This window comes from Brassica napus, chromosome C3 (assembly GCF_020379485.1).
Source record: "Brassica napus cultivar Da-Ae chromosome C3, Da-Ae, whole genome shotgun sequence".
NCBI classification, from domain to species: domain Eukaryota; kingdom Viridiplantae; phylum Streptophyta; class Magnoliopsida; order Brassicales; family Brassicaceae; genus Brassica; species Brassica napus.
In genome coordinates, this window is record NC_063446.1 from 37,713,232 (window position 1) to 37,763,950 (window position 50,719).

General features: G+C 38.9%; 7 protein-coding genes and 1 pseudogene across 8 annotated transcripts; 1 reads left to right on the plus strand and 7 right to left on the minus strand.

Moving 5' to 3' along the window:
- Positions 1-581: 581 nt before the first annotated feature.
- On the minus strand, positions 582-2,654 carry LOC106351922 (transcription factor RAX3-like). Its single transcript, XM_013791637.3, has 3 exons — positions 1,985-2,654; positions 1,716-1,845; positions 582-1,603 (listed from the first exon to the last, which is right to left on the minus strand). The coding sequence occupies exons 1-3, from the start codon at positions 2,118-2,120 to the stop codon at positions 763-765; spliced, it is 1,107 nt and encodes a 368-aa protein (XP_013647091.2). The 5' UTR covers positions 2,121-2,654; the 3' UTR covers positions 582-762.
- A 16,086-nt stretch (positions 2,655-18,740) lies between these two features.
- Positions 18,741-23,096, minus strand: LOC106348094 (protein CROWDED NUCLEI 4). Its single transcript, XM_048750612.1, has 9 exons — positions 22,726-23,096; positions 22,255-22,464; positions 21,912-22,165; positions 21,539-21,809; positions 21,371-21,454; positions 19,587-21,262; positions 19,272-19,503; positions 19,104-19,181; positions 18,741-19,011 (listed from the first exon to the last, which is right to left on the minus strand). Exons 1-8 carry the CDS (start codon positions 22,930-22,932, stop codon positions 19,128-19,130), a joined length of 2,988 nt encoding a protein of 995 aa, XP_048606569.1. The 5' UTR covers positions 22,933-23,096; the 3' UTR covers positions 18,741-19,011; positions 19,104-19,127.
- Positions 23,097-23,502: 406 nt separating this feature from the next.
- On the minus strand, positions 23,503-26,312 carry LOC106348095 (lysosomal Pro-X carboxypeptidase). Its single transcript, XM_013787753.3, has 10 exons — positions 25,860-26,312; positions 25,590-25,776; positions 25,362-25,495; positions 25,174-25,286; positions 24,963-25,086; positions 24,618-24,767; positions 24,380-24,535; positions 24,214-24,293; positions 24,073-24,122; positions 23,503-23,817 (listed from the first exon to the last, which is right to left on the minus strand). Exons 1-10 carry the CDS (start codon positions 26,229-26,231, stop codon positions 23,663-23,665), a joined length of 1,521 nt encoding a protein of 506 aa, XP_013643207.1. The 5' UTR covers positions 26,232-26,312; the 3' UTR covers positions 23,503-23,662.
- A 398-nt stretch (positions 26,313-26,710) lies between these two features.
- Positions 26,711-30,974, minus strand: LOC106348097 (2-oxoglutarate dehydrogenase, mitochondrial). Of its 2 annotated transcripts, none has more exons than XM_013787754.3 (9): positions 30,877-30,974; positions 28,987-30,551; positions 28,664-28,890; positions 28,256-28,588; positions 27,931-28,177; positions 27,728-27,856; positions 27,435-27,650; positions 27,233-27,356; positions 26,711-27,160 (listed from the first exon to the last, which is right to left on the minus strand). In XM_013787754.3, the coding sequence occupies exons 2-9, from the start codon at positions 30,514-30,516 to the stop codon at positions 26,919-26,921; spliced, it is 3,048 nt and encodes a 1,015-aa protein (XP_013643208.1). In that variant the 5' UTR covers positions 30,517-30,551; positions 30,877-30,974; the 3' UTR covers positions 26,711-26,918. The 2 variants fall into 2 exon arrangements, with proteins under 2 accessions (XP_013643208.1, XP_013643209.1); XM_013787755.3 differs by lacking the exon at positions 30,877-30,974 and adding an exon at positions 30,634-30,655.
- Positions 30,975-31,107: 133 nt separating this feature from the next.
- On the plus strand, positions 31,108-33,093 carry LOC106348098 (E3 ubiquitin-protein ligase FANCL). Its single transcript, XM_013787756.3, has 10 exons — positions 31,108-31,276; positions 31,352-31,422; positions 31,519-31,597; positions 31,672-31,746; positions 31,817-31,931; positions 32,019-32,076; positions 32,161-32,235; positions 32,352-32,488; positions 32,560-32,683; positions 32,792-33,093. The coding sequence occupies exons 1-10, from the start codon at positions 31,190-31,192 to the stop codon at positions 32,874-32,876; spliced, it is 906 nt and encodes a 301-aa protein (XP_013643210.1). The 5' UTR covers positions 31,108-31,189; the 3' UTR covers positions 32,877-33,093.
- A 695-nt stretch (positions 33,094-33,788) lies between these two features.
- Positions 33,789-35,369, minus strand: LOC125575658 (probable xyloglucan endotransglucosylase/hydrolase protein 6). The gene is made up of 4 exons (XM_048750613.1): positions 34,998-35,369; positions 34,819-34,919; positions 34,537-34,733; positions 33,789-34,343 (listed from the first exon to the last, which is right to left on the minus strand). The coding sequence occupies exons 1-4, from the start codon at positions 35,170-35,172 to the stop codon at positions 33,959-33,961; spliced, it is 858 nt and encodes a 285-aa protein (XP_048606570.1). The 5' UTR covers positions 35,173-35,369; the 3' UTR covers positions 33,789-33,958.
- Positions 35,370-37,953: 2,584 nt separating this feature from the next.
- Positions 37,954-38,628, minus strand: LOC125583061. Its single transcript, XM_048749606.1, has one exon. It carries the CDS (start codon positions 38,626-38,628, stop codon positions 37,954-37,956), a length of 675 nt encoding a protein of 224 aa, XP_048605563.1.
- A 968-nt stretch (positions 38,629-39,596) lies between these two features.
- LOC106350445 lies at positions 39,597-40,713 on the minus strand (annotated as a pseudogene).
- Positions 40,714-50,719: the final 10,006 nt, after the last annotated feature.

Here is a 50,719-nt window from a genome sequence, read left to right on the forward strand (position 1 = left end):
TCTGCCGGATATTACAATTTTTAGAAAGATATCCGACACCTGGATATCCAAAAACCCCGGATCTAGATAAGGATAGTAAAATTATAGATCCGCCGGATAAGGATTCGGATCCGGATAAGGATTCGGATCCGGATACCTGATCCCTTCCGGGCCAACGATGCATATACATAGACACGAGTGGAGTTGAATAGGAGGAAACATGGAAGAAAATCATCCTTGGATTCTCCATTAATACTATAGGCACCTAACAATTACGGTTTAATATATAAAAGAACTTGTCGTATATGTGTGATAATTAAAAGTTTTAACACTTAAAATATGAACTTTTTATAATGAGTGATGATCGATGTTGGTGCGTTTAAAAGACAATCCTCTTTTAGGCTCTCTATTTTAGATTCATAGTTGTTTTTTTTTTTTTTGATAAAGTAGATTCATAGTTGTTTCCTTCTTTTTTTATGTGTCAAATGTATTGTAATCTGTAAAGATCTTTAAAAAAAAATCTAAATGACCTAATGAATTAAGGGGAAAAAGTAAGAAGGTAAAAGGTAGAATATATCTTACATTTATAAAAGCAATAATCATAAAAACTCAAAAGATCATATATATTGGTCGTGAATAAAGCTGACTCGAAACTAAAATAAACAAATGTCTTCATGAATATTAATCTAAATCCATATGTTTTTTACCACTCCCTTAGAACACACATTTATACAAAAAAAACCCCCCCTCTATATATTAGTAAAAATATATATATTTTTTAAGTTACATATGATTTGGCCCATTGAAGTAACTTGCATCATCGGAATTGACAAGAGAGGTTATGTCCTCCCAACTTATTGTGCTTTGATCCGCCGATGTACTCGTCGTTCCTCCGGCTAAAGCTGCTGCGGCTCCGGCCACTGGCAAGTTTCCATAGAATTTTGTGTTCTCGTTGGTCTCAAGATTTGCTATGTCGTTGTTGTTTAAGAACATATCATTGACTGCTTCTGTCTGAAAATTACTACTCCCAAACCATTGAAGAATCTCTTGTTGTTGTTGATGGTGATCAGCACTTGTGTTTGGTAATGGAGAGTTGGTGCTGCTACTCGTGATCGCAAGCTCTCCTTCTCCTCCTACTGACTCCAGGTAGTAATTAGGATCTAACAAAAGCTGAGAGAAGGAGAAATCAAAAGGGTTTGTGATAGAATCTTCAGGGTGATGATGATCAGGGTTTGTTCTCTCCGGTTCTTCTTCAGTCTTGACCATGTTCTTGAGTGTGATCAGTGACTTTTGTTCGAAGTTGCAAGACGGTGTCATTTGATAGTAATTGCAGCTTGTTGGTTCCATCATGACAAGAGGTACTTGATGGTGAGGAGAGGGAAGCTGAGGTAGTAATGGCCATGGTGATGATCCAAACATGTTGTTCAAATAAAGATCCTTACTAGCATTACTTTGGCCTTGTCCTTGTTCTTGTCGCTTTATCATCACCATCTCTTGCTTCATCCGAGCTTCTTGGTACTCTTTTCTTTGTTTGTTAAGAAGCTTCTTCTTCAGCCTCGTGTTCCAATAGTTCTTGATATCATTGTCTGTTCTTCCAGGCAATTGTGCAGCAATTATAGACCACCTTTAAAAATAAAAAAAATTATTGAACATGTATAAACATAATAGCTCTGATCTAATTCAAGACTAGTGTATTAAATAATGATATTGACCTATAAGTACATAACATTTAGTACCTGCTACCAATGGTAACATAGAGATTACAAATGATGTTGTCCTCTTCCTCAGAGAAGCCACCATGTTTGATGTTTGGTCTCAAATAGTTGAGCCACCTTAGTCTGCAGCTCTTCCCACATCTTCTTAGACCTATATCATGCACATATAATATATATCAACGCACAAATATACACAGGAAAATTCTGTTTACTATAGATTATACAAGCCGTCTCAAACTAATTGATTTTTTTCTGCAGATTTTAAATTAGAAGTAAATTTAGGTATATACCAATCTTCTGAGGCAACGCGATCCAGTTGCCTCCTGTGCCATTATTCTCGATGTAATCTTTGAGTTTTGCGTCTTCTTCAGGAGACCAAGGCCCTTTCTTCACGTTAGCCTTGTCACAACACGGTGCTCTTCCCATCTTCTTGATTCGTTATTCTTGTTGTATCTTTCTCTCTTTCTCAGTTATGCTGATGAGGAGAAGGAGGAGGGTGGTGTGTGATTGCGTGTGTGTGAGATTCTTATATATAGATACATGGAAATGTGTGTAATGGAGAAAAGTATATGTGAATGAAGAAAATAAAAAGAAGAGAGAGAGTATATAATAGCTGGAGGAGATAGTCCTTCATGTGATGAAGATGTCAAAAGTAGGAATTAAAACAAACAAAAATGAATCAAAAGTTACTTTATGGAATTGAAAATTTTGATGAAATAAATTATGTGATATAATATTAGTAGGATTTAGAAATAACAAAGAAGGAGGAGACTAGTGTTTTTCTCCTTTGTCTTTGCTTCTACATCAGCATCTAGATCGATTCAATATTATTATTAATTTAATTACGAAATATATTTTGTTTTAAGATAATTTTCCTAATTATCCCCATATATATGTGTAGGCCGGGGCATAATATCCGTAACCCGAAATCATAACCGAACCCGAACCGAAAAACCCGATCCGTATCCGGTCCGAAATGTAAAAAATATTCGAATGGATCTTATAAGGTGGTATAAAACATATCCGAACTTGAAGTGTTATTAACCAAACCCAAACGGGTAACCCGAAAAACCGAAAAAACCAAAAAATCCGAAAAGATATCCGAAGAAACCGATCCGAATGTCCAAAATAATATACAATATAATTATATGAAAATATATATTTCAAATATTTAATTTCATATTTATTTTGATATGTTATCTAGCAATAAGTATTTAAAATTTAAATAACTACCTTAAATACTTAATTATATATAAATAAATATCTATTTTTTATGTTTTACTTTTAAATTTTAGATTTTATTTCGGTATATCCGAACCGATCCAATATAACCCGAGTCCGAATGATATATGATTACTTTATGGATTCTATGATATGATACAAAACCGATCCGAACCCGATGTGTTATATCCGAACCCGACTCGTACTTGCAAATTTATTAGAATGGAACCTAGGAGGTGTTATAAAAAAAAAACGAAATCCGAAAAACTCGATCTGAATGCTAACGGATACCGGAACGTCCATGCCTATATATGTGTAACATGTAAACACCATAAATGATAATGTTTTCTTAGCCGCCCCCACCCTTTGACTCTTTGTCTCATACTCCCTCTTCCCCCAAATCCTCCCTCCCTTAATTCTCGATTCGAGGCTGCGATCATATAACTTGATAATATTGTATTACATTCCATTAATATGGATGATCTATTTAAAAAAAAAAAATTAATGAATTTGCTAAGTTGAAATAATAAGATGGATATATATAGAATGTATTTTGTAGTATGATTTCATGAGTTGCATTAAATTATCAGTTTATAATCATTTTTTTATTCTATTGTCTAAAAATAGATATATTATACAGAACTCGGAAATGTATCCTATATAGGCTACTACAGCTTTATGTTAAAATTAATCGTTGTCTTATCACTGTTTATTACTTCCAGTGTCTGTTAATTTTTTTTAATTCCGCCATCATGGTTCTATTTCTAGTAATTTTATACGCATAATAATTATTATTATTTTATGATACTGGACGCTATAGAATTTCGTTCCTAGCGAGAATACTAATATTGTCTAATCTCTTATAATATCTGATCCGCAGTTTAGGTCCTTAAGGAGTATGATTTACTTATCTAATATAAAATAGTAAATCATTTGGCAAAAAAAATGTATAGTAATGGCTACAACATTGCAAATACTTTTAATCAATTATTATAATGTAGTGAAATGGATTATTTTATGTATATATGTATTATGTGTATGCATTGTTACACCTTTTTTGGCATTATTTAACTTATTACATATGATTTCACAAAAGCTTGAAGCCCAACTTGCATGACAACTTACGAATAGGAAAGAAAGACCGGTTATGTGTACTTTTATTGCATGCATGTGATAAGACCTGGTCGATGCCAAAAAGAAAGAAAGACAAAATATGGTCATCAATAATAATGAAATAATTCAATAATTCAAACTTTGAACCAATAAATGACTGAATTAGACTTGTATGTACTACGTACGTAAATATACAGTCAATGTATTGGCTAGTAATTGATTTTGTAGTATAGTACATATGATTGTATTATATGTTGTCGAGATAGCTAGAGACAAATACTTCGAATGTTTGGTGATGGAAATGTGTGAATTAACTAAGAATTTATAATTCATTTATATACACAAAAAATCCTATTGAACAATATCTCACTGGTCAATATCAGTATATATATACTACTCGAACCCATTTACGATCCCGAATTTCCAGACAGATATTCGCTTTATTAGTTAAGGCTGATTGAATTGCTAACTGAAACATGAGAAGACTACTATTTTGATTTTTTTATGTATCGTCTAACTGAAGTATATTGTGATAGTTTTTTTCAAAAAAAGAGAGTATATTCTGATAGTTTGATAACGGATAGGCCATCGTCATTGTTAATTATGCCAATTAAAAAAATCATTAACATACATATTTTTTAGATCAAATTAAAGATCAAAACAAAGCATGAATAATTTAACAAAAGAGTAGCAATAGCATCTAGTATTCGCCAATCGAATAAACGTTCATGTCCTGGATAAAAACGAATAGACATATCCGCAGTATATCAAAATATCCAAGATAAATATTCAATTCCATACTGTCCAAAAAGCATTACCAATCATAGAATCACAATTGGTGGATGTTGAATCACTTGCTATTTAATATTACCCTTTTGAAAAGGATAGGAGTTAATGATATGTACCAAAAGAGATGAAAGAAAGGTATAGATATTGAATTTTGTGAGAGTGAATTCGGTTATGGTTGGTGAACAAAATTTTGCCAACCCTCGGAGAAAATTTACCACTATCATGTTTATGGACATTAATAGTTTTCTGGGTCATGTTTGATATATGCATGGTCTATCAATCTCACAACAATTTTTTTTGTTTAATTAAAGGGATTATAAGATGACAAAATTTCAAACTTAGGGTACAATAATGAATTGATAAAAGGGTTTGTTAATTCATTTAAACATGCAGCCACTTAGCAATCATGCAGTATTAATATTGAGCCTTGTGACGCCTGTTCAATGGACCCGAAATCAAAATTTAATCAAAGATTTGATAGGGATGTTATAAATCTAGCAATTATAAATTCAATAATGAATTTACTATTAACACTTATTTTCCACGGCAGCTGAGATTAAGGAACAAGAAAACTCACTACCTCTTATTATGTGGCGTCACAATCTTTGGGCCTTATTGTATAAACGTATGTGGTTAACAGTGTTTTTTCTCCAATCTTTTATGTACAATAAATATTGGTTAAATTGGGTGTATTGTTTAGTAATTTAGTTTCTTTCAAAACAAGTGAAATACGATTGAATATAGTTCCTTAACATCGTGCTAACCTATTATTAATAATACTCATAAACGAGTAAGCATGCAATGAGTTGTAACTTTAAATTGGTTATTTGCAAGCTTATATATGAGCAAAAGGCTTCTAGAGGAGTTCTAAAAAAAAGGCTTCTAGAGAAACAAAAACAAGTTGACTTGACTTGTGATGGTTAATTAAGGGTTAAAAGTCAAAGCACTTGGAAAACGTAAAGTCTTCAAATTATTGAGGTATTATTCACTCTGTTTATATGCTTTTGTGGAATAAAATATGTATCGTCATGGATAAAATATCTTTATTTATGGAAAAGTAAAATGAAGTTTGAACTTTGAAGCTAAGGGTAATAAAAACAAAGAAAAAAAAACAGTGTATATTTCAACAACAATAGTAGGAAACATAAATTGGTCTTCCAGCATAGCCCATTCCTTCTTTTTCAATTTCCCCATAAAAAGTAATAAACCCCTTAAAATATGTGTATTATTGAGCTTCTTATAATGTCATTGCCAATTTACCATGCATATATACGACATGACATAACCAAACGGTGGTAATCTAGCGGCAATTTTTTAGGGTTTAGTGTGTATCCACATCAGTCATGGATTCGATTCCCTCTATGAACCAAATTATCATCACTTGGCCAGTCTTGGCTTGGGCTTCGGTCCAAGTTGTTCACATGGTGGATCGTAACAGATGATCGGTTTACCCCTGACATTAGTCGGAAGGTATTCCAAACTCAGATCAGACAGTGTGGTAGCCAGTTCACTCTGTAACACTAAGTGTGTTCCTCCCGAAGCCGACCGGATCAGTCGATAGAGTTTATCAAAAAAATAATATATATATATATATATATATATATATATATTTTTGACATGACATTTACGCTAACACATCCTATCTTTTTTTGCTCAATAAAGCCTAGGGTTCTTTTTAGTTTGTTTTGTCCTAAACTTTCAATAATAACCATAACATTTGTGTTACGAATACTCCCTCTGTTCTGAAATATAAGATGTTTAGAATAATCTTTATGTTCCACTATATAAGATGTTCTCATCTTTTTAGGTAACTTTAAATTTATCAAAAACTGTGTAGCCAATCAAATTTAATAGTTCTATTTTGTAATTGGTTGAGTAGTTTTTAGTTTATAATTTTAATGATAATTTCTATGTAAAAAATAATTTTCTTAATAAGTGTGTACTACCCAAAACATCTTACGTTTAAGAACCGAGGGAGTAGTTAAATATTAGATACTGTGGTTTGCAATTATTTTGTAGTTAGGACATGCTGAACTAGGAGAACTTTTTAGCCTTTTAAAGATATTTGTTGTTGAATTGATATTTGTAAATTTTTATTTATATATATATTTCTGCTCAATATTGTATTCAAGGATCTGTGAAACTCATCCAGGATTCATATCATATAGATGATAATACATACAACTACAAGATTGACTAAAATTGAATGATCCATTAAAAACAACTTTTTGAGGATTTTGAGGAGAAAGACAATTGTCAAACAAAGATGGTAAAGGTTAAGAAGAGGAAGGTCACTGTAATATATATCAAGGCATCTTTCTTTCTTCTTTGATTTTCTCCTCTTTTCATAAATCATAATGGTACTTTTCAGGACCCATTTACTTTTTGGAAGTATTCTAAATTAAAGATGAAGAAAAGGAAGGTGAGTTCTACTTCTATGATATGACTCTCGTGACAAGTATACACTCTTTTTGTTACACTATATCCAGAAAATAATTTAATACTCCCATAAAACATGTTCCTATAACGTAATCATGAGATAATTGTGACATCCTTTTGCATGAAGTTCTACGTCTCCTCGTGTATCTAGAAGTTTAAATGAGTTTTGATAAGCTCTTCCTCAAGTATATACCATTAAAAATCATTCTCTAAATAAATTCATAAGAATTCCAGAAACATATCGATTACTTGGAGATTGATTTCAGAAATTAGTAGTGAAGAAACCCATTAAAAAAAAAAAAAAAAAGGTCGAGTATCTTTTGGGTGGTCGAGTCGCGGACGATCAAATTGTTTTTGTCTGAACCATGAGTCAAGTATCCCACTAGACAATGGTTAGACAATGTGGTATATTTACTTAAAGGACGTTTGAAGCATGACATTTTTGGAAGCACAACAGGAAGATCGGAAATTGGGCAAAAAACCCTAATTTCGGTATTATGGAATTTTTCAAAGAAGCCGGAAACTCGGGAAATATTTTCCATCAAGTCAGGATTCATTTGGAGCTTATTAAAAATAATCAGATCATCAGAACGGGCGTCGAAAAATATTGGGAGTGATCGCAGGACGAAAAATTCACTGGAAGGCCGATATCGGACAATTGACCGAGAAGCTCGAGGTGGCTAGATGTGTGTGTGTTCAGGACGTGGTGACAAGCTCCTGTCAGTGTCTGTGTCAAGGGAAGCAGGAGGTGTTGCAGTATATGCAACCTGTACATGCAAGTAGACATGTGGAGCACGAGGTGGAACGGCCAAGCACGAGGTGTTGCGATGCATGCAACCGAAGCATGCGGCCAGCCATGTGTGAGATGGTGTGTCGACCTGCATGCACTTCAGTCATGCAGCTGGCCATCTGGACGTGGGTGTGTCATCCTGCATGAGACTGAGACATGCAGCCAGCCATGTGGAGCACGAGGTGTCGCCGCGCATGCGTCCGGAGCCATGCAAAGCGACACACGGGCTGCCACACGGCTTGTTCCTGATTGGTTGTTGTTTCCTATAAATAGCCCACGAACCCCTCTCATTTGAACACATTCAGAACACTTGAAATTCAGTTCAAAACGTGAGAGAGAAAGCAAAGAAAGAAAGATCGAGTTTCGATAGTTTTCGAGCGATTTAGGCAGTTTTCGAGAACTGTTATTCTGCCGATTTTGAGTCAGCACCTGAAGAAGGTTATGTTCAAGTGAAGGGAGATCAGATATAGTGGAGACCAGTTCAAGACCCGTCTGGACGTGGGTCTACTTGAGAAGGTCAAGAAAGGGTTCGGATCGCAGAAGTCGGGTTTGGGGTCAAGGCCACGGTCAACCAAAAACTGTGAGTTATAATCGATTGATTGCTGAGTTGTTTTCGTGCAGGGTCCCGTTACTTGGAAGTTGGATCATGGCAGGAAGTCAGGTCTAACTGGGTAACGGTTTGAATAATTGAGGTTATGTTGATTGAGTTGATGGCATGCTTGTTATTGATTGAGAACCGTAGTAGCATGCTAATGGTTAGGTTGATTAGTTAGTTAGCGAATGCGGAATGCTTAGATGATATCGCTAAGTTGTGGATAGTTAGGTATTCTGGAATATGATTGGTTGTGTTAATTTGCGATTAATACTAGGTTCCTTGTGTTATTTTTACCGGGTTTAGTATTAATCATATATTGGCCGACAGCATTTGTGTAACCCACATTGCTAGGCATATTGGGGTGAGTTAGTGTTCCTTCAGCCTCGTACCCGGCGGGTTCAAGGAAACCCCTTATTCGCTGGATCGGGAAGACTCAGATAGACGGGGTCATGGCCTATGGCTGAGTGATTACACGACGGTGTAATGTGGCAGTGACCCGAAGGACTGTGGGCTGTCGCGCGGTGACCCGAAGGACTGTGGGCCGCGGTCGGTTGAAAGTTCCTTCTTCTGGCCTTCGTGGTAGGAAGATAGGATATTGCCGATAGTGAAGGAGGAACATAACGTCACCAGGGCCCGAGTTTGTTATATATATTATATCGTGTTTCGGGTTATTGGACCCTGGTATAAGTCGAGTTTGAGTTTGGTGATGAGCTTGTAATTAGCATAATGCTAGTTATCTTGCTATCGTTTACCGCTGCGTATTTCTGATATTGCTTATTGTTATTGAATTGTGTTGTTAGGTGAACTTCTCGCTTTAGATTGTTTGGGGTGGGATAGCGAGGGGTTGTATTTGTTAGTTGGGGATTGTAACTCGCTGAGTAATGCTAGATTACTCACTCCTCACTCGTTGTTGTTTCAGGTGACCAGTAACGAGCTTGTAGAGGTCGCGGGAGGTTAGGCTGGCTGGTGTAGATTTGCATCTTTTTTGCTTAAGACGCTTTCAGGCTATAAGTATGTATTTTCGCTTTCTTGGCATGCCACTACTTGTGTAATATTTTGTGTGTTGAAAACCAGATATTATATAAGATAAATAAAGCGATGTTTTGTGTAAATGCCTTGTTGTTTCTGATATTAGCTTGTCCAAGCTAACACAATGTCAGATTGGGGTACGGGTTGAGAAGCCTTAGGCTTTGGTCTAACGGGACGTGTTAGCGGGCGGACTGGCCTAGTTACGAATTGCACTTTTTGTGACCTTGGCCGGATCGGCCGTTAACCCGTCATGTAGCGCTCCCGATCCTTGGTAGACGGTCGGCCCGTCGGTCATGTTCTTGTTTGATTGTTGGCCGGTGGTTTGACTTATGCCTAGAACGGTTCGGGGGCGTTACATAGGTGGTATCAGAGCATGGTTTCGTCCATGCGTGACACAAGTGCTTTTTAATGATTTTATCGAGTCAAAGGAGTCGCAAAAAGATGATTAGGAAACCAGCCGCTTCCCGTAGTAGGAATATGACTTACCCTTTTGATTGTGTGCAGATGGCTAATCGCGGGACAGGTGATGATGGACGAGGTTGGATATGGGGAGAGGGTATGGATTGGACATGCGGAGAATTGGGTTACAGATCAGATCAGGAGGATGGAAATGGCATCAGTGAGATGTTTGGACACGATAGGACCCCTCTGCAGAGAACAAGATCTTTTCCTGTGTACGGTAACAGGACTAGAGTGAGGAAAGACAGTTTGGCGAGCATTGGCCCAAGTCATAATTGGGACCGGAGACATCAACATGATCAATCCGTTCAATCACACCCAAGGCCATATCAGAACCGTGCCACTGAAGGACCACAAGATCAAGGAGCGGAAAACACCCTGAAGCTTTTACATGACGTGATGACCGAGGCACTTGGTAACCAAGGCAGGCGTACTCAACCCCCTGAAGTTTCCAAGATATTATCTACCATGAAGAACATTGGATCCTACAAGTTCAAAGGAGGATCCGATCCTATTGAAGCCGGCAAGTGGATTACTATGATGGAGAAGAACTTCGAGGCTATGGAGTGTCCGGAGGAGTATCAGAAGAAGATCGCGGTGTACTATTTGGAAGGCGACGCAACAGGATGGTGGGACAGTATAGACAGGCAGCGTGGACACACCATCACATCATGGGAATCGTTCAAGGGAGAGTTTGAGAGGAAGTATTTTCCTCCAGAAGCAAAGCATCGGTTGGAGCGCCAATTCATGAACCTTGTTCAAGGAGATAGGCCAGTGAGGAGTTACGAATCTGAGTTCACAAGGTTGAGGTGACATGTTTTTGATGGGCGTTAACATGAAGCAACTATGATCCGTAACTTTATGTACGGATTGAAGCCGGAGCTTGGAAGTCGTTTAGTTGGAAGCAACTTTAGCAGCTTATCGGATCTGGTGGAAAAAGCTGTTAATGTTGAGACTGTGTTAGAGGCGGAAAGGAAGATTATACAACATTCTGGTGGACATACCAAGTTTAGCCAAGGAGAAGACCGAATTTCAACAAGGGTCCAAGATCTAACAAAGGCAAAGGGCGAGGATTTGGAGGCCAAGCCAACAATCGTGGTAACACTGGAGTATGTTACACATGTGATCAGCTGGGACATATTTCGAGGTTTTGTCCCAAAAATCAGCGGAATAACCCATGGAGTAACCAGCAGGGTTATTCATCGCTGAGGATGGAAGATGTTACTTGTTTCTTCTGTGCAAGGAAGGGCCATTATGCATCGTCATGTCCAAACAAGCCAATCCCTGCGACCCCTCTCGCGATCCGAGCTCCTCCTAGCCGTCCAGCTATTGAGCCAGCACCAAAGAAGCAAAACCTAGGAGGTAGAGTTTATGCCTTAGGGGTAGAAAACCCAGACAATGCAGGACCATCAAGCGGTCCCATCACAGGTATTGGGTGCTTAACCTCCTCTGTTTATTGAATGGAATTTAGTTGTTGAAACCTAGTTAGTATGCTGGTTAAGTATAGATTGCTTGATCGCTAGGTTGCGCGTTTAGAAATTTTGGATTGATGATTGATGGTTGTGCGAATTTTGATTAGTTTTTGTGATTGAGATATTGTTGATTGGGTTACTGTGGCAGGAACCATACATGTTGCTGGTAAACCCACACATGTATTGTTCGACTCGGGGGCAACACATTGTTTTGTGACCCCTGAAGTAGCTGCCCGGTTTTGGGATTGTTTTGTGGTTGACAGGATAAACGTGGCCGTCTTGACCCCCGCAGACCGAACCCTTCAAGCATATCAGTGTATCAAGAATGTTCCATTGGTCATTCAAGGCAAAGAATTTGTGGCAGATTTGTTAGTCGTGCCTTTGGAAGGGTACGAAGTAATCCTTGGAATGGATTGGTTATCGAGCTACAGAGTTCAGATCGACTGTGGAAAGGGAAGGTTGTTGTTTGGCAGAGGTAAACGACCAGAGATGGTGTACTATGGAATCAGTCCTAGTATGACCGTGTCTTTGGTAGCAGCAATGAGAGTACAAAATTTGTTTCAAGATGGGGAAGTATATTTGGTGACCTTATCGGTTAGTGGAGGAGCCACTAATGATGAAGTTAAGGTCGAAGACATAGAAGTGGTCCAAGAGTTCGAGGATATCTTTGCACCACTAAAAAAATTACCTCCACCTCAGAGTAATCCCTTTACGATCAATTTGGAGCCTGAAGCAAAACCTATAGCTAAGGCACCATATCGGATGGCACCTGCGGAGTTGGCTGAATTAAAGAAGCAATTGGAAGATCTATTGGAAAAGGGATTCATTCGATCAAGCTCTTCACCTTGGGGAGCTCCTGTGCTATTTGTGAAGGAAAAGGACGGAAGCATGAGGTTGTGTATCGATTATCGTGGTATCAACAACATCACGATAAAAGATAAGTATCCTCTTCCGAGGATAGACGAGTTGTTAGACCAACTAAAGGGAGCTAGTTGGTTTTCGAAGATTGATTTGGCATCAGGGTATCACCAAATTCCTATTGCCAAGTCAGACATCATGAAGATGGCGTTTCGGACGAGGAATGGGCAGTACGAGATTGTAGTTATGCCCTTTGGTCTAACGAACGCACCTGCGGTTTTCATGCGTTTGATGAATGAAGTGTTTCACGACTACCTCGACAAGTTCGTGATCATTTTCATTGATGACATCCTGGTGTACTCGAGAAGTAAGGAGGAGCACAAAGAGCATCTGAGACTGGTTATGGAGAGGTTACGGAATCAGAAGCTATTTGCCAAGTTCAGCAAGTGCTCGTTTTGGAAGAGAGAGATAGGATTTCTGGGTCACATAGTATCAGGAGAGGGCGTTGCTGCTGATCCAGAAAAGGTCCAAGCCATACGGGAATGGCCTCGACCTACCACTGTGACGGAAGTAAGGAGTTTTCTCGGACTTGCGGGCTATTATCGGAAGTTTGTTAAGGACTTTTCCTCCATTGCAAAGCCTTTAACTAAACTTACCGGTAAAGGAGTTCCTTTCTTATGGGTGGAAGAAACCGAGAAGGCTTTCAAGAAGTTGAAGGAAGCTCTCACGACCGCACCTGTGTTAGCTTTGCCCGAGCAAGGTAAACCTTACACGGTTTACACGGATGCTTCACGAGTTGGGTTAGGTTGTGTTCTTATGCAAGATGGGCGAGTCATCGCGTATGCCTCACGACAACTACGGAAGCATGAGGATAACTACAGTACACATGACTTGGAGTTAGCGGCTGTAGTGTTCGCTTTGCGAATTTGGAGATCTTACTTGTATGGAGAAGAAGTAGAGGTATACACGGACCATCAAAGTCTTAAATACCTCTTCACTCAGCCAGATCTCAACCTGCGCCAGCGTAGGTGGATGGAGTTTGTGGCAGACTACGATATAAGGATTCGCTACCATCCTGGTAAAGCGAATGTTGTTGCGGACGCCTTAAGTCGAAGAAAGTTGGACGCAGATTTGGAGAAAGAAGTGGAGCTATTGAACCAAGAGTTGAAACAAGTGAAGTTGGTCGTTTTGGAAGGGCAAGCGAGCGAGCCATTGGGACTTCAAGCGGTGAATCAGGCCAGCTTGATTCAGAGAATTCGAGAAGAACAAATTAAGGATGGGAAGCTACTGAAGATTGCTGAAGAACTCAAAGGACAAGCCGGGCCAAATAATGCTGGATACTACTTGGCGGAGGATGGAACCTTGCTAATTAATGGGAGGATCACGGTTCCTAAAGGACAAGGGCTGAGAGATGAGATACTAAGGATTGCACACCATTCTTTACTTAGTATCCATCCTGGAAGTTCGAAGATTTACCGAGACATAAGAAGATACTATCATTGGCCGGGAATGAAGAGATCAGTAGCGCAATGGGTCGCGCAGTGTGCAACTTGTCAACAAGTCAAGGTCGAACATCAAGTTCCAGGAGGATTATTGCAGAGTCTTCCGATACCTCAATGGAAATGGGACTCTATTTCCATGGATTTCATCACTGGATTACCCACTGCTCCAGGTAGATCGAACAACTCGATATGGGTGATTGTGGATAGGTTAACCAAGGTTACACACTTGTTGCCTATGCGGGACACTGATAAAGTTGAAGTATTGGCCGAGCTGTACATCGACCAAATCGTGAAGTTACATGGAGTACCCTCAGACATCGTCTCAGATCGCGATCCAAGGTTCACGGCATCATTTTGGGAAGCACTGCAAGAAGCCTTGGGAACTAAACTATTCAGAAGTACGGCGTTCCATCCAGAAACAGATGGCCAAACGGAGAGAACCATTCGGACCATCGAAGACATGCTTCGGATGTGTATTCTCGATTGGGCAGGAACTTGGGAGAAGCATTTACCGTTGGTCGAGTTCTCATATAACAACAGTCATCATTCGAGCATAGGGATGTCACCTTATGAAGCGTTATACGGAAGGCCATGCAAAACGCCTATGTGCTGGACGGAAGTGGACGAAAGAAGAATGTTTGGGTCACCTATCGTTCAGGAGACCATGATTAAGCTAGAGACGATTCAGGCCAACATGAAGAAGGCTCAGGACCGTCAGAAGAAGTACGCAGACCAGTCAAGAAGAGAGGTAACTTTTGAGATAGGAGATTGGGTCTATTTGAAAGTTACTGCACATAAAGGGAAGGACAGATTTGGCAAGGTCGGGAAACTTGCAGTCAGGTTCATTGGTCCGTACAAGATCATCGGGAAAGTTGGTGAGGTAGCTTACCGTTTGGATCTGCCAGAGGATATGCGTCTACATCCTGTATTTCAAGTTTCCATGCTTCGGAAACATATACGGGATCCAAGTATTGTTGAACCCGAGAGACAAGAGGAGTTGAGGACAAACCTTACGTATCCGGAAGGACCGATCAGATTGGGAGAACGGCGTATTCGGAAGCTGAAGAATCGTGAGATTGCTCAAGTACAAGTGTTCTGGGGAAGACAAAACAGGATTCACGTTACTTGGGAAGATGAAGAGCGATTTAAAACTGATCACCCTGAGTTCTTCCGAGAGGATGCTGTGATGGAAGAAGGAGGCCCCTCAGAACCTTAGAATTCGATGACGAATTCTGTTAACGGGGGGAGAATGTAGAAACCCATTAAAAAAATAAAAAAAAATGGTCGAGTATCTTTTGGGTGGTCGAGTCGCGGACGATCAAATTGTTTTTGTCTGAACCATGAGTCAAGTATCCCACTAGACAATGGTTAGACAATGTGGTATATTTACTCAAAGGACGTTTGAAGCATGACACTTTTGGAAGCACAACAGGAAGACCGGAAATTGGGCGAAAAACCCTAATTTCGGTATTATGGAATTTTTCAAAGAAGCCGGAAACTCGGGAAATATTTTCCATCAAGTCAGGATTCATTTGGAGCTTATTAAAAATAATCAGATCATCAGAACGGGCGTCGAAAAATATTGGGAGTGATCGCGGGACGAAAAATTCACTGGAAGGCCGATATCGGACAATTGACCGAGAAGCTCGAGGTGGCTAGATGTGTGTGTGTTCAGGACGTGGTGAAAAGCTCCTGTCAGTGTCTGTGTCAAGGGAAGCAGGAGGTGTTGCAGTACATGCAACCTGTACATGCAAATAGACATGTGGAGCACGAGGTGGAACGGCCAAGCACGAGGTGTTGCGATGCATGCAACCGAAGCATGCGGCCAGCCATGTGTGAGATGGTGTGTCGACCTGCATGCACTTCAGTCATGCAGCTGGCCATCTGGACGTGGGTGTGTCATCCTGCATGAGACTGAGACATGCAGCCAGCCATGTGGAGCACGAGGTGTCGCCGCGCATGCATCCGGAGCCATGCGAAGCGACACACGGGCTGCCACACGGCTTGTTCCTGATTGGTTGCTGTTTCCTATAAATAGCCCACGACCCCCTCTCATTTGAACACATTCAGAACACTTGAAAGTCAGTTCAAAACGTGAGAGAGAAAGCAAAGAAAGAAAGATCGAGTTTCGATAGTTTTCGAGCGATTTAGGCAGTTTTCGAGAACTGTTATTCTGCCGATTTTGAGTCAGCACCTGAAGAAGGTTATGTTCAAGTGAAGGGAGATCAGATATAGTGGAGACCAGTTCAAGACCAGTCTGGACGTGGGTCTACTTGAGAAGGTCAAGAAAGGGTTCGGATCGCAGAAGTCGGGTTTGGGGTCAAGGCCACGGTCAACCAAAAACTGTGAGTTATAATCGATTGATTGCTGAGTTGTTTTCATGCAGGGTCCCGTTACTTGGAAGTTGGATCATGGCAGGAGGTCGGGTCTAACTGAGTAACGGTTTGAATAATTGAGGTTATGTTGATTGAGTTGATGGCATGCTTGTTATTGATTGAGAACCGTAGTAGCATGCTAATGGTTAGGTTAATTGGTTAGTTAGCGAATGCGGAATGCTTAGATGATATCGCTAAGTTGTGGATAGTTAGGTATTCTGGAATATGATTGGTTGTGTTAATTTGCGAGTAATACTAGGAACCTTGTGTTATTTTTACCGGGTTTAGTATTAATCATATATTGGCCAACAGCATTTGTGTAACCCACATTGCTAGGCATATTGGGGTGAGTTAGTGTTCCTTCAGACCTCGTACCCGGCGGGTTCAAGGAAACCCCTTATTCGCTGGATCGGGAAGACTCAGATAGACGGGGTCATGGCCTATGGCTGAGTGATTACACGACGGTGTAATGTGGCAGTGACCCGAAGGACTGTGGGCTGTCGCGCGGTGACCCGAAAGACTGTAGGAAGATAGGATATTGCCGATAGTGAAGGAGGAACATAACGTCACCAGAGCCCGAGTTTGTTATATATATTATATCGTGTTTCGGGTTATTGGACCTTGGTATAAGTCGAATTTGAGTTTGGTGATGAGCTTGTAATTAGCATAATGCTAGTTATCTTGCTATCGTTTACCGCTGCGTATTTCTGATATTGCTTATTGTTATTGAATTGTGTTGTTAGGTGAACTTCTCGCTTTAGATTGTTTGGGGTGGGATAGCGAGGGGTTGTATTTGTTAGTTGGGGATTGTAACTCGCTGAGTAATGCTAGATTACTCACTCCTCACTCGTTGTTGTTTCAGGTGACCAGTAGCGAGCTTGTAGAGGTCGCGGGAGGCTAGGCTGGCTGGTGTAGATTTGCATCTTTTTGCTTAAGACGCTTTCAGACTATAAGTATGTATTTTTGCTTTTTTGGCATGCCACTACTTGTGTAATATTTTGTGTGTTGAAAACCAGATATTATATAAGATAAATAAAGCGATGTTTTGTGTAAATGCCTTGTTGTTTCTGATATTAGCTTGTCCAAGCTAACACAACGTCAGATTGGGGTACGGGTTGAGAAGCCTTAGGCTTTGGTCTAACGGGACGTGTTAGCGGGCGGACTGGCCTAGTTACGAATTGCACTTTTCGTGACCTTGGCCGGATCGGCCGTTAACCCGTCATGTAGCGCTCCCGATCCTTGGTAGACGGTCGGCCCGTCGGTCATGTTCTTGTTTGATTGTTGGCCGGTGGTTTGACCTATGCCTAGAACTGTTCGGGGGCGTTACAAGTAGGTTTAAGGCAGTGTTTTTAAAACCGAACCGACCCGATGGTTGGACCGGGTTCGACCATGAACTGGTTATATAGCCGAATTGGTCTAGTAATTGGTTCGACCATGAACCGGTCATATAGCCGGATTATATTTAAAAGTTATTAAACCAATAAAAACCACTAAAACTATCAAAAATCTATATAAACAAGAAACTAATTTATATTTATAATATTTTATGTTCAAAAGTGATTTATATTTTAACTATGTATCATGTTTACTAATATTACTTTTATATTTACATACTAAAAAATATTAAACTATATTATTTAATCAGGTTTGACCCGGTCGAACCATATTGAACCGTGACCCAAAATATTTTCGGTTCAACTTCCGGTCCGGTTTTAAAAAGACTGATTTAAGGGTTTAAACCAGGATAGGAGGGGAATGCGTCGGTCTAAAGACAAAAAAGATAGTGGGGTTTAGACTATTTTTGGCGCTTAATTAAATAATGATAAGTATATGATTAAAAATAAATATCCCTCAAGTTGCAAAGTAGAATTAAGCTGTCACTCATTAAGCGGGGTAAGTTAACCCACAAATGAATGCCGATTTCTTCACCCATTTCACACTCGATCTGTTCTTCGCCATAGCTTTCTGATGTTAGCATATACTATTTGGCAAAACAATTGCAAAAAATAAGTGACGAGAGATAATTATTCTTGCATTCAATTAATGTTCTAAAAGACGAAATATTATTATTTTATAATTTCAATAATCAAAATTCCTGAAACCTTAGAAGCAAGCATGAAATTCGAATATCTGCAGCCAGCATAAATATATTGCTATGTTTTTCGTGGGGCATTAAGTCACCTAAGATCTGCGGCTCTTTTTGGCATATTCAATTTGACTTTGAAATTCTGTAACCCATGAAATAATGGGCAAGGCTCAAATGAAAACACCATAAACTGGGCCGGGCCATCAAATCCTCGTAGTTGGAAACAGCGACGGTGACAGACAACTAAGACAGAATGCTGTTGACATTTTACTTCACTGCTGGTGTGCTAAACGACATCATCATCAACAAGAGAGAGCATTATCAAACAAATAAAAACCCGAAACTGATTTTCAAACTGAGTCTTTGAAACCGACAAATCATTTTCTCAGGCAAACTCTGCAACACACAAGCGACCAACGATTCTTACCTACCTACCAACACTCTCTCTACTCACTTAAAATCTGAAAAAAACAAATAATAATGACTCTCTAAGTTATATAACATCTCGAGAGAGTTTTGAAACCAATCAAATCCATTTACATACTCAGATCTTATCCAGAAACAAACCCTTGAGGATTCATAGAGTTCCCTGCATCAACAAAAGAGAAAACAATAACTCTTTTTAGTGAATTTTGAAACTCTTTCAAATGTGGGGGGTCATTAGTGAAGACTTGGTCATACCTTATATGCTTAACCTCCTGTCAGCTAACTCATGTTACAATGCCCACCATCGTCAGAATCCTTCTCCTTTATCCCGGTCTACAGCAAAAGAGAAAAAGTATTCATTAGTTACACTAGTAATGAGAAAAATTTTGCTTTCGAGAGGGTTTGTGTGTTGAAAAAACCCACCTGATTGCAATCACAATCTTGTTTCTCCTCCTCTACCATCTTCGTTCCTGCTTCGGAAGGATCATCTGAGCACTCAATGTTTGACACTTTGTTGATGACCTCTGTCTCACACGTTACCTTTGTGATCTTCACGATTTCACTGAGGACTACCATACCACTTGGTGGTGCTTGGGTTTGGTTTGATGGCAGTTCGTGTTTGTCCTCGGGCACATTCTGAGGGCTTGAGATTACACTGACACGAAATTGAAGATGCACGATTAAGCTTTAGTAACAAGAAAGTTGCATAAGTTTCTTTATTGAGCGATCAAATTTTACCTCTCGGGATCAGCTTCATCAGAAGATTTTTGGGTAACCTCATGTTTCCTCTTCTTGTGACTGCTTGGTTCACTGGTGTCATTGCCAGATGCGTTACCTCTTCTTTTCTTTCCGGCTTCAAGTTTTTCAACTGCAATCAACATCCCCTCCGTGTAAGCCTTTTCTTCTCTTTTTTCTGAAGGCAATGCTCCTTCTTCATGATGATGCAGTGGAAGCGATGTCTCCGGAGGATTCTTGAATATCAGATTGGTGTATTGCTTTATCCATGAAAATGGAGTGGCGGATGAAGGGCTTCTTGAGCCATTGTTTGAGTTATAACCATCTTTGCTATTACTCACAGTGCTGATTCCATTTTGCAAGTCTAGTTCCTCGTCCCGAGTAACAACAACCTTCTGCTTCAAAGCAGACACTTTTTCCCAGCTACGCTCTAAATTAGACAGCTGCATTTTAGCCATGGACATATCATCTAACGTAACTTTCAGATTCTCCAACTTCTTCAGCTCTTCAACCTCGTGTCTGATTTCTTCTCTTTCGGATCGAAGCATATGCCTTTGCGTCTCTAGTTTCTCTCGTTGAACCTTTAGCTCCTCAACCGAATCCTTCAACTCAGACCACTCCCTCTCCCTCCTCTCACGGTCCAATTTGATCTCCAGCCTCTCCGCATCCAACCTCTTTAGTTCCACTTGGACATGTTCTAAGTCTTTCTTCGCCGACTCCTTGAGGGACTGTATACGCTCCTCTTCCAACTTCTTCTCTTGCTCAAAAGCCTTCTCTCTCTCCCTCGAAGAATTCTCCAGCTCTTCTCGTCTGTTCTCAATGCAATACTCCAGCTCTCTTTTCTGCGTCTCGATACCCAACAAGAAGTCAGCACGTTCGCGCTGTATCTTGCCAAGCCACTCTGAATGTTCCTCCACCATTTTATTCATGAATTCTTCACGCTCTCGGTTTAGCGCCTCCACGTCGTTCTTGTGCTGATTTCTCAACGCATCCCTTTCCTCCCTGATGTTATCACGCTCGTCCTTGAGATACATCGAGAAAGCCTCTCTTTGACGAGTGATATACTCCGCTTCTTTTCTTAACTCTTCCCTTTTCACGTCAATGTGTTCCCACTCGGCTTCAAATTTAGCTTTCTCCACCTTCATTCTATCTGCTTCAGCAAGGAGTTCAAGCTTTTGACCCCTCATATCATCTAGCTCCTCCTTGAGTTTCATCTCCAGAATGGATAATTCGCTTGTCTCACTCTTCAGGGCTTCAAGCTTTTCCGTTGCAGAGTCAACACGTTTTCTCTTGTCTTCTAATGAAATCAAAGCCTGCTGCAGATCTGAGTCTAACTTTCTTAACCGTTCCTTCTCATTCTCCAGCAGATTTGTCTTACGGCTGATATCTTCCTCTGTAGCATTCAAATGCTTCTCTTCCTCGTCAAGACTATAAGACCTCTCTGTTATATCCTTTTCTTTCTCTGCCAATATCCTCGATTGAACTTCCAAGTCATGTTCCTTTTCACCAACTAGGTCTTCCTTCTGCTTGATATCAACCTCTCTTAGTTCCCAAGCCCGTCTCTTGCTCTCGATTTCATCTTCCGCCAATTTGCACTTACTTTCCAACTCAGCTTCCACAACGGATTTTCTTTTCCTCAGGATAACTTCTTGATTCGCTAAGACCTTCTGAATCAGTTCCTGTATTGATTGTTTGAAAGCACTTTAACTCTCGCAAACAACTGAGCACAAAACTAAAAGTATGAATGATAAACAGAAGGTACGTTGAACTAAACAAGTAAAACTCACAGATTCCTTGCTGGCAATTTTTTCCTCAGCAACAAGCAGCTCTTGCTCTTTCTCAAGTAGTGAAGATTCCCTTTCAGAGACCGCCTGTTTTATGCCTCATATAAGTTTTTTGGTCAAGGTGTTAAGCAAAATAAATAAAAAATGACAGGTACTTATGTGTATACAAACCACTTCTCGTTTAGCAAGCGAGGCTAATTCGATCTCCAAACTGAACTTTTTATCCTCCAAGGCTCTACGTTCCTCCTCAAATGTGGTCTTTGCAGACTCTAACCCCTTTTCAAGTTCAGCTAATTCTTGGGATCTACCAAAAATGTGATCTTCTCGCTGATTTAGTGAAGCTTTAGCATCCAATAATCGTTCATGCTCTTGCTGCAAGCTCTTTCGTCTCTCACTTAAAGTCTGTCGCTCAATAACAATCTCGTTCTCTCTCGTTTCAGACCTAAACCATGGAATAAAAGAACCAACACAGATTAATACTACTACTACATATCAATAGCACAAGCCCAGTAGTGCGGTTAACCGAGACAGTAGAAAAACTTACTCAGATTTGAAAGATGCAAGACGCCGAGCAAGATCATCTTGACGACTTTCAACTTCCTTCAATTTTCTCTCTGCAATCCGGTGATACCGGTTAGCTTCTGATTGTAAAGCTTCAGCTGCGCGCATTTTTGCTTCAGCATCTGCAAATTTCTTGAGAGCATCCTCAATCATAGTATGAGCCTCAGACATTTTACTCCCAGCAGAAACTTTGGTCTCAGCACATTCTGCACGAATCTCATGCAAAGTCTTCTCCAGCTGAGGACAAAAAAAAAAAAAAAAAAAAATCAATAAACAATACTGGGAGAACTTATTTTTTTGCTCGCTCTCAAAAGATAGGGACTTACACTCGAAATACACTCTTTTGCAATCCCAACATCCTTGTTCAAACCCTCTTCTCGTTTCTTGGATTCGGCCAAGGCAGAGACATATGCAGATAGGTCTCGCCTATGTGCTAAGTCAGCTTCATCAACAGATGCCTTAACTTCCTCATACTTGGACAACAGTTGGTCCTTCTCCAAAATGAGAAGACCCATGTTGTGTTGATAATCATAGACCTGCATCCAGATTATGAAAAAGAAACTGACCATTATAACAATCAATAGCTCAAAAGAGAAACAAAATCGAGACTTTAAAACTTCCAAAAGCAAAGCAATTACTCTAATAAACAAGCAATTAATTCCTTCATTATATTCATGTGAACTTATTAGAACTAAACATTAACGACACAAGCTAATCCCACCAGCTAACCCTTCAATTTTACCGAATGAAATTTTATCAGTGAATGAGAATTTCAGGACGAATCAAGGAAAGCAAACCTCAGATTCGAGCTTGGCGATGTAAGCGATTAGGGCGGCTTTATCCCTCTGTTTAATCGATTGTTCATCAAACCCAGCTTCCTTGAGCCGCTTCCACATGACTTCTTCGTCACTCAAAGGGCTTTTTAAAACCCTAGAACCAGGCGTAACCGCTAATCTGGTAGTAGCCGGCGTTCTCGGGAGTCGCTCCGAACTATAAGTCGCCATCGCCGCTACCACCAATTGAACCCCCAAATGTCTCCGATATTCGAGATCAGAACCACGACTATAGTCTCTTCACTTTTCTCTCTCTCTCTCTCTCTCACACACAGCAAAGAATAGAAGAGTGGCGTCTCTCTGTCTCGCTTATTTTTTAGTCAAAACTCAAAAGTATCAGCGGTAGCGTTTTAACATGTTCGTTTCAAGCGGCTAAAACCAAGAAATTTCAATATGGAGTTTAAAAGGGGTGATTATATATGGTAATTAAGATTTTCGACTCTTTTCCAAAGCAAAACTTATAGTATTTACTTAATTCACTCTCTAATCATTAAATGTATCATTCTCTCTGTCTTTCACTTACAAGACAAAGTATCATGTGTTTGAGATTTAAATATTCAGAGATTTGTGATTCTTTAAGATGATCTTTACGAACTTGACAGATGTGTTTTGGTGTGTAGCCCACTAGCCTGCCAGCCCATACATTTCTTGAGTTAGCGTGTATTTATTACTTTTTCAATAACCCAAATCAAAATTTATTTATCAAACACACTAGTAGTGAACACCGAGAGCTTACAAAGATTTATTCAAACACGCCGAGAGCTTGCATAGATTTACTCAAACACGATGTGTTACAGAGTTTGCAGATTCTGAGTAACTGATCAGATTATTTTACATTGTCATCTTACCAAGAACGTTTTAACAGAGAACGTTCTCTTGCCACATGTGTTACATCGTTCTCTTACCAAGAACGTTTTAGCAATGGAAATTGAGCTTCTTTTTCTAATCGATAAGTTCTGATCCACCCTTGGATCAACCCTATCTCGGCTTCTCGCTGCTCCACTAGCCATTTTGGGTCTTCTGGAGTTGAGGGTCGTAGATCCAAATGATGTCCACCTAAGAAAAAAAGATCTGATCAGTAGTCTAAACGAGAATGGATGATGATGATGATGATGATATGATTATGATGTTCTGTCATAGGTACCAAAATTGGTTCTTACTATCGACTTGAATAGTGGGGTTTTTGCGATTCTATGAAATGACTACTGATATTATGATCAAAAGGTTAAAGGCTTTAACTTAACGCCTATGCGAATGAAACCAACAGATAAGTTTGGGCGAGATATAATATGTTGAGGCTATTAGTTATACCTTCTTCTGTGACAAGAGCAACAATGGTACTGGATAAGTTCTTCAGAACACTGCATTTTACGAGCCAGGCACTCATCTGGATTACGACATTAGTTTTGAAAATAGCTTTCGAGATCTGAGTAAAGGGAATAATATCCTTACCTGCCACCACTCCAAGGATCTAAAAGACCATTTGAGAAAATGATGTTGCTTCCAAACGACTTCAAGGCGGTCTCTATGTCCTTTTACATTGGAGGGAGAGAGTGACAGTAAAAATTCAGATCATGGCCATCCAAGAATCTTGAGTTATAAAAAGAAGAAGTTTTACATGTCCACCGAGCTCTGTTGTGACCCACCTAGGCCTTGGATTGACTCCGAATGTATTCCAGCAATCCTCTTTGTATGAAGAATAATTAAAATCGTAAGCTGTAAACATGCTGTTTTCTTGGCTGCTAGACATGGGCATTACCATCTCCGTGCACGCCTGTTGTAAACCAAAGGCATAAGGATTATTAACCATAAAGTTTCTGTAAAAGGAAGATAAACATAGCAGTTATTCTTCAGACCTGCCAGTTCCACCCATCCAAACCATGAGGGTCATCATCCAACTCGAAGCAGCCAACCTTCCCAGTATAGTTGTAGTACACACTTACTCCTGCGTATATGCGTTCTAGGATGCTAGCATCACTACTAGCCCCATCAATCTTTCTGCAAACCTACAGAAAGATAAAATCTTATTAAATTCAAAGGACGAACTTAAACAATAGCTGGATGCAACAAGCGAGCCATTAAAGCATAGCCTCGTAGGGTCATTCAAGTAAAGATGACAACAATGCAGATGAGGTAGCCAATGTCCAAACTATTATATGGTTTGGAGAATATGTCACTAGGAAAACCTTTCAAAAGTATACCTCTTTGATGGGATGTCCAGGCAAAGGCATCATAAAGTCAGCGGGATATGGATAGTCCACCATTGCCAAATAACTATAAGCAGAATCCAGCCAGTCCGAAAGGTCATCAGTACTGTTCAACGCCCTGAAAAACAGAGACACCACTCAATTTAGCTCAAATACAAATAGATGACAACAAACATTAAACCAAACTCCAGTTTTTCTTGCTTACCTACAAAAATGAAAAGTTTTCGACAGCTGCTGAAGACCATTCTCTTTCTGACCCTCGGCTATAATTGCATCCCACGAGTTCTTTATGGTGTTGAAGCAGGTACTACTTTCACGCTACCAGCCAAAAAAAAACAGTCACAATAAGAAGTAGAGAAGATCATACGACTAACAAAAAGCAAAAAGATGTACCTTGAAATCATTAGATACAATGTCATAAAACGTCTGAGGAGGTACAATATCTTCAAACTGAAGAATAGGAGCTGAAGAAGCTAATGCTCCAATTGCAATGTGAGGATATTTAAGCCTCATCCATGCTGCCAACACTGTTGTTTTCCATCATTAGCAAAAAAAATCACTCAAAAAGCCTCATTCCACCAACCAACACAAAGAATACTCATATATGATCGTTTGACTTACTTCCACCATATGATCCTCCAAACAACACAACTGGGGATGCTTCAGCAGACAAGTTCCGTTTCAAATCAGTGACGAAAACAGCAAAATCAGCAAGAGCTTGCTCAGTTGTGAGATACGATAACGTGGTAGCGTTCTTGTAAGCTTCGTCCCTGCTTCCATAAGGCATCGACTCTCCATAATACCTATGCTACACACAACACAACATCCCTATAAAATCAGTAACGAGATTCTTTCTTTCCAAGGCTCTAATCAAAAACAACATCAACGAACCTCAGGGAACACAAGCAAGGCGCCAAACTTGGGAGCGATCTCCCAAATGAATCCAGAGTTTGTAGCGAACCATTCGATATCGCCTTCGTTGCCGCAGTAGAGGAAGATAGGTCCGAGCTCAGAAGCACCGGTCCAGTGATCGGAGTTGATCAAGTAACGCTGCGAGAATTTCGGAAGATCCGCGAAGCTGAAGTGGTCAAGCTGCTGGGAGAAGTACTTAGTTTCGTATTGGTACGAGTTTCGATCTCCCCCGAACAGCTGGATTCTGGCTCGGTTCTGGCGAGGAAAACGAGGCAACGGAGACGATGAAGTGGAGAAAACGAGGACGGAAACGAAAGAGATGATCAGAACCAGTCGGAGATCGCTCGCCATTTTTCTCTTGGCTGGTTTTTCCTCAACAAGATCGCAACCACCCGTCACTCCCACACTGGTCACTGGTGGGTTTAAACCGCACTGAGCCGAAACTTATCATTAAACCGATATCATTAATCAGAAATCAAACCATGTTTCCAAAACCGAATCAACCCAACATTTTAATCGAACCGTGGTTCTACAATTTATACGATTTAAACCAATTCAAATAATTCAGTTTCAAACCTTTTAAATCAGTTTAAAATGTTTAATTAAATAATAATAATAATATTAATACAAATCTATAATTTTTCTGTTCTGTATATATAATTTTTAATTTATTAAAATAATTTATAATTAAGAGCTGAAGCTCATGAGAGTCTGTATATATAATTTTTTAATTTATTAAAATAATTTATATTTATATAAACTAAATAAATAATTAGTTAACGCGTAAAGACTTACCACTATTTGTTGAACACTAAATCAGACTAATCATATATGTTTGATTACTTTTATTGATAACCGAAGTAAACCAAAATCATTCAAACAGGAATGAAACTCTCTAACAAACATATATGGTTTCCGCAGTGAAATTATTTGATGATAAGCAAAGATTCTCATGAATCTTTGCTTTTGTGTCTTCTTTATACAGACTCTCATGAGCTTCAAGAGCTGACGCTGTTATATATTTCCTTGATGGATCATTCAGGGGAGGATAGGGGTGATGGGATCAGGTTGAAGAGCTTTGTGAACAAGATCAGTTTGCTCCTTGACATGAAGCTGGTAAAAACCAGTGGCTGTAGCAGCTGAAGGAAGACGCCCAACGTATTTGATGTCGTTGAAGCTTCCTCTGTTCAGTGCTTTCATGGCCGTGCACAGCCTTGGTGCTATATACTGATATGCTCCCATGTTCATCGGCTCTTCTTGACACCACACTATCTCTGCATCTGTTTAAAAAAGCCACACAAGAATCAAACACAGTCCCCGTTTCCTTTTTTACTATGTTTTAAGTGACTTACTTGGATATCGCTTTAGTTCTCTCTGAATGAGATCGTAAGGGAATGGACAAAGCTGCTCCACTCTGCAAATGGCTATATCGTTTGTTCCAGACTTTTGTCGCTCTTCGTCAAGCTCATAGTAGACCTGGATCAACAAATCTCAACTAAGTCACAGAATCTGAGAGTTCTTCAAAAGCATAATTAAAAAGGAAACTGTTTTTACCTTCCCAGAGCAGAGGACTAGACGTCGGATACCTTCTTCAAGATCAGAGTGACCACTTTGATCTTTAATCAACCGTTTAAACCTGGTTCCTTGCTTGTCAAACCCAGGATGTCCTTTAACATCATCGAACTCCGAGAGGTTAGATACACACTTTTTGTGACGAAGCAAGTTTTTGGGAGCCATCACTATAAGAGGCTTGCGGAAATCCCTGTGTATCTGCAAATGGATGACATCAAGCGTGAGAAAAAACAAACAAGTAGAGAGTAGCAATCTTTTATAAAACAATCTTTTACCTGGCGACGCAGAACATGGAAGTAGTTGGCAGGTGTAGTAACATTAACAATTTGCCAATTACACTCTTGAATCTGCTTCCTAAGAGTTGGATCCATCTCAGGGATGACAAAAGGATTGTCATCGCTCATCTGCAGTAGGACTGGTTAGTGAAGAGAAGCATAACGTTTAAGTATCCGGTGATAAACTCGTTGGTTAGAAGTACCTGAAGGAAACGTTCTAATCTTCCACTGGAATGTTCAGGACCTTGACCATCATATCCATGAGGAAGCAGAACTACTAGCCCGGTTTGACGGAGCCATTTGGCTTCTCCACTGCTTATGAACTGATCAAACATCACTTGTGCGCCATTGGCAAAGTCTCCAAACTGAGCCTCCCATATTACCAGAGAATTCGGGTTTTCCATCGAGTAACCCAGTTCGAATCCCAGAACACCAAACTCTGAAAGAGAGCTGCATAACAAAAAAAAAAAGATCATGTAATAACAATTGAAAGCTGGTGACTATCTCATGAGATTCAGAAAACATTACCTGTTGCTGACGGTGAACATTTCAGGGTCTTGGTTCATGGTCAGGTGATCTAAGGGGCAATACTCCTCGCCGGTTTCTTGATCGTGAAGCACTGAGTGCCTATGACTGAAAGTCCCTCTTTCAACATCTTGACCACTTAGCCGAACATGGTTGCCTTCCACAACTAGTGTAGCAAAAGCAAGAGCTTCTCCAAGTCCCCAGTCGATGCCTTCTCCTGACTCGATCATCTGAGCACGTTGTTCATAAACTCTTTTCACTCCTCTGTGTGGCTTGAAGTTCTCTGGAAAGGTTGAGATTGCTTTCCCCACGTTCTTCAAAATCTCTGGCTTCACACTGCAACAGAACAAAGGAATAGTTTCACAGGCCAAAAGCAACTCGACAAACTAAACAAAATGAAAATGTTTGTACCCAGTGTTACGGATCCTAGAAATCTGCTCCGGTGACTTGAACCCAGTCCAATGACTTGCCAGCCAGTCACGTTTTTGTGGAATATACTCTTTACTTGCCTCAAATTCTTCATTGAGGATAGAGCTTACTTTCTTTTGAATCTTATCAATATCTTCTTTCGTTACCTGTCCAGATTCCACAAGCTTCTCTTGGTAGATTTGAAGCGACGAGGGATGACTGCGTATCACCTATCAACAACAGTTAAAACATCCGTTAAAAAAAAGAAATTAGAATGAAACAAAATAAAAAAAAAAATCAAGAAATGGACAATAAAACAGCCAGACCTTGTACATCTTTGGTTGTGTGAACGACGGTTCGTCTATCTCGTTATGCCCAAAGCGACGGTAGCACACCAAATCAACAACAACATCAGAATGGAAAGTCTGGCGCCACTCCGCAGCAAGCTCACACGCATGCACCACCGCTTCAATATCATCAGCATTGACATGGAAAATAGGGGCATCCAAAGCCTTGGCGACATCAGTGCAATACTGCGAAGACCTTCCCGCCCTTGGATCGGTTGTGAAAGCCACTTGGTTATTCACCACAATGTGCACTGTCCCCCCGGTGCAGTAGTTAGGAAGCGCGCTAAGATGCAGAGTCTCATACACCACCCCTTGTCCGGCAAAGCTACCATCCCCGTGGATCAAAATACCCATGTTCTTTGTCCTTTCCCCGTCTTTGGTGTAATACTGTTTCGCTCTGGTTTTACCCATCACGACAGGATCCACCGCTTCCAAGTGACTGGGGTTCGCCAACAAAGACAAGTGAAGATGCTTCCCTCCTCTAGTCGGGCGATCATAAGACGTGCCCAAGTGGTACTTCACATCCCCCGTTCCCGTGTAGAGCCCAACTTCATCCACCGGCCTAGTCCCGCCGCTAAACTCGCTGAAGATCTGACGCAGAGGCTTCCTAACAACGTTCCCCAAAACGTTGAGCCGACCCCTGTGAGGCATACCGATAACAATGTTCTCCACTCCAAGATCCGCAGCCCTGTCGAACATCTCCTTCATCCCAGGGATCAAAGACTCAGCGCCTTCGAGTCCGAACCTCTTGGCCGTGGTCCACTTAGTCGCCAAGAAGTTCTCAAACTGCGTGCTCCACGTAAGCCTATCGTAAATCACCACGCGGCGCTCGCTGTTGTACTGCCGAGGCGTCGGCGTCTCGATCTTGTCTCTCAGCCAGTTGCATTTATCCCTGTCCGCAATGTGCATGTACTCATACCCGATAGTTCCACAGTACGCCTGCTCAAGCCTCGAAAGTATAGCCCTCAGCGTCTGAACGGGGCGGTTCTCGGAGAGAAACCCGGACATCCGCCACACGCCGAGGAAGAACTCTCTGTCGAGATCAGCCTCGGAGAAACCGTAGAGACCGGGCGTTAGATCCTCGGGGATCTCTCGTTCCTCTAAACCCAGAGGGTCGAGCTTGGCCTTCATGTGGCCGTTGACCTGGTAAGCTCTGACGAGGAGCAGCAGACGCATGCTTTCTTGAATGGTCTGCCCCGAGATCCCAGGGGACGTGGCGGCTTGGCCCACGAAGTTTCGGAAGAAGTTGTCCCAGGACTCGTCGACGCTGTTGGGATCGGCTTCCCAGGCTCTCTGCAGCTCCTCGAGGTACACGCTGCTGGTTCCGTCTAGGAAGCTGTCGGTGAGCTTGGAGAGAGGGACGGGGCGTGGGATGGGGACGGCGTTTGATTTGAGTGATGTAGAGTGGAAACATCTCGCGTGAGAAGAAGGTAGAACCCTAGACTGAGAGAGTGTTCTTCGTATGGCAAGCTTTGCCAGAGAGGAACCAGCTGCTCTAAACCAAACCATAGCTTTTATCGATGATCTACGTTTAACAACAAACCCTGAAAATGATCCATTAAATAATTCAATTAAAATACTCAAAAGAAAAAAAAAAAAAAAAAAACAAAGTAGATAAAGAGTAACCTATTATAATATCTCATGCAAAGCACACACAAGAGTTTAGAAATCTGAAGCGAAAACAACCTATTATTTCGATAGTTTATCAGCGATCTGACCCATTCAGATCATGAAATAAAATTAGAAACCCCGAAAATTGCAGATCGGGGCTTAGAAGATTTGAGTTTGTGGTATTTACCGTGAGAGAGTATAAACATAAAAACTACGAAATTAAGCAAAATTAAGGGGAAGGAGAAAAGGAAAACGAACCTCCTGGATCAAAAGATGGAGGAGCCTTCTTCACTGAAGTGACAGAGAAAGAAAGAAAGAAAAGTAAAGAAACTGCACCGCTTTAAATTACCCCCGTTTGGCTACAAGGATAAGTATATAATCAGCACGATTAATACAATAAACTGGGCCTTTAGTAATATTATCATATAGTGGGCTTATCGGCCCACACTCGTAACATTCGAATTCGTTACACTAAAGAACTCTGAAGCTTTTCTAAAGACAATTGCGGAAGTTGAAGAAGAAGACTGCCTTGTAAATAGAATCTAGTCTAGGGTTTACGAATTCGAGGTAGATGATGATGATGGAGGAGTCAATAGAACGCGCGAGATGCGAGGAACTAGCGAAATCTTCGTCCTTCTACCGGAAAGTTTACTCGGAGGTGAGTCATTGTTCATCAATGGGCCTTTTGATTGCTCGCAAACTCAATTTCTGGGGTGATGATGAATGATTGTAGATAGAGGAAGTTGGATGGGAATCACTAAGGAGGCTAGGTGGAGATTTAACGCTTTTCAGCTTTCACATTCTGTAAGTTGTTGGTGATGTGATGAGTCTAATTGCATTGTATTGGCTACTATAATGGTTCTCCAATGTTAGCTTTGTTGAATTTGTGAACATGTACAGAGATAATAAGGGAAGAGCACACATCTTAGAACTTCAACTCGATAGGGACTATCCTAAATGCCCACCTTCTCTTTCCTCGGTTTGTTTTTCTTGTGTCCCTTTTGTGTGAACGTTTCCAGATACTCTCCTTAGTGTGTCTCTCTCTCTATTTAGGATGTGCCATACATGTTTACTTTAGAATGGTCAACAAGCTCAAGGCTGAAGGATGTGATGCACCAATTCCAAAAGGTACAACACTTTGCTACAAGTGATCACTAATCAGCAAAACACATGATCTCTGTTTTCTCTTTTTTATCAGCATCTGGACAGTCTTCAAGAATTTTGGTCTGTCTTGGACGATATCGACAAGTCTCTTTGTGTTGTTGGTGCTAAGCAGCCATCTCGTGCTTCTCCTAGCCGTCGGATTCATGCTGGTTTAATAATAATACCTTTACTCTCTAGTTCTGTGTTATAGCTAAAATTTTACTTTTATTTTTATGTAATTGATTCGATGTTTTCAGGGAAGGATTGCAATATCATTGCTCATATCAACTTCAACGACCCTAAATCTCTACCAGAGTATGTGATTCTAGCAAACAGACAGTTACATTAACCTCTTTTCTTCGAACATTATTCAATAGTGTAAGTTACTTACTTAGACAGGTGCCGTTTTGTTGGTACTGAGCCTATAGCTGTGAACAACTTGTATATGATATGGAGAAGAAATAGCAAAAAATGGTAAACCTTTTTGTCTATTATCTCCCGTTGTAAATCTCTCTCGATAGAGTCTTATAGCATGGAATTGTCAGAAAAACTGAACTTTGTTGGAAGCATGAATCAAAGCTAATTGGCAGGTCAAAGGAAAAATCATTCCCTGAGAACCTCGAATGTACTCTAGCTACTGAGCTTCCAAAGCCTCTAGGTCTCCAAGTGGAAGATGATCCTCAGCAAGTTGAATGCGGGATTTGCTATGCCCAGTTTCTACCAACCGGTGATTCCTTGAACCTTCATAAGTAATCATTTGCTGACAGTTCACTGACTTCTCATTTACTGTGACAAAAGATGAGGAGCTCGGAGCTAGAAGTGGGACGCGAACAGACTACACATGCGAAAACATCAGTTGCAACAAGTCTTTCCATAGCCTTTGCCTCACCGACTGGTTAAGGTCTATCACAACAACAAGACAGTAAGTTGAAACCTTAAATCCCTTCTCTCTCTCTCTCTCTCTCTCACACACACACACAGACACAAGTCTTATACTCTGAAGCTCATATATGATTTCAATTTCTTGTAGGTCATTTGATGTTCTATTTGGGAACTGCCCTTACTGTTCAGACCCGGTCGCAGTCAAAATCAACAACATGAACAAAATAGATTAGATAAATCATCACCATAGTCCCAAACCCATTCTTCCTAGTTATGATTTTGAATGCTCTAATGAAACATGATATAAAGTGAGAGTTGGTACAATGAGTGATGAGCGATGAGCAGTGAGGACAAAACTCCCTTTTTCACTGTTTTCATTATGTACTGTTTTAAGATAGAACTCATGTAGCTTTTCCAATAGGAAATGTGAATGTACCCTCATTTTTTTTCCTTCTGACCACTCAATTCCAGTGCTGATCTATCAATCACCATCAGTGTGTGAGTTTCTTCAAGCAATAACTATTTCACTTGCCTTTTTCTCCACGGCCACAAGCCTTCTCCAGCTGTTGTAGTACTGTCGGTGCCTTAAGAAATCGGAAGAAACCGCTTATCCTTTCCAGACCAATCAAAACCCATAAAATAAAAGATTAATAGTGGTTTGTATAATGTAAGTTTATCCTTGTCCACGTACAAATTACACAAAAGAAATATCAAATTAGTAAATCTGGTATGCTTATTAACTTTATAGTACTACTTGTTAGAAAACAAGTGAGAACTAGTTCGGTCAGAAAGTTGAAATATTAGATATGGAATCAAATTCCCATTAATTCTGAATGGTTTTCTTGGCATTTCTCTATGAGCTACACATTATTTCAACAAGTTCTGAACTTGATTAGACATTTTCTTCTTAAGGTTTAATGCAAATCTGACGCCTTTGTTGGAACTGGGACCATATGGCCAAACCAATTATATATATTGTCTTGTGCAACATATCATTGTGACATTTAAACATGGTTTATTCATTCATGTTCTTGTGTTCGTGATTTTTAGTGGTTTATCGAAAACATATGGTAAATTATAAGTTTGTAACTCCAAGGGAAAAACAATATAATATACGTACGTAAAGTTGTTTTCAAAACATTGCATACTATAACATTTTATATTTCAATTGCATAACCATATATTTATGCACACCACGTACTTGCGTATGTGCACAATTGCATAAAAGACATTACAATCCAATTTTTCTCGCAATTATATAAACGTACAAGAAGAAACATGATCATTGTACGTACGTCTTGTACATGGTATTATTTCAAGCATGACACTCGATTGGTGGGACAGGATACCTTGACTTGTCGGTACAATAATCATATACCATATGGTTTACTCTAACCCAACGGTAACGTCGAGCTTCCACGGCGTTAAGTGACTGATAAGCGTAGCCTTCCCACCAATTGTGAGGGTTCGATGGACAATTGGTGGGTCCAGGAACAGGACAGCCTTCGATGTCGAAATCTTTGTAATAAGCATAAAAAGGAGCTTTGCTCCAATCAATTTTCTCTAATCCTCCACGTGTCGCCCAATCATCGGCTTCCCATAGTGTTGAGTAAACTCCCATGGGTTGTGATGTTGGGTAGGCTATGTTCTTGGCTTGGTTGTTTTTGTATTCTCTTATTGGTACATCGTCCACGTAAAAACTAATCAACCAAAATATTACCACGTTAAATTATGGGGGTTTAGACAGTCAGTAAATAGTGAAAAAAAAAAGATTAAATTATACACGTCAAAAGTATATGAAACTTTAGCAATGAAATAAAAACTGAGAAGTTATAAAATATTCTAATGTACTTTTTTCATTTGGTTAATGGTGAATGAGAGGGAGAAGCTTACACAATGTGTTTGTGTGACCAAAGGATACTGTAAGTGTGGAAATCCAAAGATGGGTCGAACCAAAGATTAACCCTTTGTTCTCTATCTCCTTTGCCATGAGCAAATATGTTTGTTTGCACCGAGTAAGGTTGGCCACTTCGGTTTCCCAAGAACTCAAAATCTAGTTCATCCCGTACGGTGTCTGTATCCGAGTTCATCTACAGACATATGAATGATTAGACTATGTTTTGGATGCATATGCGTGTGTTTGTGGTGAATGTGTGAAGAAGTTACAAAACTTACGTAGAAGGCGGTGACCGTACCGGCAGAGTCGCCGGGAATGAGTTTGATCTTCATGCTCACTTTTCCGAATAGATACTTTCTTTTGGAAGAGAATCCACATCCTTATAGAAACGAGTTTAAGAAAATTACATAAAAGCTCATTAATGTTTGACATGTTTAAGTGGTTTAGTTTGGTTTACCAGTGCTCTGGTCAAGGACAAGTTGGATAGCTTTTCCACCGTCGACTTGACGGATGTGAGATCCCGACCATGCGGCTTTGAAATCCTCGGCGAATGTCGTAGGCCGTGCTGAAATCTTGATGAACATTAGCGTACAAAGAGTGACAATGCAAAGAAAATGAGTTTTGGCCATCATGGTCGGCCTTTATAACGATGAAAAAAATATGTTCGAGTGACTACTTGTGAGTTTGTTTTTAAATTGAGAAGAGAATGATAAGTGTGCATGCAATTTATATACGCAATTTTTTGTTGCCAATGGGAATCGAGGATTTAGGACGATGACGTGGATAGTGGTAGCATTGAACACAAGGGGACATCATTTAGCTTTCCACACAGCTAATTGCAAGCAGTCTCTTGCCCTACTCATTTATTAATCTCTTGCTAGTTTTTATTGTTAGCAAAATGCTACTAAAATTCTAAGGATGTTAATCACTGAATAACTTATGCTAGACTATATGCATCCCATCGACATGCCTAAAATACACAAATGTTATAAGAAAAAATGTTTTTAATCATCATCGTTTTCATATATGATCATTTTCTTAAATGATCTCAAATCTCAAAGCCATCCATTAGATTAATGTGAAATGTGCAGTTATAATACATTGTGTTTCAATTTTTTTGTCTATAGAAGAAACAATGCGAAAAAATATTGAGGCAGAAAATGTACATGAACGTGTGGCTTATAACCTCGAAAGGGTGTAATGTCTCAATCAAATGATGGTTGTGATACGTAACATAGAGAACATATGGTTCTAATTATTTTGACGTAGAGAATTTATAATATGAGGGTTTATATCCATTCATGTCTCCCCATGGGCCTCCTCTAACCTACCAAATACTTGTTTCTCTCCAATTAGATAAATAAATAAAGGATAAGAAAATTTACGCATATCTCGGATCATATTAGAGTTTGTAGAAAGCTGATAGTAATCTGGAGAGTTGCCACAAAGCAAATCTTCTTCACACTATAACATCAACGGAGTGTAATTCGGTTTTTTAACGTCTCCTTGCAATTTATAATGTTCCAATAAACTATTCTGTATTTAATATCTTTTTGAACATGGATAAATTTTGGCTTTGAATTACCTCACAAATACAGAAAGGGTCGAGCGTAGATCTAAAACAAACGTTTTATACCAAATCACATGGTATTTTGGTCTACTTTCAACTCAGACCATTAATTTAATTTAATAGGCCCATATAATAATGGCCATGTCTAAACTATATCCAATTTACGTTTGCTGTCCACTTAATTTAAACTTTTATTTCTTGTTTTTAAAAATTAATATTTTTGTGTGCAAATTTGACTAAGATCTTTATAATATTGTTTGAGAAATAAGTTTTTTACATGTCGCGCTCACGTTAACTCTCACGGTGGTTGATTACGATGATACCTTTAATGAATCAAATATATCTAATTATAATTATTAAATATTTTTTCTATTTTTTCTTTTTTATATATATTTTGTTTTTCTTTATTTTTTCAAATAACCAATATAACAAAGAAAATTTAAAAATTTAAAAAACAAAAATATCTTTTATATATATAGTGAAATTCACAATAAGGAAAGTTCACAAAATAATCATGATTTTAAAGTAAAGAAATAATTTTCCATTTTAAAATATAATCTTAAAAACATAATATATATTTTAAAAGTATTAAGTATTTTATTTAAATCAATCTATTTCTCAAATTATTACAAAATAATTTAAATAACATAAATTAAGATATCTTAAATGAATAAAATTTAATTTAATCTATCTTTTTATTTAATTTCCCTTTTATATTTTTCAAATAACATATATGATAAGTAAAATATTAATAAAATTTAAGACGAATACATTTTATATATATAATGTGATATCATAAAAAGGAAATTTTAGAAAAATAATATTGATATTAAAGTAAATAAATAATTTTCCCTTTTAAAATTTATCGGTTATGCTTTTATGTAACTTTGTACCTTTCATCACTTTATTTTACAATTTTGTTTTTCTAAATTAACATATACTAAATTACTAAAAAATATATATATATATTTACACATCTAAGATGAAAAACCAAACTAATACAATGAATAGAAATAGTTATACTTTAATTTGATGGAATATATGTAACACAATATACCCACAAAATGATTAACAAGACCAATTCAAATTTTTTATACAAAGTCAAACATTAAATTAAAAATAATATATTTTTATTTATAGTAATATTTTTATACATATAAATTATAGAACGGTTCAACACATTACAAATAAATATGAAATTTTCAAATAATATTATAAATATATTAACCAACTATTACAATTAAGTATTCTGTATAACTTACATATTTATATGCATAAGGTTTCAAAGGACTATCATTGTTGTATTTATTTATGTAACTTTGAATCGTTAACACTTTAGTTTACTTTTACTATTAAACAACATATATTGAATTATACGTAATTTTACTAAAATATGTTTACAAATCTAAGACAATAGTCAAACTACATCAAAATAAGAAAGAGAAATTCCCTTAGATTGATATTTTTAGTTTATTTTCACAAAAATAGACTTCAAGGAAGAAAATGACCAAAATAAGTTTTATTAAAGGGTAAATATGCATTTATACCCAAAGGTTAACTAATCTTAGACTTAGGGTTTAGAGTTAAGGGGTGGGTTTTGGGGATATGGTTTCAATTTTTAAAAAATAAAAATTAATTTTTTTTTATTGAATATCAAATTTATTGATCAAAATAGAATAATTACAGATCGGTGACTGAATTAATTAGCCTAGAGAACAAAAAGAATGAAAGAATTTGTGGCTGTTATGTTTATGAGCTAACTTCGAACCAGCGCCTAAGCAACCCCTCCAACGGGTGGCCCATGGTGTAGCATAGTGATGAAATAAGGTTCTGAATTTGTTTGTCAATAGTACGAGTAAGCATCTCCTCTGTGACGTCGAGAGTTCCGCTCTCTCCAAATGGTGTACACAACTGTTTGGAAAGCCATTCTCACAAGGATCGAGTCTAAGCGAGTACGGCCTGGTTGCAGCAGTGACACGATTGTGTCATCCCAGTCAGGCGTAATACCCTCTCCGATAAGTTGTCCCGCAGTGTTTAGCCAAATCATAAAAGAGAAAGGGCAAGCAAAATACAAATGCTCCCTTGTCTCATTCACCTCCCCACATAACGTGCAGCCCTGCGTGATGCCCCACAATCTCATTCTATCACCAGTGGACAACCGGTTCCTAAAAGTAAGCCATGCCATGAAAGAGTGGTGTGGCACAGCTTGGCTAAACCAGACTAGCTTCCTCCAGGTTACTCTCTCCTTTTTACTCCGCAATTGATTCCAGGTACTAGCTGAACAGAAACTCTCTTTATACTCATCCTGGTTATATCGCCACAGCGCTATATCAGCACCTGCTTGAGGAGTTGGAAACGTGAACGCGTTGATCTTCTCATAAGTGTTCGGGAAACTCCGATGACCTCTGCTTCGAATCTTCCAGCCATTCTCATCAACCACATCAGCAAATGTTGCCTGTCGGGCAACGCCCAAATATCTTATCCCTATTTCTCCAGTTTCATCCATAAGTTTCCCCATTCCAAGCCAGTTGTCGAACCAGAAAGACACTGATCTCCCATCTTTTACTTCATATCGCAGGTAGTCATAGGCCAGGGGACAAAGCCTTTAGAAGTTTACGCCAGACTCAAGAACCAGAAGCTCCCTCCTTTGCATCCCAATATTAAAAATTTCAAAATAAAAAGAGTCTATCTTGGTCATTTTATTTTTTAAATGTTATTTTTGTGACAAAAACTCAAAAATGACTATTTGAGAGAATTGTCCAATAACAAAACTAATCAAAATTTAAGATGAATAACAAAAATGTTATAGTTGAATCGGAAAAATAAATGTTATCTAATATATCCAAATAATAACCAAACAGTCGAGATATTATATATCCAAAATTATACATTTAATAAAAATAACATAATGTTATTTAAAACCAATCATATTAATTACAATATAAATAATAGAATAATTTAAAAATAAAAATAAAATTTAATAAATTATTATAATATATTTATTTTATAATATTTATACCGTGTATGGGCACGAGAAATTCACCTAGTATCCATGTAAATTTGTTTTTTCTTCGTCATAAAAAGGAGAAGTGGAATTGAATAAGAGAAAGAGATTAGACCATCTCCAATGGAAAAAATAGAATAACTTTATAATAGAGTTGGATGTTGCTCTAATTGTACTCTATTTTAGAGTGAAAAATAGAGTGATGAACAAAAAATAAAAAAATTACTCTATATATAGGGTAAAAACTAAGTTTACACTATTATAAAGTAGAAAATAGAGTACAATTGAAGCATTTTTAGTCTAAACTCTATTTTAGAGGGAAAAATAGAGCGGGGTTGGAGATGCTAAAGTCAAGGACAAAGTGGTTCACACGTAGCTCAGCTGGTTAGAGCAAAGGACTGTAATTAGAAGAAGAAGAAACAAACCGTTCGTATGGCTCTTGGTATTATGGATAATGAGCTAATAGATTTGATCCAGAAAAAAAAACAAAAACGAAAATAGCTTTACCAAAAGGTTCATAATACCCACAAATAGATCACACAAACGACAACAATCCAACCCAGAAAATAATGTTGTTTATGCTCTGCTTATTACAAAACCATATCACGACATTCTCACTTGGAATCTATCTAGAAAGCAAATATAGATATAAAATTACCAGCAGAACATAGTAAGGATCAGATCCTCCAGTCATACTCACATATCCCCTTGGAAACTGTTGAATCAGTGTTGAGACCATTGTATTATAGATACCTTCTTTAACCATCTCATAAACCGGACTCATCTCCCTCAACTTGTTTAACCGTAAGCTCTGACCGCTTTATCAATCTCTTCCTCAGTGGTAAGTTTACCGATCCCAAACCTAATCGAAGAGTGAGCCATAACCTCATCCACACCCAAAGCTCTCAACACATAAGAAGGCTCCAAACTCGCACTTGTACTAGACACTGCAACTTCCTTCAAACCCATAAAAAGACACAGATTCAGATTTCAATAATATATAGACTCTCCATAGAACCATTCACCACAACCCCCATCAAGCTTCTCTTTAAACCCCATTCAGCAACCTCTTAATCCACTTCTCATCATACTGTGAATATCCTTCATCGCCAAGTCACAAGCAACCCCAAGGCCAACAGCTTGCTGCGTAGCCAATGTTTCCACAGTATGATGTCCCTTCTCTTAACCTCCACCATTCATCAATGGCACGAATCATATCCTCGGCCTCCTGATAACATACATAGCACCAATCCCTATTGGTCCAACTCATTGACATAAAATTAACATTCCAATTCTCAACATCAACCAGGTATGAAACGCAATCTTAAACTCCTTACAAATCCTACCTATCTCCTTCCTCCAAAGAGACCAATCTCATTGTAGAATAGCCTCTGTCAACATCTCTAAACCATCAGTTTTCACCAGCCAAGTAAGTCACCTCGAAGCCTTCTCTTGCTGCGAATGCCTGCAAGAATCAAGGACGCCACGTGTGCTCAGTCTGCGTACCGTAATAATCCGATGTAGAATCAGCAGCAGCGGCGGCGGCGGCGGCGGCGGTAGACAGGTGACGACGACGGGAAACAGCGCCGTGTGCTTTTGTTAGACGCCATTGATTTGATTGATTCTCGTCTCGTATCTTCGATTGCTTCGCGCTAATGCCGAGGAGGAGGAAGAAGAATCTATGCTTATCGGAGGTGAGAACGATGAGGTCACAAGTGGTTTCGAGAGAATGTGAGAGAAGAAGAAGGCCTGTTGGGTCAGTTTATAATTAATGGGCTTGATGTTACTGCCCAATACCAAAAGTCCGTTTTTTGAGTTTGTCAGGTAAATGTTGGTAACTCCACTAAGATTATTATTAACTTCATTGAAACCTTCAATAAATTTTGTTATAACTGGCAACATTTTATTTACGTCGCCTTCGCCGTAAACACTCGTCTGTCCGAATTAAGTGTACTAGTGACTAACATTTATCTTTCTTTCCCAAGTGGCCAAGACCCTTTAATTTTTCTTAACTTCTTATAAATGCTACATATTTCTTAGTGTATACGTACACTATACATGAGGAAAAGAAGAAGAAATACAAAATTAAATTTTACAAAAGCTGGTGCGCTATTTAACTGTGATCCCCCCCCCCCCCCCCCCCACCCCCCAGCGATAAAAGTTACTATCATAGGGTTATTAGTCTGTTGAAAAACGAAATCACAGAGTTAATTTAGTTTTAAAAAATGGAAGGCAACGTATAATATAATGTTATCAATTATATGCCCATAACTTTAGAAGGTTGTTGAACTGTCCCCCCTTATGTCTCTTTTCTCACTTTCTTTTTATCCACGACACTCTCATCCACTTACGTTTTATGATGTTTTTTATATATGCAAGTTTTATATGCTTTTATGTTTTCTCTTTAACAACGTTACCCGTGAGAAAATATTCAATTATTGTTGCACAAAACTCCAATTATATACTCCAAAAGAATTCTATAATTTTAAAATAGTAGCCACCCCAATCTCTGGATGTTAGTAAGTTGTACAACGGGACAGAACAGCACACGATTTTTTCATTTGTCGTGATCCGTGTGACACTCAACACTCCAAAGGACCGAGGGTGTTTTCGCCATTTTATTCTGTCTCTTAACAAGACAGCGTGCTATTGGGCTGTCGGCTTGAAGAGTGTAGCCCATTAGTATACTTGTGATATGGATCGCAGGGCCCAGTCTATTCAGAAATCATAATTATAATTATGAATCTCGTGACGCTTTATCGTGCGGTGTGAAGAATGTTTTATGAGACACGTGTGGCCACGCACGTGACAAGTTGACTGGGTCTTTCCTTTCTGGATGATAATAATTGGTGGTGAAAATCGAATCCAAAGACGAAGAAAGCTAAAGTTTTGATTCGCAATTATAAGAAAGCTAAAGTTTGTAATTGATAAATCTGAAATTTAGAATATATGATCATTACTCCACTGCAAAGGATAAACGACTACGGAATGCGTGCGAGTATAAAGTGTAAACTTAGTGTGTATGTGTATGTGTTTTTCGTGGTCACTCTATATTTTATTTTACTAAATTATTAGGTTTATGCAAATATGGTAGAGAGCTTAGAGATTAAAGATCATTTCATACCAACATATTTCATAGGAAACGAGTGTTAAACCAAGAGTATTTAAACTGTGAATGTGAGTATTTTAAACTGTAAAAATGATGTCGTTGGATAATTTCAATTAACTTAAGCAGCAAGTTAAGTCATTAAAGTGAAGTTTGATGGGTTAAGGAAAAAAGAAAACATATCGAGCTTAGGAATGTTTTCATATTATATTAGAAAAAAATGTAGTTTCGCCCTTAAGAAAAGATGTAGTTTCTTCCTATATAAAGAGTTCTCATGGAGAGATGTTCCATCAAGAGAAACACATTGAAAAGTTTAGTTTTTGAGATAGTTTCTAAATCTAATAAGAAGAAAAGTTCTTATAATCTTTGTGTTTGTGCAACTTCAATTGGTATCAAAGCCAGGTTGATGAGAAATCTGCAAAAGACCAAAATACCTTTCGAGTAGGAATGTGACCCTTCAAGGTGGAAAGAGAGGTTCAGCAGAGATTAGTTAGAAGATCCTAGAATTGTAAGAACATCCTCAAAGCCACTCAAAGTAAACCTTGCGACTACGGGTGTCGAATGTAGAAGATGCGACAAGGCACCGAGATGATTCGCGAGAGGAAAGGGCATAAGGTGTATGGTCCTTAGTTTGAGGGGGAGAATGAGAGATGTCAATCCAAGTCCCACATTGGATAATTAGACAAGGAGTGTCTAATATATAAAGAGATGTCCAACTCTAATAGTACGAGGCCTTTTGGAAAGGAAACCAAAAGTAAAACCATGCAGGCTTGCCAAAGGCCCAAAGTGGATAATATCGTATTAATCGGACAATATAGAGTTGGACATGGGCTCACACAATTCCAACAATCGGCAGACTCTTGCTCTAAGAGAAACACATTGAAATGTTTAGTTTTGAGAGCGTTTCTAAATCTAATAAGAAGAGAAGTTCTTATAATCTTTGTGTTTGTGCAACTTTAATTGGTATTAGAGCTCCAGGTTTCGAAGGTCGTTTACAAGAGGAGTTGTAACTTCGATCAAAACATGGGAGACGATTCTCAAGCACGTGATAAAGGTCTTGAGATGAAGAAGGACATACGATGTCCGATGTTAACATCGACCAACTACACCGTATGGTCGATGCGAATGAAAGTTATGCTTCGTTTATACGAAGTTTGGGATACAATTGATCCAGGGAGCGATGATGCAAAGAAGAACAATAAGGCGATTGCTCTAATCTTTCAATCAATCCCGGAAGCGCTAATACTTCAGATCGGAGAACATGATACATCGAAGAAGATTTGGGAAGCTATCAAATCCCGTAACCTAGGTGTTGATCGCGTGAGAGAAGCAAGGTTACAAACTTTGATGTCTGAGTTTGACAAACTGAAGATGGCAGACACAGACACAGTGGATGACTACGCAGGAAAACTTTCAGGCTTAGCATCGAGAGCAGCCGCGTTAGGAGAGATAATGGAAGCATCAAAGCTGGTAAAGAAGTTTCTGAAGGGACTTCCAAGAACGAAGTTCATTCACATAGTAGCTTCGTTAGAACAAGTGTTGGATCTAAATTCAACGGGATTCGAAGATATTGTTGGGAGATTGAAGGCTTTCGAAGAACGCATCAAAGAAGAAACCCAAGATGAAGATCAATCGAAGCTAATGTTTGTAAAGAATGATGCACAAGGTCGTGGAAGCCATAGCAACTCGCGAGGAAGACGCAGAGGTAGAGGTTATGGTGGAAGAGGAAGAGGACGAGGAAGGTCTAATGGTTCTGATGGTCATAACAAAGGAGGAGAAGCTTCGGACAAGACCAAGAAGGACTACTCTAAGGTTAGATGTTGGCGATGCGACAAGATGGGGCACTTCGTGTCACATTGTCCTACACGACCAAGAGAAGAAGCTAACCTAACGGAAACACAAGAAGCAAATGCATTATATATGCATGAAGTAGTATTCCTCAACGAAGAGAGAGTGTTTCCTAAGAGGTTTGATGAATGCGATGGAAATACGAGTATATGGTACCTTGACAATGGTGCAAGTAACCATATGTAAGGCAAGAGAGAGTTCTTCTCAAACCTAGATGAGAGCATCAAAGGCAAAGTCTTCGGTGATGGATCAAACGTCGAGATTGTTGGGAAAGGTTCGATCACGTTCATCGGAAAAACAGGGGAGAGAAGAGCACTCAAAGATATCTACTATATCCCAAGTCTTAAACACAATATCATAAGTCTTGGACAAGCAACCGAGATGGATTGTGAGGTTAATATGAAAGAAGACTTACTGATGCTAAAAGATCCCCGTGGAAGGCTATTAGTACAAGTCGGAAGGCAACCAAACCGATTGTACAAGACGCCAATGGAGGTTGAATATCCGAAGTGTCTTCAAATACAAGAAACTGATGTTACATGGACGTAGCATGCACGGCTAGGACATGTGAACTTTGGAGTCATGAAGAATATGGTAGACAAAGAGATGGTAGTAGGGATGCCTCAGGTGATACACGAGAAAGATGTGTGCAGCGCCTGCTTAGTTGGGAAGCAAACTCGGAAGTCTTTCCCGCCTAAAGCAAAGTATCGAGCATCACACGCATTGGAGTTGGTACATAGTGACTTGTGCGGTCCGACATCACAATCAACACCAGCAAACAATAGATATGTATTTGTCTTAATTGATGATTACTCAAGATATATGTGGACGATGCTGCTAAGAGAGAAAAGTGAAGCGTTCGATCGGTTCAAAAAGTTCAAGGAGTACGTGGACAATCAAACGAAGCTACAACTCAAGACTTTTCACACCGATAGAGGAGGAGAGTTCACATCTTCTGAGTTCATTCGTTTTTGTGAAGAAAACGATGTAACTAGACATCTCACCGCATCGTACACATTATCAACAAACGTGGACGAAGAACCAGGATCATTCAAGCTTCCTCATATCGATGTTACCGAAGAAGGAGATGGTGATGAGCATCAAGATCACCAACACCACGAAGAGCAAAACAAAAATGAAGAAGAAGAAGCTGTAGACGCAGATGAACAAGAGCAAGTAGTAGAGAACAACGATGCAAACCAAGACCCGTATGTAACATCAAGATATGGTCGTAACATCAGAAAACCAAAGCGGTTCGATGATTACATCCTACTCGCTGAAGTTGAAGGTGGCAGACTCTTGCTCACCATCGATGGTGAACCAAAAGTTACATCGAAGTTGCAGTAATACAAGCTTGGATCGATGCAATGAAGGCAGAGATCGAATCTATCATCAAAAACAAGACCCGAAAGCTCGTCAAGAAGCCGGCAGGTGTGAAACTGATAGGTTTGAAGTGGATCTATAAGATCAAGAGGAATGCAGATGGAACGGTTATCAAATACAAAGCAATGCTAGTTGCAAAAGGCTACGTGCAACAACAAGGCATAGACTTTGACGAAGTGTTTGCACCAGTTGCTCGGATAGAAACCATACGACTACTCTTGGCGTTAGCAGCAACTAATGGATGGGAGATCCATCACTTAGATGTGAAAACTGCGTTCCTGAATGGAGACTTAAATGAGGATGTATACGTTACTCAACCAGAAGGCTTTGTGGAGAAAGGAAAGGAGGATCATGTGTGCAAACTTAGCAAAGCACTATACGGTTTGCGTCAAGCTCCGAGAGCTTGGAACATCAAATTCGACCGTGTTCTCAAGGAGATGGAGTTCACGAAGTGCACCAAGGAACCTGTGGTATATCAAAAGAAACAGAAGGGGGAGCTTCTGATCATAGCTATATACGTTGATGACTTGTTTGTAACAGGGACTTCACTCAACGTTATCAAGCAATTCAAAGATGATATGTCAAGAAGATTTGAGATGTCAGACCTCGGGAAGCTTACATACTATTTTGGTATAGAAGTAACACAAGGAGCTGATGGCATTCACATCAAACAAGAAGGATACGCACAAGGTATACTTGTCAATACGAAGATGGAGTAATGTAACTATATTCATGTTCTGATGCACACGAGTTTGAAAGTATCAAAGGCAGAGGAGGAGCCTGAGATTGATGCAACATCGTATCGAAGCACCATAGGATGCTTAAGGTATCTTCTTCATACACGTCTGGACTTGGCGTTTTCGGTTGGTGTATTAAGCAGTTATATGCAGAGTCCAAGATAGAGTCATGGAGAAGCAGTGAAGCATCTAATACGATAAATAAAGGGCACTACAGAGTATGGTCTCTTCTTGAAACGGGATGGAACAACGGAGATTACAGGTTACAGTGACAGCAGCCATAACATAGACGTTGATGATGGAAGAAGCACTACTGGGTTTATGTTCTACCTAAGAACATCGCTGATCTCGTGGACATCGTGCAAGCAACCCACAGTGGCACTCTCTTCATGTGAGGCGGAGTTCATGGCAGCTACGGAAGCTGCAAAACAAGCAATATGGTTAAAGGAGTTGATGGTCGAGATCATGAACAAAGAAGACAAGAAGGTCGTGTTGAAGATTGACAACAAGTCAGCGATAGCCCTCACCAAGAACCCGGTGTTTCACGGTATAAGCAAACACATACTCTCGAAGTACCATTTCATTCGAGAATGTGTGGAGTTCGACTTTATCAAAGTGAAGCACGTACCTGGAGTGGAGCAGAAGGCAGATATACTCACTAAGCCATTGGCAAGGATCAAGTTCGAAGCAATGCGCAAGTTCATCGGAGTTCAGAAGATCAACATACCTAAGATTCAAGTTGGAATTAAGGGGAAGAATGTTGGATAATTCCAATTAACTTGAGGAGCAAGTTAACTCATTAAAATGAAGTTTGATGGGTTAAAGAAAAAGGAAAACATATCGAGCTTATGAATATTTCCATATTATATTAAGAAAAGATGTAGCTTCGCCCTTAGGAAAAAATGTAGCTTCTTCCTATGTAAAGAGTTCTCATGGAAAGATGTTTCATCAAGAGAAACACATTGAAAAGTTTAGTTTTGAGAGAGTTTCTAAATAAGAGAATTTCTTATAATCTTTGTGTTTGTGCAACTTCAGATGTTAGTTACCGTCTATGCATGTGCAAGAACGTGGTAGTAATAATTACATTTGAGATGATTCATTCCTAAAGCAATTATATCATAAAAAACACCGAGTTAGAGCATGCTTGGTAACACAAAGAAGGTAGATAATGCAATAAAAATTGTTTCTTCTATATCTTGTAATAGTTATATAAACTGGCAAATGAACTTTACAGCTAAATTAAACTAACTAATTTGGAATACATGTATTTAAAATTCAAAAGTATTAGAAGCATATGGACACACATTTCTTACGTTGAATTTTGAAAACGTCTGTAAACAACAAGAAAAGAGGTACATGTATGTTGGTCATAAGCATAACCAATGAATCTTCTTCTTTATCCTTTCTAACGTCACCTCACCATTATAATTTTACCTTAATTTATCCCATATAGTTCACTTGGGAGATGATAATTCTCTTCATACAATCATCTCCTACTTCTTAATAAAAACAATATTACAGTCATAATAAGACAAGTAAGTACATATTACTACTCATGAAACTATCAAGTACACTAGTGATTGTAAATTATTGAAGCAACGTTACTGTTAATTCCATTTTTTTTATTGTCAATGTATTGGTCATGAGGGAAGATCGAATCTCACTTAAGAATAGTCTAGTTTCTTCTCATTGGCGTTTGAAATTAATGGTTAATTAACTCTGTGTTCATTTTTAATGTATTGTCGATTTAATTAAATGAATAGATGTGTTATATATTGCAAAAATAAGGTCCAATCTTTACCTATACCATATGCTGCGATATGAAATGATATGATATGATATGATATGATATATAAATAACCTATACGTACCATGAATCACTTCATCTGCTAACTATTTACGCCATTCATTTTTACTTCGTTCAGTCACATGTCACGAACACACAATGTGTCATTACAAATGTACGAACTTTATTACATTTCAGCTCAACTATTCATAGTCCAGGAAAATGTGATCTAAGAAATATAAAGAGTATACTTGTTTTAAGTTGTTAAAAAAAAACAAAAATATAAAGAGTATTTGATCAAAAAGGAAAAAAAAATATAAAGAGTATTAATTAGTAGATTCACTAGTAGTAGTGGTTTGATATTCTACTCAGGTTTCTCTCTCCTTTTGCTCTGTCTTCTCTCTAAATCAGACACGGAGGAAGGATTGAGATGAAACCGGTTAGTATGTTTTGAATCTGGGAAGCGGTGATTCTCTTACACCGCTATCGCCGGCTTTTGCTTCCGGGAAATGGTGGATCTGACAGCACCGGTTTCGCCGGCTTTCATCTCCGGAAAAGCGGTGGCTCTTATAGCACCGTTCTTTCGCCGGCTTCTTCTCCGGTTTCATCCGGAATCAAGTTCTCGATCTATGCTTCTACTCTTCCTCTGTCCAATTGACTCTCGGTCTGAAAATCTCTGTTGATTTTTGGATTGATCGAAGATGATTGATGGTTTCTTCAAAGCGTAGATCGATGTTTCTTCGAGATCTACAGTTTTCCTCGGTGAAGGCTGTTTGATCTTCTTGAAGGCGGGTTATTATGAAACAGAGAGTATGAGTTTGGATGAGATCTCGATTCTTTTCGATTGATGCTCTCCAAAGCTCAAGGTGTGTGTAGCTGATGAAGCCTAAAGCTTCCAATACAGTTGTTGGAGGTGGTTTTTTCGGTAGTCGTGGTTGAATCTCCGGTGGTTCCGGTGGCGATTTGCATAATGTGGTTTCGGGGAGACATGGTGGTTTCGGTGACTCGGCGGTTGTTCTCCGACGTAGATCATCGAAGCGGTGATCGTGGTGGGGCATGGGTGACACGTGGGCTCGGAGTCTGAAACTCATACACGTGGTTTACCTAGTGTTCCGTTTGGGTTTTGTGGTTTTGGTTTGGGCCTCTATATGAGGTTTTGTATGTTTGTTGTTTTGGGCTTTGCCCGATTAATAAAATCAGATGGAAAAAAAAAAAAAAAAAAGATTCACTAGTAGTGTACATGTATCAAATAAAGTAAGGGCATTATCATGGATCTTACATAATTAGTCACTTTGCTATATTTTATGTGTTTATATACTGCTAGTGATAGCAGGTGAGATTTAGTTTCTTATTTTTGTGTGAATGTGTGTGCCAAGTGTAACCAACATGTTACTCTATAGTTTGAATATTTTTAAATTAGAGGCTAAAACAAAAACTTTACTTGTTTCTATAAACGGTATTTGACATATCAAATCAGCGGATTAATTTAATTTACTCTCATGTAAGATTTTCTTATTTGTACTTTACCTTTGTGTAAGGATTCTCTTAGCAACTACGAGGGATGGGACATAACTGTGTCGGCGAAAACAATGAAACCAAGAAAATGACAAAACGGACCCATTCCAACACAGTGTACTCCTTTCTTTCTTTTCTACGTGTCTCTGTCCTTTCACAATCATATTTTCCACGTGGCATTTTCATGCATAAAGGGCTAAAACATACGAATAAAACTCTTGGATTGTTTGTATGCGCCATATACATCCGATAGATAGGCCTGTAGCGTAGATACAGAGCAATGTAAACCATTAGAAAATTGGTCTTATTTTCAGTGCTTATGAGTTGTCACAGAGGAAAGTTCTTTGAGATAAAGATAGTTTGTAGTATTGTTTATTGTATATTATTCACTATCCGGAAATTACGCATATAATGATAGAATATAAAGCTGAGACGAAAAGACATTATTAACTATTTCTTTTTCTTTTTCACCTTTGTGATCCATCAAACATGAATTTTCCATGGATGCATAGTAGAAATAGTTGTTGTTATGTGATGAAATCGTGATCAGGCACGCATTGTGGATGTGTCTATCAAGGAAACAAAAGTACCTTTTGTTAGTTTTTGTTTTGTTTAGAAAGTATCTTTCGTGTGTTGAATTTTATATTTTTTTTAGCATATTTTGCAGTGTTACTCGTTATATACGTGCTTGGGATACAGTAAAAAGAGAAAAACATATAACCATGCACTCACAGGTTTTCTACGTAGATAAGAATAATAATTTGCATGAACACAAATTACCATAGTATGATATGAACCATTTGGATTATATACGGAAGCACGTTAATTAGTAGATTTTTCAAACTTGCAACTACGTTTTCCCCAGTATTAGTTAGGTAGTACTCCATTACTAGAGTACACTAATTAAAATATAATGCAGTAGCATTTGCCTAAGGCCAATTCCAACGGCACGGCAAAAACGTCAAAATAGCGTATGATGTGATGTTTCTTTCTCCAACCGAACGGCATATGCAACTGCATTTAGTGTGATTTGTTTTTTGCTACAGTGTCACACAATATTTGGTGTAACAGTGTAGCAACGGCAATTTTTTTTTTATTTTTTTAGGTATTTACATAAAGATGTTTATTCTATAAAATTGTTTAGTAATGTGGGTTATATTTGATTTCTTAATTATTTTACAATTGGATCAAACAGTTTAAAATGTCATAGTTAATTTAATTTATATTAAA

Excerpts from the sequence above, each read along its gene's own strand:
- LOC106351922 (XM_013791637.3), bottom strand. The coding sequence starts at position 2,120 with ATGGGAAGAGCACCGTGTTGTGACAAGGCTAACGTGAAGAAAGGGCCT. Across the intron at positions 1,846-1,984 it reads CGCGTTGCCTCAGAAGATTG|GTCTAAGAAGATGTGGGAAG; the intron begins GTATATACCTAA and ends TGCATGATATAG. Across the intron at positions 1,604-1,715 it reads TATGTTACCATTGGTAGCAG|GTGGTCTATAATTGCTGCAC; the intron begins GTACTAAATGTT and ends TTATTTTTAAAG.
- LOC106348094 (XM_048750612.1), bottom strand. The coding sequence starts at position 22,932 with ATGGCGACTTATAGTTCGGAGCGACTCCCGAGAACGCCGGCTACTACC. Across the intron at positions 21,810-21,911 it reads CTTGCATCTTTCAAATCTGA|GTCTGAAACGAGAGAGAACG; the intron begins GTAAGTTTTTCT and ends TCCATGGTTTAG. Across the intron at positions 21,263-21,370 it reads AAATTGCCAGCAAGGAATCT|GAACTGATTCAGAAGGTCTT; the intron begins GTGAGTTTTACT and ends CAATCAATACAG.
- LOC106348095 (XM_013787753.3), bottom strand. The coding sequence starts at position 26,231 with ATGGCGAGCGATCTCCGACTGGTTCTGATCATCTCTTTCGTTTCCGTC. Across the intron at positions 25,087-25,173 it reads AAAACTTTTCATTTTTGTAG|GGCGTTGAACAGTACTGATG; the intron begins GTAAGCAAGAAA and ends TCTGTTTTTCAG. Across the intron at positions 24,123-24,213 it reads GATCCTTGGAGTGGTGGCAG|TGTTCTGAAGAACTTATCCA; the intron begins GTAAGGATATTA and ends CGTAAAATGCAG.
- LOC106348097 (XM_013787754.3), bottom strand. The coding sequence starts at position 30,516 with ATGGTTTGGTTTAGAGCAGCTGGTTCCTCTCTGGCAAAGCTTGCCATA. Across the intron at positions 28,178-28,255 it reads ATGTTCACCGTCAGCAACAG|CTCTCTTTCAGAGTTTGGTG; the intron begins GTAATGTTTTCT and ends TTTGTTATGCAG. Across the intron at positions 27,651-27,727 it reads TCCATGTTCTGCGTCGCCAG|ATACACAGGGATTTCCGCAA; the intron begins GTAAAAGATTGT and ends ATCCATTTGCAG.
- LOC106348098 (XM_013787756.3), top strand. The coding sequence starts at position 31,190 with ATGATGATGATGGAGGAGTCAATAGAACGCGCGAGATGCGAGGAACTA. Across the intron at positions 31,423-31,518 it reads CTTTTCAGCTTTCACATTCT|AGATAATAAGGGAAGAGCAC; the intron begins GTAAGTTGTTGG and ends GAACATGTACAG. Across the intron at positions 32,684-32,791 it reads TCTATCACAACAACAAGACA|GTCATTTGATGTTCTATTTG; the intron begins GTAAGTTGAAAC and ends AATTTCTTGTAG.
- LOC125575658 (XM_048750613.1), bottom strand. The coding sequence starts at position 35,172 with ATGATGGCCAAAACTCATTTTCTTTGCATTGTCACTCTTTGTACGCTA. Across the intron at positions 34,920-34,997 it reads TGTCCTTGACCAGAGCACTG|GATGTGGATTCTCTTCCAAA; the intron begins GTAAACCAAACT and ends CGTTTCTATAAG. Across the intron at positions 34,734-34,818 it reads GTACGGTCACCGCCTTCTAC|ATGAACTCGGATACAGACAC; the intron begins GTAAGTTTTGTA and ends ATATGTCTGTAG.
- LOC125583061 (XM_048749606.1), bottom strand. The coding sequence starts at position 38,628 with ATGGGGAAACTTATGGATGAAACTGGAGAAATAGGGATAAGATATTTG.